We start from the raw sequence: 71,312 nt of genomic DNA on the forward strand, positions 1-71,312 counted from the left end.
ATGAAGAGAGAAACTGCATTTACCTGTATCTTTCCCCGGTTGCACTGTTCACCGTGATAGGTTGTCTCCATCTGTGGATGGTCCGATACCCCCGTCGTGCTTGCATCATGGCAATGACACTTATAAATGGAGGTCCACGAGCCACAGGCATGGAGTGACTGGCTCAAGGTCAACTCCAGCCTGCGGCGGGGACGGGAACAACACCGACGTCAGCCCGATCCCACGGCTGAGCTCTGAGCGCTGCCAGAAGCCGGCGGTGTCGGACAGCCCCCGCCAGGGGGTTGCCTGAGGGGACAAGGGCAGAACTCCAGGGGGAGAGGCGGGCGAAAGAAGGGCGGCGGCCGGGCCGCCCTTTGGACCAGCTGTTGCGAAGCTCCTGGCCGGAGAGCTGGTCCCCCAGCGGCTTCTTCTCGGGGGTCTCCCCCGAAAAGCCGGCGCCCCGGGGCTGGGGCTGCCGCGTTCTCCGCGGCGGGGGGAGAGGTGGGGCAAGCATCCCCCGTTGGCGAGTGCGCGCATCCGTCTGTAGCTGAGCGTGTCGGCGCTGGCGCGGCGTGCGTGTCTGTGTCTGTCTGTCTCCGTGTGGGTGCCTGCCTGTGTCTGCGTGTGCCCTTCTCCCGTGTGTGACACCGCGCGTGTGTACTCGCACACCTCCCTCTCCTGCTCTCTCTCTCGCGTGTGTTTGTGTGTCCCTGTGTGTGCGTGGGGAGCGCAGCGTGGAGCCAGGCGCGGCAGCAGCGACAGCAGCAGCAGCAGCGCCGTGCCCCAAGCCCCGCGGCCGGAGGAGGAGCCGCGCCGGGAGCACCGCGTAGCCGCCGGGCGAGCGCGGCCGCACCGAGGCGCAACAGGCGGATGACGGCGGGCGGCGGGCGCTGAAGGCGAGCGGGGCGAGGCGGAAGGGCAGGGAAGGGCGGGCGAGGAAGGGCAGCGCCGGGCAGAGCGGGCGGGATGCGGGCGGAGGAGCCGCTGGTGCTGGCGGCCCCGCGGGCGGGCGGTGAGGCGGAGGCGGAGGTGCCCAGCGAGGAGCGGAGCGGCGGCAGCTGCTGCAGCAGCGAGCGCCTGGTGATCAACATCTCGGGGCTGCGCTTCGAGACGCAGCTGCGGACCCTCTCCATCTTCCCCGACACGCTGCTGGGGGACCCCAGCCGCCGGGTGCGCTACTTCGACCCGCTCCGCAACGAGTACTTCTTCGACCGCAACCGACCCAGCTTCGACGCCATCCTCTACTACTACCAGTCCGGGGGGCGGCTCCGCCGGCCGGTCCATGTGCCCCTCGACATCTTCCTGGAGGAGATCCGCTTCTACCAGCTGGGCCAGGAGGCTATCGAGACGTTTCGGGAGGATGAGGGCTTCATCCCAGAGGAAGAGAAGCCTCTGCCCCAGCACCACTTCCAGCGCCAGGTCTGGCTGCTCTTTGAGTACCCCGAGAGCTCCGGGCCAGCTCGGGCCATCGCCATCGTCTCCGTGCTAGTCATTCTCATTTCCATCGTCATCTTCTGCCTGGAGACCCTGCCAGAGTTCCGCCAGGAGCCCAAGGGATCCCAGCCTGGCTTCGGGGAGGCTGCGCCTCTCGGGGACGAGGTGCTGATGCTGCCGCCGCTGCCCCCGCCAAGCGGCACCCCCCCGCCTCTGCGCCCCGCCGCTGGCTCCGGCCCGTTCTTCACAGACCCCTTCTTCCTCATCGAGACCCTGTGCATCATCTGGTTCTCCTTTGAGCTCCTCGTGCGCTTCTTTGCTTGCCCCAGCAAGCCCGAGTTCTCTCGCAACATCATGAACATCATCGACATCGTGGCCATCATCCCCTACTTCATCACCCTGGGCACCGAGCTGGCCCAGCAGCAGCAGCAGAAGCAGCAGCCCGGGAGCAGCAGCAACAATGGGGGCCAGCAGCAAGCCATGTCCCTGGCCATCCTCAGAGTCATCCGCCTGGTCAGAGTCTTCAGGATCTTCAAGCTCTCCAGGCACTCCAAGGGGCTGCAGATCTTAGGGAAGACTCTCCAGGCCAGCATGAGGGAGCTGGGCCTCCTCATCTTCTTCCTCTTCATTGGGGTGATCCTCTTCTCCAGCGCTGTGTACTTTGCAGAGACTGATGACCCTGACTCGCTGTTCACCAGCATCCCTGATGCTTTCTGGTGGGCAGTGGTGTCCATGACCACCGTGGGCTATGGGGACATGTATCCCATGACCATTGGTGGCAAGATTGTGGGCTCCTTGTGTGCCATCGCTGGTGTGCTCACCATTGCCCTCCCTGTCCCTGTCATCGTGTCCAACTTCAACTACTTCTACCACCGAGAGACTGACCATGAGGAGCAGTGCCAGTACACCCACGTTACCTGTGGCCAGCAACAGTCACCCTTCTCTGAGCCCAAGAAAGGGGACAGTAATCAGTCCCTCAGCAAATCTGAATTCCTGGAAGAAGAAGACCTGGAGTCCATGAAGTATTCCAACTTCATTCCTCCCAATAACCAGGATTATAAAGAGAAGAAAATGCTGACAGAGGTGTGATGGGTTTTGTTGTTCTGGGTCCAGACATGGAGCTGCAAGCCGCTGTTACAGTTGTCTTCCTACAAGCAGCTGGATCTATTCAGCATTTACATGCCAGACTGTGAATTGTGATACCGTAAACAGAATGATTGTGATAATGGGCTCTTCTGTCCTGATTTGCTGTTTCTCATTACTGTGTGCAGCCAGAAATGTTCTTGCTTTATTCGGTGGAGTGCTAGCTGTCATCCCCACTCCCTTATGCATTTCTTTCTCTGCTTTTGATGTCTGCTTTGATCCAACATTTGCTCCGAGACCAAGTCTTGTAACTCCACTAGCAGAGAAGTCCTTGCCACTGCTTCAGCAGAAGCATTCAGCAGTGTAAACAGTTAAAGGGGCTACAAACATCCGGCTCGAGCCGTGCTCTCAGTCTCTGTGCCAGTGCGGTGCCCTTGGCTGTGGAATCAGTCATGCCTGCCATGCCTTTGAATAATGGAAACGCTGCAGCCAGGATCACAGGGAGCTCTGCAGCTGTAAGGGAAAGCCAGCAAACAGATACCTGCCTTCTTTGCAACCCTTGGCATACTAAAAGATCCTCCTGGTTTGTGTTTGAAAAAAAGAAAAAAAAAAGTGCATGAATCTAAAAGCTCTTTGCTACTTGTGACCATACATCATGTATCAAAAACAGGCTTAAAGCAGTCAACAAGCTTGGTGAAGATTCTCTGTGTTTATTTATGCCTTATTTATGCCAGTGCCCTGATGTTAATTGGCTTTTATAGTACCAACTTAATCTTCATAGTGGTAAGTGCCTTCTGATACAAGGCGTGTTTGAGTAAATTCATTTGTTATCTGCAGAGTTCATCTTCACACAATAGCGTTTAATGAGATGTGCTTTGTGCTTCAGATACCCAGCTCTGTATTGGGCATGTGAGAGCAGTTGACTTCTCTGTTTATTTTAATTGAGCATTTGTGTAGCTGAGGGAAGTTTGCATGTTGACGTTTTGTTGATGTGGCAGGAAAATCCTGACCACAGAGAGCTCTGCACCTGTGCTGTGTGAGGATCATGCTGGTTTAGCAAGTCACACGTATAAAATGCTCCAGGGTGAGTGTGTCAACATTTGAAACTGAGACTGGCACAGAAAAAAACTTCCCTAAACTGTCTGCACAAAGCCAGCAGTACCCAACAGACCCTTTAAATGAAGGGAGAAACAGCGAGACCCAAAGAGATGTTCTTGCTGTATTGCTGGCCTAGACAGTTCCTGGTATTTCATGGATAGGAGCGACAGCAGTGTTTTTGTAATTGGTTTTATGAGAGCAGTTTGTGCCAGCCATGCAAAATATGCATAGCTTGGCCTGCGGTGCCAGGTTTGCCAAGGGACCAGAGATTTCTATCTTCAAATACACATTTTGCTTCCCAGATAATTTCATTAGTTTCAGTCAGCTCTGCCTTACACCTAACTTTTAAAATGTTTCAAACTCTGCCAGCAGGTGAGAAAGGGAAATGTATGCTTTCAGATTCCACTAGCAGATTTTCCTGCAAGGAAAAATCCTTCTTCTTTGAATTCTAAGTGTTTATTCTGCATTCACACGTCTGCATGTGTATGAAAGCAAAGGCAGCCATTAATGTCTTGCATTACAGTGTATGAAATGCATATTGGAATGTACTACATATTGCATGGGACACATGTAATACATAAACCAGACATAATGCCAATGTGCAAAAATATAGAGAATAGATTTTGTATATATATTGTGCTTTTTAGCCATAAGACTAAGAATGCTAAAGGCATATCATAGAATCAGAATGGCCTGTGTTGGAAGGGACCTTAAAGGTCATCTCTTTCCAGCAAGGGAAACCTTCCACTAGACCAGGTTGCTCAGAGCCCTATCCTTTAATATAGTCAAAACTGGCCATAGAACTGGTTGTGAGGTCGGATCTGTTTGTATCTTCATTACTCTACCTGTTTTCAATTATCTTGAGATATGGCTCCATGCCTAGAGTGCTTTTATTGAGGCCTATCTCCATCCTGGCCCTGCTCATATGGTAGAAGTTGTTTGTGCAAATCCTAACTACTCCATTTCTCCAGAGTGCTGTTGCCTTCTCAAATGTTTTTAGTGTGGAGGGATCTCCCTTGGGGTCAGCACACAACCATTATATTAAAACCTCTGCTCTCTCTCTCTTGCTGAAATCAGTAGGAAAATGCCACTTCTCTTAGTCTGGGAGACACAAGTTTGATGTGTGTGGAGATTCTCAGTTCAGTCAAAGAAAGAGCAGAGATAATTTCTCCCAGCCTGAGCTTAGAAGTCTTAGAGGAAAGAATTAGAACAATTATTATCTCTCTTTCTGTAACCATTGTTTATAGTTATGTTTTTCCACAGTATGCTATTCATGGTGCACCAATAGTGTGAGATGATTCTACTTTAAAACCAATCAAGTATCACCTTAACAAATCACATCATAAAAATACCTGCTACTTTCATTAAAATTAACCTTCTAATCCACCTGAAAACTAAAATCTTTCTTTCCATCCCTAACTCAGCAACATCAGATGTGGTGAGGGCTCATAGCTCAGAGGGGTTTACCTGAATAAAGCCTAATTTCTCTTTCCTTCATGGGACTGATGCAAAGGTTTGTGAAGGTCTGAGCCTTGGGGACCATTCTGCATCCCTTGACACCTATAATCAGCTGGTGGGCAAATTGTCCTGGTAAATAAGTGGGACTGAGTGGCATGGTGGCATCTCTGTTGATTTTGTGTAAAAATTGTCCAGTTCTTAGCGTGTCTTAGTCTTGGTGGTGCTCTTAGTTGTGTTTCAGGGTCACCTTAATGAAATCTTTACTGTGAGGCAAGAGAGGCACTGTTCTTCAAATTTCGTATTGCTAGAAACTAGCAAAAGAAGCTGCTATTTAATAAGAGGGATGTTTCGAGGCTGCTGCCCTCTCCCAGCAGAATGCCCATGTTTGGGGATATTTTATGCCTGAGTCTATCAGCTGATAAAAGTTCCCCCAAAGTAAGATATAAAAAACTCAGGTTGAACACAAGTTCAGGAGGAGTCATGAGACACGCTGAGCCTACGCCAGAAAATTCCTGGGCTCGTTTCTCCCCCTGGGCCTGGCCCTGTTGGCCCTGCCAGACGGGAGTCCTCCTTGCCCAGAACAGGTTGTTCTCCTGACCAGCACGACAGACAGCTGGACATGGAGACTCTAGCAACAAAAAAAGATCACTGGTAGCACAATCTCAGTGTGTCTTACACAGATCCTCCTGGAAAAAGGTGTCCTGCCCTTGGGTGGAATCCAGCTGTGAGTTTCTAGTGGGTATTGTATTCTCCCTCCCACAGATTGCACCCAAGGTGTGAAGGAATTTTGTGGTGAGCAAGGCAGCTCTGTGCAGTTTTTGTGAGCCACGTTAATCAGTTCTGAAAAGAAAAGGACACATGAAAAAGTGTAAAGCAGGAGTGGTGTTTGCTCCCTGGGTTTTCTATGTTGGCTCTAAGAGAAATACAGACCACCAGCCGAAGCATGGAAACTGTAAACTTGGGACTCATTTGAGGCACGTAAATCCTTCTCAAAGCACCTCCTGAAACGCAGTGAAGTCCCAGAGTCATCAGTAATGCTATATATTACAGAACTTGTGGAATCTGACCTTTTTTAAGGAGCCTTCAGATTTTTTTTTTTTAATGTGACTGAAATGACACTGTGGCACCCACTGACTTTACCAGAGGTCTTGTGCCACTGAATCACAGAGATGCTTTCAAAAACCTTACCTCAAGTTCTCAGCCCTTGGCACTTCCCCCCAGCTGCTCAAAATGCAAATCAGTTTCCTTCTGAGGGTAGAGCACATCCCTGTGAAGCCAAGTAGGCACCTCCAGGGACTTGTTTCCATAACAACCTCCCGGACTGTTTCTCTCTGTGCTTTGATTGTGGCTACAAGCAAAAGCACTCGTTGGATATTTTGTGTTCAGATATCAGCACCTTATCTTTACAGATGTTTTCTTTGCCTAGTGGAGCTGATCCCTTTACCTTATATCATGTACAGGACAGCTGCCCTGTCCAACTTCAGGTGGGCAGTTTCCAGCCTTCGAAAGCAGAGAGTGTAAACCTGGAGATGGGAAGAGATTTTATTCGTCCATTCTTGCACACAGAGAGCTGGAGAGTGTATGAAGGACAATCTGAGCACTCAGCCGGGGAGCTGAGGGGCAACTGGTCTGATGTAGAGTCACCTGGGTGCCTGGTGACAAGGAATACAGGCTAAAGCATTACATTAAAGATCCAGAAATTCCTCTTGCAGCAATCTCACTAGGAAGTAGTTTTGCAGTGGAAGAGACTATTGCTCCTTCCAGATCCCCTGGCTGGTTTGTGACAGTTGGTTCCTCTGATCATTTTCCCACAGGATGTTTTTCACCAAAGCAGGACAGGGCAGAAATCATCTCCTTGGAGGTGGGGAAGGAAGGAAGGAAGGAAGGAAGGAAGGAAGGAAGGAAGGAAGGAAAGGACAGATTTTACTGAGGACACCATTTTTTTTATCCACACAAAGGTCTGGAAGCATGAAAGGCGTGAAGATCTGTTCTGAGGTGTTTTACTGTTGGACTCCTGTTCTTACCTCCAAGATGAAATTCCTGTTCTGCTCCTTCTTGGAAAATATTGGAATTTGGGATTATTTAGTAATTTTGGGCCTTTTGATTCCGCTTTCATGGATAAAAATTCACTGCTACAGCAGCTGTGGGGGTGAAGGTGACTGAACTCGGTCTTCTGTCCCAGGTCCTCTCATTCAGAGGTCCCTATGGGATAAAGAAGAGTGAGTGTAAAGAAAATTCAGGGCAGCAAGAGACAGGGTAAGGACTGAAGTGTCTTCCACACGGTGATGGAAAGAGCAGCATCAACCCTAAAAGCAAAGGAACAAACAGCTTCAGCATCTGCTGCTATGGCAGAAATAGGTAAGGTTTCTTTCTGTTTTGGGAAATTAATGACCAAGAGTTTCTTTAAATTAGTGAGGAAGGATTTCCTAATTAAGTTTTGCAGCCTAAAGGGAGAATCTGGTTCTAGGTGAAGAAAGAAAGATAATTATAAACTACAGAAATGTAGTATGAGCCAGATTCTCACCATCTGCTGATTCAAGCTGGCAAAACTCCTTTTAGTACAACTGCCTTGGATTATATCGGGCTCCATCTTCAGTCTTCTGCATCAAATCCAAGCGCACGTACCGTTTGTTAAACTGCTTGTTTTTGTTTGTTTTTTCTTGAGGTCCTGTTTACATCAGGGAAAGATCTGCAGATTACAGCAGGAGTCAACCACAGCTTTCCCAAAAGCTTCTACCTGACTCAAGTCCAAGTAAGTCCTACCAAACTCAGCAGAGCTAAATTAAACTTAAATTCAAGTTTATATTGACAGAAATTAGGAGCAGCAGCATTTTATGCATTTTTTTCCTCGCTGGTGGAGAGATGTGGAGAGATTCACAGGGAATTGGAAGATACTGCCGTCCATGGTACCCCTGTGAGCACAAGATATCTCTGTTGCTGCTGCTGTAACCAAGACCACAGCCTTGAGCCCTTCATCATTGCTCTTTGAAGCTTGCACCAAAGGCAGATCCCATCTGAGGAGATTTGCAGCCATGTTATCAGCAGGTTTGCAGGAGAATGCCTGAATTGCAGGCACCTGCTTTAGACATAAGGAGGGGAGCAGGTGTTGGCAGGATGAAAAGACTTAATCCCCCGATGAAAGGAACCAGGGGATGTGGTGTGTCCTTAGCTGCCACCAAAGACGGTGCCTGAGGAAACTGCCTGCCAGTTTCAAGGAGCTCTTCTTGTTCAGGCTGGGGTCCTACAAGACCCTACTCAAGGAGATAAGTCCAGAAAAATGTTTTGGGGGAAAGCAGACAGTGACTGTGCTAATTAACAGTGCAGTATATGCTGTTAGTACACGTTAATTCCACATGCTTTTCCCTCTTTGGGATTTTCCCTTGCTCCAGGGAAGTCTGTCTGGGGCTTGTTGGCTGGCACAAGGAGTTTGAATGTCATAAGATGGCTTTATACTTTAGGAAACTCATAGCTGAGGTCAGTGTGGGTTTTACTGTCCTAAAACATTCAATGGTGAACCCTCACCACTGGACATATCGAGGTTGTCTATAATGCCAATTAATAAGAGGATGCCCAAGAAATAATTGAGCTTTGCTGTGTAAAACTTCTTCTTAGTTGAAGGAAAGAAAGGATTTGCAGGAGGGAAAGTGCTCATCCATTTCTGTGGTCACCATAAATACTGAAGCTGTGTTGACTACTCATTGGAGGTCAGAATTAGGGGAAACTTTTGTCTTCACACAAAGAAAATTCAGCAAGTCCTTCTTTGGCCTAATTTTCACTAAATTAATATAAAGATATTTATTCAGTGGTATAAAATTTTGGAACACCCTTAGTCCAAAAGTGACATAAGTCACAAATGTATTGATTTAATTACCAAATCTAGCCACTGTCTGTTTAACAAAATGAGGGCCCTTGATTCTGCTCTCTACCCAAGGTTAGATAAACGTTTCTATAGGATTGTGGATGGTATGACTCCTGATTTAAATGAGTGTGAGAGAAGAATCAGGCTCAAAGAAGACGACTGTAAGTGCACATGACGAGGCTGGATCTCTTTAGGGTGCTGTAGGTGCACATTGGTCCATTCACTTAAAAGGCTGTATACAATTTTACACCAACAAAAGGTCTAGCTTTTAGGGTACATATTGGTTTATTCTCTTAAATTCTCTGGAGGGAAATTAAATGGTATTTTACAAGAAAACTGGAACATTACCATCCCTTCCTGCTGCTCCTTGATGCATCTGTTGTTTTCAATTAGCTAGATGGCATCCATTTTCAGAAAGCAGATGCTGCCCTCTTTTACACTGGTGCAATTCTGGAATAACTCCACTGATGTCAGTGAAGTGACTCCAAATTTATCCCCAGCAAAAGCAGAATTGGACCACAGTCTCTTTGTCTGCCTCTTTGCTCTGGTGTTCTGGGGAAGGTGTGGCACTGCCACAACATAAGGTGAAGGCTAGTGCCTTTCTGCTGTGCTGTGCTTGGCATTTTTGTGTCCTTGACACCTCCACTCACATGCCTGGCTGGAGCAGGAGCCAGGCTGGCCTGGGGCATGCATGGCCACCAAATTCCTCGTGCTGAATGTAGCACTTTATGGCTCTGGATTCCTGACCACTCTCCATCTTAGCTTCCTCTTGCCTGGATATGTTTCCCAAGGAGACAGAGCTTTTTAAGATGAAGAAATGTAGTTTCAATTCTTAAGTAATAGAACAACAGAATGGTGGCAGAGGTAGATGTGGACACAAGCTCTGCGCCTCCTACATTTTTTTGCTGAAGAGCTATGTGAAAATCATTGCAGTCCTGGAAGGTTGGCTTTACATCTGCTGGTTTCAAAGTCTCCATTTATAGGGAGTACTAGGTTGGAAAAATGGGACTTATTTGCTCTAACTATTCTCATGTCAGTCCTGCCTTCCCTGAAACTGGACAGAAAGCTTTGTGTAAAATCACCAGTTTGCTGTAAGGGAAAATACCACTGGAGCTGGGACAGATGAGGGTGAGTAGAGGGAATAGTTGTGGAATCATGGAATGGCCAGGGTTAGAAGGGATCTTAAAGACCATCTCATTCCAACCCCCTGCCGTGGGCAGGGACACCTTGATTGCTCAGAGCCCTATCCAGTCTGGTCTTGAATATCTCCAGGGATGGGGCAGCTACGGCTGCTCTGGGAAACCTGTTCCAAGGCCTCCCCACCCTCACAGGGAAGAATTTCTTCCCAATACGTAATCTAAATCTCCTCTGTCAGTTGAAGCCATTCTCCCTTGTCCTGTCACTCCAGGCCTTGTCAAGAGTCTCTCTCCATCTTTCCTATGGGCTCCCTTCAGGCGCTGGAAGGCCACAATGAGGTCACCTCAAAGCCTTCTCTTCTCCAGGCCGAACAATCCCACCAGAGTGGCTCAGTTAAAAAAAAAAAAAAAATCCAGGTGGAAGTCTTGGAAAATCTCAGGACAAGAATGTTCAGTAACACCTGGAAAATGTTAATTCTGCAAGGCCTCATCTGGAATGCTGTGTGCATGATTGGTGACCTAAATTTTGTCAGGCAGGATGCACAGAAGAACAGCAAGAATGATCAGGTGGATGGAATGTGCTTTGCTAGTGGAAGCTGGAAGTGCCTGACTTTTCTAGGCTAGCAAAAGACTGACAAGATATGTAGTTGGGAAGGTACTGCGGGCAAAATAACCGAAAAAGAGGAAAAATATGAGAAATTGTAAGATCTTCACATTTCTTGTGTCTCCAGATCAGTTGCCATACTGCACGTTTACGTACAAAACACCAAATCATGGTGATTTTACTACTAAATACTTAGGTTTTGTGGGTAGGAGGGAGAGCTAGGAGAGGAACTGTGAGTCTTGGGAGGTTTTTTCCTCTGTGGGACTGAGGAGAGAGAAGGAAGTCCTAGGAGTGGGGTAGAACGGCACAGAGGATACCATATCCCTCCAGGAGCTGGTCTGGAGGCAGAGAGCAAATTCACACCCTTTAAAAAACCCCATCAAACTCTGTTACTGCTCTTCTCCTCAACCTGGAATGGCTGCTCACCTTGTCCAGTCCTTTCTCCCTATCCAGAGCTCTCCAGCTCTTTGCTGACCTTCCTTCTTCCTGAAGTCTGTGATCATTCCTCACTCCCATGAACTCACTGGAATCATTGGAACAGTGCATTCATTGCATCTAATGTTGAGGAAAGCCTTGAACCAGCTCTGCTGCAGCTCATTTAGATTATCTGATTTGAGCAACCTGCCCTGGTGGAAGGTGTTCCTGCCCCTCTGACAGGAATATTGTAATTAGGTGATCTTTAAGGTACTTTCCAACCCAAATCGGTCTGTGATTCTGTGGTTTGTTGCAGAAATGAGCAGTGATGCGTGGTCTTCAACAACTGCTGCTCATAGAATCATTAAGGTTGGAAAATACCTCCAAGATCATCAAGTCTATCCTTCAGTGGAATATCACAATGCCCAGAAACCATATGATGAAGTGCTATGTCCACTCATTCTTTGAATAGTTCCAGGGCTGGTGACTCCAGCACTTCCTTGGGCAGTCTGCTCTAATGATTAACTGCTCTTTCAGAAAATTTTTTTGCTAATCCGGTCCTGTCCCTTGTTCCCCTGGAGAAAAGGCTGACCCCCACCTGGCCACACCCTCATGTCAGGGAGTTGTGGTGAGCAGCATTGTTGGGTAGGAGGTCAAAGCAGTTGATCCCAATGGCCACTCTGGCCTGAAGAGATGAACAGAAACATTTCCTATGGCATGCACTGTTCTGACACAGAACAAAATTTCACGTTTCCACTCTTACCTCTCTTACCTCTCTCAAATCACAGAATTCACAGAACCGCTAGGTTGGAAGAGACCTTAAAGATCATCAAGACCAACCCATGCCCTAACACCTCAACTAAACCATGACACAAGTGCCACACCCAGTCTTTTTTTAAACTCATCCAGGGATGGTGACTCCACCACATTCCCAGGCAAGCCATTCCAGAACTTTATTACTCTTTCAGTGAAAACCTTTTTCCTAATATCCAACCTATATTTCCCTTGGCACAGCCTAAGACTGTGTCCTCTGGTTCTGTAAGCTGCTGCCTGGAGAAAGAGACCAACCCCCACCTGACTATACCCACCTTTCAGATAGCTGTAGAGATTGATAAGTTCACCCCTGAGTCTCCTTTTCTCCAGGCTAAACAACCCCAGATCCCTCAGCCATTCCTCAGGGGGCTTGTGTTCCCAGCCCCTCACCAGCCTCGTTGCCGCCTCTGGATGTGCTCAAGTGTCTCAATGTCCTTCCTGAACTGAGGGACCCAGAATTGTTTCCCCTGTGAAGGAGAAGATCCTCTTAAGCTCAGGAGGCAGACAAAATATTGACTGAGGTGGGAGCTTCATCCATTCAGCCAGCTCTGTGTCATGGATGTACCAGGAAGAGCTGCCCTTAGACTTTGTCCTTGAGCTTTCCTGCTTGTTGATGCTCTTTGTTCACTTCAGTGAGGAAACCATTGTCATGTGATTTCCATCTCTACTTTAGCCTACCTGTTCTGCTCTTTAGCTTTTCTCCTGTGCGTAGTAAGATGGTGAAGGACCTGGATGGGAAGCCACATGAGAAGCAGCTGAGGGCACTTGGCCTGTTCATCTGGAGAAGAGCAGACTGAAGCCAGAGCTCACAGCAGTTCTGCAGCTTCCTCATGAGAGGAAGAGGAGGGGAAGGCGCTAATCTCTGCTCTGTGTGACCAGGGACAGGACCCAGGGAACAGCTGGAGCTCTATCAGGGAAGGGTTAGGTTGTTTAGGAAATTTTCTTCCCCACAGAGCGTGCTGGGGCACTGAACAGGTTCCCCAGGGAATGATCATGGCCCCAAGGCTGCCAAAGCTCCAGGCACAGGGTGGGATTGTTGGGGTGTCCTGGGCAGGACCAGGAGTTAGACTTGATGATCCTTGTAGGTCCCTTCCAACTTGGGCTGTTCTATGATTTGTGATTCAATGAGGAAAAAAAGAAAAGCCAGGCAATGGAAATGTTATGAATATCCATGCACATCACAAAAGCCTGTGAATGTGGACACCACTTGTGCTTTATCCATGGCATTGGCAGAATGGTGCACACCAATCTGGCGGCCCTTAAGATGTCTTAAGAACTTGTCCCAAGCACTTGGCATCATTTGAGTCATGGCAACAAGCCACATTAGAAAGGAGTTGTAAGAAATACAGAGTAAGCCAAGGAGTTTGATTTGAACCATGAACACAGTCATGCATTTATTTCTGGTCTCAGTTTACTCACAGAATTATGGAATAGCCCAAGCTGGAAGGAACCCTTAGCAGTGTGTAATTCTCAGGCTCTGAATTATTCTCATATTTTAGTGTGTCAGGAATAGCACTGTCTGGCACATTCCTTTGAGAACTGTAGACTATGGCCTTTCATGCTTATGACAAAGCAATTGATCTTTGTAGCCTGTCCTTGGAAGTGACTTTCAGAAATGTTTTGGAGAGTGTTCACTGCTGCAGTAGTCTGGTATTTGATGATCTAGTTTTCAGCAGTGGAATGCAAACATTTCTTTGGATGTGTTTTCAAAAGGTGCCCCTTCCTCAAAATCAGCAATATTTGTGTGAGAAGTTTCATTTTTGTTCATTTTGGTACCCTTTACAAAAGGCATGTTTGAAATTTTTTGTAACATGCACAATCTCTTTCTTAATATTCTAAATATTTTTTGCCTTTTTTTTTAAAGAAAATGCATGTAAACAAGGTAAAATACAAAATTTGGTCCTGTTTTGGTTTTTGTTTGGTTGGTTTTGTTTGTTTGGTTTGGTTTTAGGATTTTTCTTTGTTTGTTTGGGGTTTTTTTGTTTGTTTTCTCTAACTTTGATCTGGAATGAAATATATAACATGCATTTGGGGTTTGTGTTGTTTTTTTTTTTTTTTTTTGGAAGGGAGGGGATATCCTTGGTTTAGGGGAGTTTTTTTTTAAACTCTTTTTTTAAGCAGTGTAGTGGTAGGCATTGGTTGTTCCTGTTCGCTACCAGCGTGGCTCCAGTGTCAGCTCCAATACTTCCTTGAATTCAGCTAGGTGGTACTCAAATGCTCCAGAGGAGATGAAATGACAACCCAAAGCTCATGGGTAATTACAGCATGTACTCCCAATGACAGAAGAGATGTTCCAGTGCTTTGGCTATGGCTGAGTCAACCCAGTTTTTCTTTTCTGCAGCTCCAACACCTGCCCAGTTGAAAAAGTTTTTTGATGAGACCGAACTGCTTTTCCAGTGCTGTCGGACTTGTTAGAACATGTCATTCTGAATTGTGAGCTCCTCCTGTTCCCACTCGGCTGGTCAGCTTTTAGGATCTTTTTACTCTGAGATCATGTGATAAGAAAAAAAAAATTTAAAAAACTACAAAAAGCTTGTTATTAAAATTTTCTGGGTGAAATCAGAATGAAAGGAAAAGGTGCTATCTGCAGAGGACTGTGGCTCCTCTCTTACTTTTTTCTTGGCTCTTTAAAAATCAAACCTGTGCAGATTTGTGAGCTGCCACTAACACTTAGCTAAGGGGATTTCAGAGGAGATGAGTTGGGAGTTCCTTGCACAGTAACCACTAATCAGCATCCGCATAGAAAATGTCTGAATACATATTGATAGAGCCAGCTGCAGCTGAGAGGGGTTCTGGGGGCTGATGCAGCTTTCCTCCCCATCCTCTGTCCCCAGTCATGGAAACTGTGTAGAAAAACCACCCACTGATACTTCTGGCCCTGGTATTTCTGCTTGTTGTAATTTCACCAAAAGGCTGTGTGGGTTTTTGATAGTTAAGAGACTGCTTAGGAAGGAAGGTGATTTAAATATTGGGCTTGGAGTCAAGGGGACAGTCCCCAGTTCTGTCACAGGGCCTTTGGATGTCACTCACATCTCAGTGCCTCAGCAATAAGATGGGACAGTATAAAGCCATTGGTTTCTTTCTTTTCCCTAAACCTTTTAGACAGGGAGATCTTTCTGAGTATTCCTCATCTCCTCCCTGACACCTGGATAATGTCAGGCACAGCTGGAGACCTCTCCTCCCACAGGACATGGTGTTGTGCTGCTGTCACAATAGCGATGGCAAACAGATGGGCAGTGAGGATGAAAAAAAACACAGGAAAATGTTTGTCCCTGTGCATGTGACTCATGGAATACCCAATTGCTGACAAGTCCTGCTGTTACCTGGCTCTTTGTTGGGCTTGGCTGATCTGATGCCTGTTTTCCAGGCTCAGACACAAAACACTCAGAGCAGGCCCCTCATTTGTGACTCTCCCTTCCCTTGCAGGCTGCCTGATAATTAAAAGTGTGCAAAAATATTTCTGTCTGACAAAGCCCAGAGCTGACTAAACTGCAAGGTAAATTGAAAGCTCCTGGAACGCTCACTCCATGGAGATAAGAGGCTGACATCACTTTTCACAGCTAGTTCAGAAGAAGGGAATTGAAACAAATTCTTCTCTTCTACCCCCTGAGTTCCCCTCAGGGACCAAGGTGTTAAAACAGCAGAAGAAAAATATGCTGGAGGGGGAAGGAGTTCACTATCTCCTTCAGAGATTTGTGTCAACTCTCCAAGCATGAAGGACTGGCACTGAGCAGTCAAATCTGCATTTTGAATCTGGCAAGATTGGAGGTTTTTTGCAGATATTCACTGGCATTGTTAGGAACTATTCCTCCTAAACAATTTGGTAGTTTTTTTCCCTTTATGGTATTTCAGAGGGATATGAGGATATATAGAATAGCAATTACAGCTCTTCATGGTTTACATTTAGTCATATATTGGTGATTCAGAAAAAAGCATATGTAAAAAGGCCCAGATGAATCCTCTTGCAAATTCCTTCTCATCCTACAGCATATTTAGGTGCTAGAGACTTACAAAGAATGCATGAATTTTACAAAAACCTTATGTTTTTGGAGAGGGAGTAATGCCATGTCTTTGTGTCCACCATGATGCATGAAGAATTTTTTTTGATGGCTAAAATATTTTAACAGCTCTGCTGATACAGAGACTTAGCTGAGCCAAATCCTCAGCTGATGTTCATACATCAGCACATTTTTCCTCTGATGCCAACTAGGCAGCATGGTAGAGGGTGCTTTAGAAGCCTTTTTTATAATTTAGGGGGTTTTGGGGGTTTATTTACTGTATCATTGGGAAGCAATACCTGTTTACCTTGAAAATTCAATGTTTTGAAGTGTAACTAAAATTCCCATTTGAATGTTTTTTGAGTTCTGACTGTCAGATGTGCCACAGCACCGTGCTGGTCTGTGGATAGACTGATGCTCACAGGCACATTCTGGGTCAGGATCTGAGATGGATCTAACATTTCATTTTTCCCATACCTCAACTCCTCTGACTCTGGAAGAAAAATAACATTTTTCCCTCCTCAGCCTGCAGTTGGGTGTTTATCAGTGGTAAAGTTCTAGGTACACTCATTTGTCTTCAGATAATGCAAATGGCTATTTTTTTCCTTCAGGGAATCACAAGTAGATGGTGTGAGACAGGCCTGGGAAATTAGAATAATAGAATTACAGAATGGCTTGTGTTGGAAAGGGACATTAAAGATGATCTCCTTGCAGTGCCCCTGCCATGGGCAGAGACACCTTCCACAAGACCAGGATGTTCAGAGCCCCATCCAGCCTGGCCTTGGACACTTCCAGGGATGGGGATTGAACCTAGATGTGCAGCTGGGGCAGTTGCTTACTCTGAGATCTTCAAGGAGCTTCTCTGATCTGTTCCTGATTTCACATGGTTGTAACTTCCGTAAAGGGTATTGCTGTTTTCACAGCTGCAAACAGGATAAATGGGATGTTGACCCTCTTTACTTTCTTCAGTATTGTTGCTGCCATTGATAATTTTATTTTAGGAAGAAATTCTTCCCTGTGAGGGTGGTGAGGCCCTGGCACAGGTTGTTCAGAGCAGCTGTGGCTGCCCCATCTGTGGCAGTGTCAAAGGCCAGGCTGGATGGGGCTCTGAGTAACCTGGAATAGTGGAAGGTGTCCCTGCCCATGGCAGGGTTTGGAATCAAATGTTCTTTAGGGTCCCTTCCAATGCAGGCCATTTTGTGATTCTCTGACTATTTCCCTGTGCCCCTACATCCCTTTCCATGCTTTCTGTCAATAATTGGAAATCTCACTACTGTGTCTTCAGGTGACTATAGTGGGAGTATAAATACTTAACTAAGCAGCCAGGCACTCAGGAGATACCATAAATTCACACTTCCAGAACTTTGATAGAAGGTGGCATTTAAACAACGCCTAAACACACCACGGCCATTTTGAAGTTTTTCTAGTGACTTTAGTGAAACAGAATTGGAACAATAACAAGCGCATTTGAAAAATCTTTCCTCTTGCTTCAAGCAGTAGGTCAGGAGTGATCCTGCCCCTCTGCCCAGCCCTGTGTGGCACATCTGCAGTGCTGTGTCCACAGGGCTCCTCAGGACAGCAGGGACATGGAGCTCCTGGAGTGGGGCCAGCGGAGGCTGCCAAGATGATTTAGGGCCTGGAGCATCTCTGACAGGGAAAGGCTGACGGAGCTGGGGCTGTCCAGCCTGGAGATGAGCTCCAGCTGAGAGGGGCCCTCAGCCCTGGGTGTCCCTGTCTGCAGGGAGGGCTCCGAGCAGGGCCCAGGCTCTGCTCCAGGGGCCCAGCAATGGCACCATTGGAATGGGCAGGGGCTGAGGCCAGGAGGTTCCACCTGGGCAGGAGGCAGAGCTTCTTCCCTGGGCAGAATGAGTCTCCTACACAGAGGACATGAACTTGCTGCTTGTACTCCCATTGCTGGCTTTGATCACAGGGGAACCCTGGAGACCCTTGGGAGGAGGGGAGTGGTAAGGAGAGAAGATAACTGTGGCCACTGCCACAATCATGGCAGGAATTTCCTTGTCCCTAAGCCCCTTTCCCACATTTCTCAGCAGCAGCTGCTATCCTGGCCTCCCAGGGCTGGGCTGGCAGCAGGACCATGGCTTGTGTTTTGCTGTTCCCAGCAGGCTGTTGTCCTTAGCAATGCTGTCTTTGCCTCCGCTGCAGAGGGATATTCCAGACCTTGTGTCTCAGTATATAAAGTTGGGGAAGAAGAAAAAAGAGGAAAGGTATGTTCAGGGTTTGTTTTAGTGGGATTTTGTGTGTTGGTTCCCTTGGGATATTTCAAAAAGGCATTTAAAACAGCAGTGAAGAGAAGAGAGATGATGATTTAATGAGGGCTAGCAATGTCGTTAAAGCTGATAAGGAAGGTTGGATTCAAGTTGAGTAGAACTCTGGTTGCTTCATCTCCTCAGCCACTTTAAGCTGAAAATGTTGACCTTTGTGGTCCTTTCCAAAAATTTTAATAAGGGCAAGCGTATCTTGTTGAATTTTAATTTAAAGTCATTAACTCTGCAGTTCTCCCAAAATACTGCTCTGAAAGGGATACTTTGTGAGCCAAGGGAAAAATCTAAGCCCTGTGTCAGAGGTTCCTCTGCATAGACAACAAGACTTTGAAATCTGCACAGCCCAAATTTTAACGTCTGTGGTTTGGCTGCATCTTTGACCCATAAATGGGAAAGGACTGGGAAACTGTGTGGGTGCTGTACCAGTTGAACAGGAGCTCATGTGCCAGGTGTGTCTGTGCTTGTGAAGGTGTGTTGGATGTCAGTGCTGGAAAGTTGTAGGCTCCCCAAAATGCAGTGATCTGAAGTATAATGCAAATGGTGGTGTGGTAAATAGCAAGATTGCAACGTGAAATTGGTTTTGTACAGTAGTTTGAAGTGTGTTGGAAGCAGTAGCTGGTCATTGAGAGTAATTGAGGCTGGGAAAGACCCCCAAAATCATCAAGTCCAGCTGTCTGATCCCCACCTTGTCCCCACACCATGGCACTGAGTGCCACGTCCAGTCACTCCCTGGACACTTCCAGGAATGGAGATTCCAGCCCCTCCCTGGACAGCCCCTTCCAATGCCTAACCACCCCTTCTGTGAAGAATTTCCTTCTGATGTCCAACTTCAACCTCCCATTTCTTCTCATCTTGTCCCTTGTTCTCTGGGAGCAAGGGAAGAGCCTGACTCCCACCTGGCTGTCCCCTCCTGTCAGGGAGTTGTGCAGACCCAGAAGGTCCCCCCTGAGCCTCCTTTTCTCCAGATTGAGCCCCTCTATCTCCCTCAGGTGCTCCTCAAAGGACTGGCTCTTCAGACCCTTCCTTGTTATTAATTAATCTCAGGGTTTACTGAATACAGTTTCTCAGCAGCAAAAAAAACGTAGTTTTTTTGGTGGGTTGGTGTGTAGCTTCCAATGCAGCCTTTTCTGAGGGGAAGATCACTGATGTTTATTCCAGCAAAATGCCCACAGAAAGAGAGGTGATCTTTCTGGGCAAAGAAATAGAAGATTCTTTGGAGTTCTACTGAATTCCAAAAAGCCTGAAAATTCAAAGGAAATTTGAATTGCAGTGGGAAAAAGTCTGACTTTGGGAAAAATACTGACTGTTGCTGTCAGGAAGCGGCCCCGAGGGCCCGGGAGGAGTTTGTGTAGTGTTGCAGTGCCATCCTGTGGGCCAGGGAGGTATGAGACAAGGGACACCTGCACGGGTGCCCGGTGGGTGCTCCCTCACTCCCCACCAGCAGGATATGGTAGAGCATGGCAAGGGTAAAACCTGGAAAATTCCTGGGTTGGGATAACGGCAGTTTTATAGGGAAAGGAAGAGCATGCACACAAGCAAAGCAAGGAATTAATTCCCTGCTTGCCATGGGCAGGCAGGTGCTTGGCCATCCCCAGGAGAGCAGGGCCCCATCACACCTAAGAGTGACATGGGAAGACAAAGGCCATCACCCTGAGCATCCATCCCTTTCCATCTTCTTCCCCCATGTTATACAGTGATGATGATGATGCCATAAGGTCTGGAATGTCATTTGGGGTAACCTGTCCCAGCTGTGTCTCCTGCCACACACCCCCAGCCCCCTTGCCAGTGTGGCAGTAGGAAAACCAGTTGAGTCTGTGTCAGCACAACCAAAACCATCCCTGTATTGTCAGCCCCAGTACAAACCTGAAACATAACCCCTGCGAAGGAAATGAACTGTACCCCAGCCAAAATCAGCCCAGCCACGAAGGCTCTCCGCTCGCATAAGCAGCACTGTCTCCCTCAGCATTTATTAATCCATTTCCTTTAATGTGGAGAAATTCAAGATTTTCTGTGGTTTTTGTCTCCAGAGTTAGCTTTGAAAGAGCTGCTTTGGTGGCAGCTGAGGACTGCACTTCGGCACTTAGGCTTGGGCCGGATTTAGGGAATGGATGTGGGACTAGCCACATGGTGCATTTTCTGGAACAAGTCAGTGTAGTCTTTGCACAATGTAATTAAACCCAACAATGTCCTTTTAATGTCAGAATTAAACACAACAAATTCTGAAAAGTCAGGATTCCTCAAGGGAGTCCCAGATGGCTCCCAGGGAGAGATGTGTGAGCTGCATGTGGCTAGCACAATGTGGGGTTAAACTGGGGATTTAATTTGAGGAAGGATGGTGCAGTGTTGGGAATTTGAATATTTTGATTTGCTCAGTTAAGCTAAAACAAGCAATCTCACATGAAGCTGTGCTGGATCTTTCCACTTAGTTATGCCAGCTGATTTGATGTGTCCTTTGCTACAGAGAAACACTGGAAGGAGTTCATCCTCTCATTAGGAACAGAACTGCTTACTTCACAATCCTGCTGCTCTTTTCTGCTTCTCTGCTTTAAGATGCGCACTATAAATACATTTGATCTGGTCTGTTTAATCACCTCTCCCTTATCTCTGCTCAGTGGGATAGCCTGGCTGCCACAGGGGTCTGTCCTAGTGAAAGAAAGTAAAATTTGCTTCAGTGGAATTACATCCACTTGAAGTAACTTTCCCCACATTTTTGCCATACCCAGGGACATTCAAAGCCTGAAATTATTCTTGGTTAACTCACTAGAAGTTGCTTCTGTCTCTAGATCTTCTTACTTGCTAATGTACAGTCTTAATGGGATTGCATCTCTCACCACTGAGGGGGATTCCATGACCTTGCATGGTAGCAGGAGGCAGTAGTTTGATTTTAAACATGAGTGCTATTCCATGTTTTCAATTCATAAATTTAGAAGGTGTCTGAAATGGGGTTGAAAAGGTGAGTTTAGATCCCATTCCAGAACATAGTCCAATTTTTCACGTCTCTGGTCTCAGAAAACTTCATTGAGTGTTGAGCTTTTTATTATAAATTGAGGCATCAGTATCAGGCTCTCAAAATTAAGGACAATAAAGGATAGAGAAATGGGTGCCCAAAATTAACCCCCTGCAACCCTCTACACATAAATGAGGTCCACCTTGTAAAAATGACTGCAGTTTAGCAGGGTTTTTTGTGTAAAAGACCTGCATTCTCCTTTCTGGAACTCAGCCCCTTTTGACTTCAAGCTGAGCATCCAATGCCATTCACCACATGGGAAATTCTTGGTTTAATTTTGTACTTTAAATAGTATATAAAAATAACTAAGCAATAACTAAGTCATAGGCAAGGAATACTTTGGTATTTTGTTTCTCTTATGTTTCACATTTGTCTTCATGCCCATTCCTTTAGGTGCTTTGTTACTTTTTTATTTATAGAGTTGTAGAGATAGAAAAATCTTCTTTGTTCCACCTGCCACTCTTCTGGCCCAGTCAAAAGCTTTCCTATTGCTTTCTCTGTGTGAGTGAAAGTAACCATCATTTTGATGGTGCTTTCCAGCACTGTCATAAATTTGGATGTAGGATGATTTCACACCAGTCTCTGCTGTGCTGTGCTGGCTAAACCCTGGCTTAGTGGACAGATTTAGAATGTGAGGTTTGCTGGCCACAACTGGTTGGGTTTTTCCCGAATTTTGCAGTGTTGAACAATTGTTTGTTCTTCTGTAACTGAATAAACCAGCTCAGTTATACTTTCTAAGCTCTTTGCAGAAATCTGCTTAAAGCTGCAATGTTTGATCCCCCAGATGCTTTGTTTCTAGAACACTCAATGAAAAGTTGGCCAGAAAAATTTAGACTTTGGCTTTTCAATTTACAGGTAATTCAAGAAAAATTTTCATACTTAACTCAAAAACCTGTTTATAAAATTCATTACCTTTTCATTTACTCGGACCATGGTTTTTTTGTACAACCCTTGCTTTGAACAGGGAGGTAACATTACACACCTTAAACATGCAGCACTTCCAGTTCAAGAGGAATCATGTTTGCTGCCAGAGAGTTTTCCAGAGCTTTTCCAAATAAATTTGCAAACATAAAGGAGCAGGAATCATCTCCCTGCAGGTCAGAAGCAAGCTGTAAGAGAGTAAATTTTACAATTTCTAAGCATTTTTTTTATTTTTAATATACACAATGGATAAAAGGAGATCCCAGACATCAAATATTGACTATTTAGAGCCTTATCCTCTCCTCTTTCCCAGTGGAACATCTCTAGTATCCTTGGGGAAGATCCATGTCATTCACGTAAGTGTAAAACGAGAACAAGAATCAGACCAAACCACAACTGTGATTGCTCACACTGCTGGGAAATCCAGGCATTTGGCAGAGGTTCAGTTTATGCAGCTGCTGCAGATATATCTTTCTGTCTCTGGATTGTCTGATTGGGTCTCTGCTTTGCCAAACTCCAAACAATCACTGGGATTCAATTATTGCTGCTCTGAATCTCTTGAAAACTGTGAGATGACCTAAGAATCTCAATTTTTTCATCCTCTGCAATCCCTGGAGTGAAAACTCTCTTCTCCAACATATAAATCCACAGGAAAAAAATTGACATGAAAGAAAACTCACTGAGGGAATTTTGCTTTGAAGATCAGCGCATATTTAGCCTGGAAAGCAGAGATTGCTCACAATTGTGGTGAACTCAAAGCAAGCAAGTTGTGCATTTTGTTGGTAGACCTGGCTTTTCTTTGTCTTAGAAAACTTTTTGAAGAGCAGATGCAAATGTGTTGATGTATATTTATATTTATGTAAGGATGCATATTTATATATTTTTTTGTGCTGTTGACATTTTCTCCTTTCAGACCTAGGCAGAACTCCTGACAAATCTTGTTCACTTTGTAGGCTTCTCCCATCTCTGATGTTTCTCCCACTTCTTTCTCCTCCTTTGGGCTTTGGCAATGTGACAAACAACCTTCTGGCCCAGAGCTTTCTCACTGCCACACTTTTTACAGCCTGTTCTTTTTCTTTTTCTGGCTACTTGAGTCATTGCCAAGCAGTAGCAAGAGCTGTGAGAGCTCGGGACTGGAAAGTGTATGGTTTTCATCGTGGAATAAGCTGCTTTCAAACCCCTGCACTGAGTGGGAAAGGGAATCGTGGTGGAAAATGCTGTGTAAAAACATAAATGGTGCAAACTCCTTGCAGTGCAAGGCTTGAGCTGCTCAGCATTTTGTCAGGCAGCAGCTGAGCTCCTTTAAGCTCTTTAGTAGCCCTGCTCACACAATTAAGTCTGGACTTCAGAGTTTTGTTTAGCACTCAGGAGTCCTGAAATGGTGAATTTAAGATCATATCCTATCCATTTGGCTGTGGTGGGTTAACCCTGGCTGGATGCCAGGTGCCCCCCAAAGCCACTCTGTCACTCTCCATCCTCAGCTCCACAGGGAAGAGAAAATATCACCACAGACTCCTCACACTCTTCCTCTGGTCCAGTGGGGGGTTCCTCCCATGAAAGTTCCCTCCAGGAACTTCTCCAGTGTGAGCCTTTCCCATGGGCTGCAGTTCTTCATGATCTGCTCCAATGTGGATCCCTTCCACAGGGTGCAGTCCTTCATTTATTCCAGTCATTTTTTTGTTTCTCCTTCTTTTGTTTTGGAAGACTGCTGATACTTTTAATAACTTATTAATAACCCTTCAGGTTTTATGAGTCACCAGCTGGAATGGACTGCACAAAAGAGCAGTTGGAATGGACTGCAAAAAAGTGTGACAATGGAGGAGTCTCTAAAGGAAGAAATGTTCTTGCAGATCCAACATTTTTTGTTCTGCTGTCTCATAAATTGTTTCAGATGTAATTTAAAAAAAAATAAAATAAAAATTTTAAATTCCCTTATAGACTTTCCTGCCCCTGGCAAAAGGGAAGGGCTATAAACCAAATTGTCATTACAGATCTATCTTAAAAGCACCTAAAATTAGATGCCATGAAAATGGCTCTAGGAATTCCCAAAGTCCCAGTTACAGTAAGAATCAGACCTTGTGCCTCTGTCCTTAAAGAGCACAGCACTGCAATGCATCCTAACAAATTTTGCAACCTTCTAATAAATATATTTCATCTCATGCAAGAAGACAGGTGTGTAATTCCAAGGAGCTGCAAGGAAAAATTGGCCCTAAAGCCAACACCAGTAGGCATCAAAGTAAGCAAAGAAATGTAACACTTACCATTTTAACCAGCTGCAGTTGACCATAGATTTCAAATTCAGCCCCTTCATATAGTCTCGTGAAGAAATGAACCCTTAGGTTGTTGTGGCTTTACTGTGATCCATGTAAAATAACACCTTTTGCTTGTGCATTTTTTTTAACACAACACCTTTTTTATTTTTCCTTTGCTAGGCTGGATTCTGTATGCTGCAAGGCTGTTATGTCAGGACGCTGCAAAAGAGGTTGTTTCATCTTCTTCCTGTAAAGCTGGTGGAGTTTCTCTCTATGCAGGGGGCATAACTTTTATGGTCAGGAAACTGTTTTCCTTGCTCTGTGGTTTTCTTGCTGCTGCTGCTTTTAAAGGGGTCAACACTCTTAGTTCTAGGAAACTGAAACAAAATGTGAGCATGGACTGGAGGAAGGAAGCAGGGAGAATCCCCTCCAAGATTCCAATGCATCTTATTTCTGGAAAAACTAAATAAAGCAGGATTCATCTGCAAGTGACTAAGTAGCAGCAATTTATGAGTTGTTCCTCAAAAGCCCCAGACAAGCACCGAGTCCTGTGGGAAGCTGGAGATTGACACAGGACACCTCCAGAAGAGTCTGCTGTTGAAACTTCCTTTAAGCCTTTTTTTCAAGTGGAGCATCCAGACCTGGCAAATGCATAAGGTCAGCCCTTAAAAGAGCAAAGAGCTCTCTAAGAAAACCAAATGAGCGGCCAAAGTCTGTCCATTTGTCTACCTGTCTTTTTGGCCTTATATTACTGTGCTTTTCAAAGCTGTGCTTTCATAACTTGGATAAAAAGGTAGATGTTTCATATAGCTCTACAAGTAGCAATCACCCTTTTCATGCACAATATCTGCTGTCTGAGGGATGGGCTCAAACCAGAGGTGTTTCTCATTTACCTACAAAGCGTCTGGCTTTAGCATCTGTAGTCAGTTTTTGTGAACATGTGAATCCATGCTCTAGTCCTGCCTGCTCTAACGGAGTTAGTGACTTATTTTCAGTGGTTGTAGAGAGTTTCACTGAAATAGCACTCTTTGTAGTCCATTGTGTGACTTAGGAGAAAACAATAGCCAGACAATTCTGCAATTGTAATATAACTGTCTGTGGCATTCCCAGAAAATGCTCTGAAGTCTTCTCCTGTTGCACTATGGTGGTAAAGACCTCTGCTGCTTTTCAAGCTCCACGAGTCCATGATGTGCTGTGCTGAAAGTGATAGAAAACCCAATTAGCTCTGAAAATGAAGGGCAGAGAGGGGTGCTCTGGCCTGGAATTCCCTCCTTTTGGCAGCAGCAATGGTCAGCCATGCAGCCAAATTTCCATGACCACATGTGGATCCAGCTTGTTTGTGTTGCCAGCTCTCTGCACAGCGGAGTAGGAGGGGGGTAGGAAGAATTGATTCTGGAAGGGGGAAGCCTGATGGGAAGAGTGGAGTTAAATGTGATAGCTGGGATTTCCAGCAAGTAGTTTGATGGATGCTGGGCATCCAGCTTCCCTAGAACTCTTTATCAGTAACACTCTCTGTATCTCCCTGGGTGAATTTTAGCCTGTCTAGCACTTTTCAGCATCAGTGTGTGAGGGAAAAGAGGTGGGACACAGCTCTTTCTGATTTGGCAGCTCTGGGACTTCAGTACATCTTTGTGCTGCTGGCTGAGGGTCTGGATCTCTGAGGAGCTTCCTACTACCTGTGGTTCCCACAGGCTTGTAGGACTGGCTTAGAGAAACCCTGAGCTGCCAGAGGGAGGCTGCTCCTGGTGCAGCTTTTCTGAGTAGTCCTGGGTGTGGAAGTGAGCCTGCAGTCCTTGGGAGGCAAATGCACTCCACAATCCCAAGGGACCTGCTCTATCTCTCAGCGCAGGCCAGCTGTGGGAATCCTCCAAGTCCCTTTATCCTGATCTGTGTGTCAAGGCCATGTGGCTGACCATGAGTGACCAGAGCTGCCAGGGACCTTTCTTGCAAGGGCAGTTGTCTTCAGAGTCAATGTAGGTGCAGGTTGCCTTTGGAAAAGTGTGACTATACTGGGGAAATCCATGGGGCAGAAACCTTGGGCCATACTGTGTGCTCACACCATCAGCAGGCATGACATTGACAGGCATGCTTTGCTTTTGATGTGAAATCTTGCTCTGATGAATCATTCCAAGAAAAACAGCTGGAATTTGCAGGCCAAGTCATGTGGTGAGATAAGCAATTCCATCTCCGTTACTGGATCTGATTTATACAGGTCAGGTCCAATATTTCTGAGAAATTGTTGATGGTGGGGGCTTTTTTGTTTGTTTCAGTGAAAACTCAAACCCTTTCAAATAAAGAACAAATGAGGTATAGGGAATTTTTAGCTGGAGTATGGGCTTCAGGATGTTTGCTACATTTAGGCTTTGAGAACATAAATTCTCTGCAGACTACCCCACACTTTCACACAGTGGGAAACAAGGTTATTTGGCTTGGAAGTGCAACAGGGAGATGGGACTCGAGTGAGCTTTGAACAGCAATCATTGTTACTAGTGGTGGTGCCATAATATGTGCTTGACTCAAATCCAGCATTGCACAGGTGAGAACCTGGTGAAACCTTGTAATGTGATATTTGTTGTTGTTCCTGCCAGTGTGATCCACTGTTGAATAGGCTAGACATGAATAAAATCTGTATTTTTTAAAGTGTTGTATTGGGTTTTTTATGTCAAAAAGACTGGTTGCCCTCTTGGACTTTACTGTGTTTGTATTAAATGTTTGATGTGGAGTCAATACAGGTGTGCAGCTTTTTTAGGACAGTCCACATCCCCTTGCAGAATTTCACTTTCCTCGAGGTGGGTGCTGCAGTGCTGCACTGAACTCCTCCCACAGGGAAAAATGTGAAGATAATTTGGCATGTTCCCCTGCTGGTCCTGCAGGGGTGATCCCTCTGTGCTGTGCAGGACATCTCTGCCTGCCATCAAGCTGGAGTGATCTCCTGGCTGGAGATCATTGTAGTGCTGCTAAGGGATGTGTCTGAGTCCATTCCAGCCCTTGCTCAAGGAAAAATGAAGTTAGTGAAGATGCTTTTGCATCTCCCACATCCTGTGTCTGGTTGGATACCAAGACTAAACAGACACAACTTAGGCACTCCACAGAGTGTTTCCACCTTCCATGAGACCTGTCCTGCTCTATCGTGAGCACTGCATGTGGGAATGCTCAGTGGCAATCTCCAAATTACTCCTCACTCAGCTTTTGCTTGCTTCTGGACTCAGGAGCCACACAGCCCATGTGTCTGCCTCACAGTCACGCTGGAAAAGAGCAAAGGGACATCAATCAAGAAAAAAGCCTTGTTTTCCCACTGGATGCAGGAGTCTGTGTCTTGCTGAAGGGCATTGGTTCCCACACAGATTTGTTTTCTTTTTTCTTCTCCCCCACCTCTGTGGCAGCATTCTTACGTGTGCTTGTCTGCTCCCTGTCCCTCACCCAACGCCCTCACTGCTTTGGACACATTTGCACATTCGAGTTAATCCACGTATTTTCCTTGTTGTACAAAGTCTTTTGTTCTCTCAGCTGTCACATTTCAAACTACACTTGCTTACTTTACTTCATCTCTTTTCCTTCTTCATCCAGCCCAGATGATTCTTCACTCCCCTCTGGAGGGAAGTTGCTGTCCCAAACCCCACTGCACTAAAGCGAGTGGCACAAATGCCACTGAAGAGCTGTGTTGTGGATCCCATCATTACAGACCCCATCACTGCCAGGCTTCACCAGCAGTGCTCCAAACCTGCAGCAATGTGTGTAGAATTGAGATTGCTCACAACTACAGGTAGATGGACAGTGTCCAGGCAATATCACATAAATCATCTTTTCACCCCAAAAAATCAATCAGATTTGGGTTACCATGATGCAAACCCCTTTATCTCCCTATAACCACCAGATCTCCTCCTTTTGTATTTATTAAGTAAAACTCAAAGGTACTGCAGTCTGGTAAATTTAACTTCTGTAGGAGGACAATTAATTGTATAACAAGGAATTGAGTCAATGAATGCCTGAAAAATACAAAAAATGCCCTTCATAAAAGTCACTGTAATTTCTGTTATGGAAGGTTTTACATTAGGACACTGATTTCTTTGGAGAGATAAACAAGCACAGTGGTAATGGCATCTCCTTGGTTAGGTCAGAAGGTTTTAGAGGGAGATGTCCACTCATGGGATCAAAAGAGAAGATCCTGAAATGGTTAAAAATGGGAAACAGCGAGCTTCTAGGTTTAGGTGGTCTGCTTGTGGTCATTCTTCTGACTTCAATATTCATGCAGAAGTTTGGCAGAAACAGGAAACTTACGCCTAGATCAAAATCAGTTCAGCTTCTACAGTTAATGGTATTAGCTGGTGTTATATAGCTTTAACCCCTTAGAGAGATCTAGATCTGACTTCTCCCAAGCTCTGATGGAGTAAAATAACTGTTTCCCAGTCTTTTATTTGCAGATACTCTAGATATTGTTTCTGGGGATGAGAATAGCAGTACAGTAAATACCAGCTTGCTGACAACTACATATTTTTTCTTAGTGACCTTTTTGGACTCCTTAAAACTTGTCCACAGACCCTTAAAGAGTCTTGAACCATAGCTCAATGGACATTGGCTGCACTGTGTGGAGTTCATCCCTAATTTTCAAATTTATTTCAGGCAGCAGACATCCATTCCTGGAAAAGGAGCAAGTAGTCACAAGAGTGAGAGTCTGAAGCTCATGAATAAGGAAGAGATGAAGTTCTCACCAGAGAAATATGTGTCTATTTCTCTTTGTGACCTGGTCAAATCTGTGTGAAGTGTTGAGGTTCTTGGTGAAACCATCAGATCTGCACAGCACTCTCTCTTTCCAAAGAGGGAAATTATATTCTATACCCCAGACGAATCCAAGCCAGTGTGGCTGCTGTGTTTGCTCCTTTCAGTGGAGCAGACAAACTGTCTGGGTATTGATTTTGTGCTCATTAACAGCTCCCCATAGCCCCAGCCATTTGCTGAGTAGCAATTTGCATACTCATAGAGGAATCATTTCCTTGCTAATTACTGGAAAAATTTACCCTTTCCAGTAGATTTTGATACTGTGTTTCAGGAAGTCACTTCCTATCCTAAACTTGTATATATGGATGTGTAGATGTAGCTCCTTCCAAATCAACCAGGTGCTGTTTGCCTCCTGCAGCTGCTCACTTTGTAACTTCTGATTGGTCTGCACACCCCATACAGTCCTGCCATTCTGGTATATGTCCATGTAGGAATCAAACCTGGGCATCACAGAAGGAGGGAAGAAAGTTCCCAGGGCTTTTCATCCTCCCACACTCCTGACCAAGCTGCAGTTCTAGACTGAAGGCAGCCCCAGGTGTCAGAGGTACAAATACACTGTGCTGTAAAGGGCTGAGTCTCAGTGATACCTTTGTCCTGTGCATCTCTAGAAGTGGGGATGGCCATTCCAGCATCTGCTGATACCCCCCTCCTCTGAGTATCCCTGAAGCCAGAGGCCTGGAGAAGTTTGCAAGGATAGCTTGCCTTATGTCTGCTGCACAGTGTTGTAGTGGGGACATCAGAGGACATAATGGAACTTCCTGGGAAAGTGACTGCAGTAAGTTGAGCAGCACAGGAGATGGAACCCTCCTCAGAGGCTGTGCAGGCAGTGCCCTTCATCCATATCACTGATTTCACCTGTGCTTGCAGAAATGATTGGCACGGTTCTCAAGCATGCCAGAGATTTTATGATGATGTTTTAGTAAATCTGACATTCCAAATTTTCCTCTGCTGTAGTGTTCAAATTTTGGGGTCTGGTCTTTGCTGTGAAGTGAGCTGAGACAGCCCCAAATCCCTTTGTCCATCCATCCCTTTTTGAGTACCCTTCAGGGAGCAAGTTCCCCCCCTCATCACCTATTGTGTAGTGCTTCCTTTTCCCCTCATTAATAGCCTTTACATTGCATTATATCCCTCGAGCGTTCTCCCTCCCAACTGGCCCCTGCATGTTCCCAGCTCTGACCTTTCACGGCACACCTGTATTCCGTTCTCTCCTTCCTGACTGGCCTGGGATGAGCACAGCGCTCCAGCAGAGGGCGCGGGATCCATTCAGGAATAAGCTGTTCCAATGCCTGATTATCTTTTATCTTTTTTTTTTTTTTTTTTCTTTCTTTCTGCAGTGCTGTTTTAGGGGCGTGAATACTTGCCCCTACGCACTCTGCCTCAAGGACAGTCTCTAGATTTTTTTCTCTTCCTTTGCTGATGGAAGTGTGGGGTGTTTGCCTGCTGAGGTTATTCCATTAGGGTACCTTAGAATCATAGAATCACTGAGTAACAGAATCATTCAGGTTGGAAAAGACCTTTAGGATCATCGAGTCCAACCTGTCACCAAACACCACCACCTTGTCACCCAGCCCAGACCAATGAGTGCCATGTGCAGTCATTTCTTGAACACCTCCAGGGATGGGGACTCCCTGTACTCCCTGGGCAGCCAATTCCAGTGGCTGAGCACCTTTCCATGAAGAAATTCCTCCTGATGTCCAACTTGAACCTTCCCTGGCACAGCTAGAGGCCATGTCCTCTCATCCTGTCCCTTGTTCCCTGGGAGCAGAGACTGATCCCTCCAGCTGTCCCCTCCTGTCAGGGAGTTGTGCAGAGCCAGAAGGGCCCCCCTGAGCCTCCTTTACTCCAGGCTGCGCTCCCCCAGCTCCCTCAGCCCCTCCTGGTGCTCCAGCCCCTTCCCCAGCTCCCTTCCCTTCTCTGGACAAGCTCCAGCCCCTCCATGCCTTTCTTGTCCTGAGGTTCCCAGAAGTGCCCCAGGATCTGAGGTGTGACCCCAGCAGTGCCAGCCCAGGGGACAGTCACTGCCCTGGCCCTGCTGCCACACCATGGCTGGCACAGCCCAGGTGCCATTGGCCTCCTGCGCCCCTGGGCACACCTGGCTCCTGTCCAGCTGCTGTCCCCAGCACCCCCAGGGCCTTTCCCAGCTTTCCAGCCCCTCTGCCCCCGCCTGGAGCTGCAATGGGTTGGTGTGACCCAAGGCAGGATGGGACCCTTGGCCTTGTGGAATCTCAGACCACTGGCCTGGGCCCATGAATCCAGCCTGTCCGTGTCCCTCTGCAGAGCCTTTCTGCCCTCCAGCAGATCCACACTCCCACCCAGCTGGGTGTCATCTGAGAAATGACTGAGGGTGCGCTCAATCCTCTTGTCCAGGTTGTCATTTAAAGAGAACTGTCCCAACACTGAGCCCTGGGAACCCCTCTGGATGTACTGGCTACCACCTGGATATAACTCCATTAATCACCACTCCCTGGGCCTGGCCATCCAGCCAATTTTAACACGGTGAAGAGTGGATTTTAACTTGTGGATACTAACTTGCACATTTAGAGGACAGGGAAGGTGCAAGGTTGACACTGTGAGAATTCCTGGCTGCCTTACAGAGCTGCTCTGCCACCATGTTGAGATTCCACAACTCCCTTTTCTAAGTACAATACATGATCATAGCAATCTTTTCTGGCTTTAAAATTGATGGCAGATGTACCCCCCCAACAATGAGTCTCATAAAAAACCTCTATGAAATCTCCTGTTGAATTCAATAGCAGAGGGCTGTTCCAATTTAAAGGTTACAGGATGACACAAAAAAAGAGCTAAAGAAAGGTTCTCCTTTTCCACTCAGCCTCACGAACCTGGGTTATTACAGAGCTGACTTTGCCAACACTAAAGCAGATGCTTTTGGGTGACTGAAAGCTGTGGACAAGGAAATGCAGGAATGTTCTCCAGGTGTGAAGTGCACAGAACTGCAGAGGGTCAAGAGCTGTTCCACCATGATTTGTCACCAAGCTTCTCATGGCAGAGCAGTGCCACCTAAAATTTCTCTGAAAGGAAACTAAAAAAATCCTCCTTTTTTTCAAACTGGAAGTATTCTATCACATGGCATAATGAAATTTTAAAATATGTGTTAATATTGGTGGTATGTATTAAAATAAAATAAAATAATGACAGTACTGTTATACTGTCAACTCTTTTGCATTATTAGATATGATGCCATCTTGTAGACAGGTGTGTAGCTTAGAGATTTGGCAGCAGGTGCTCTTCTGCTTCTTTTCACCAAAGTCTTTGCTCCTCTTATTAGCGAAGGATGGGATGACTCCATGGACCAGGTGTTTAAAAAAGGCTGGATGTGACACTTGTGGCATGGTTTAGTTGATAACCTAGTGTTAGGTCATAGGTTGGAGATGATGATCTCCAAGGTCTTTTCTAACTTGGCTGATTCTGTGATTCTCTAAATCTGTGACCAAAGCCCTGCTCTGACACTGGTGCCATGGTGGAACCGTCTCTTTTCCCCAGGGCAGTGGCAGCAGCAGCAGATGCCTTTGTTATGGAGTGTGACAAGCCTTTGGCCCCATGCTCACACAGCTGTTTGAACAGAAATGTTCTTGTTAAAAGTCTCAAACATGAGCGTGGCTGAGGGTTCTATACAGCAAGAAAGCAGAGAGCCTTTGTTTCTTAACACACCTTGTGTCAAAAGGCTCTTTTTTCTTTTTTTGTGGCTCCCACAGCTGAAGTTATCCCGAATTTGGGATTGTAGGGAATGTTAGGGAGCACATCAAAACAAATTCAGGGAAGGGTATGATATTTGCTGATATGGGAAGGGTGGGAGAATTTTACAGACATACAAGGTTTAGTGACTGAAATCCCATTTGGTGCCACTAGAGGATACTCAAACTGTTGCTAGCTTATAAGAAACAACTCCTTAATCTCTGCTTTTCTGGAAATCAATTGCTAGGAGAAGGAAATATCTTTAAGGGGAATAAAGGGAGTAGAGTTTAGGTACATGTAAAATCTTTCTTTTAGGTTTCAGTGGGAGTTCAGTGAATAGAACCACGTGCATAAAAATTGAAGCAGTGAATGACAGCAAACAGAGCTGATGAGCTGCCTGTATGTCAAAGCTGCGGCTTTTGCTGCATCAGAAAGTGTCTGATTCCTAGGAGGTAGAACTGATGAAGCAGCCACATCCTGTTGTGAGAGGCTGGAAAAGCTAGTGTGGGAAAGAGAAGGACGTATAGAGAGGCTTCGAGAAGGTACTGGTGGGACACGCCTAGATTTTGTTCTGGTTGGATAGCTGGGATCTGGTGCAAGCCAGAGATGTGGTGTTGATTTCAGTTAACATTGTAGAGTCAGAGGGAGCAGAGCACTCAACATTCACTGCAGGACTCATTGCTGAGGTGAATGGCAATGGGGGCCTTACGTGGGGATCCAGGTATGGTTTAACTCCTCCAGAAAAATCAGACCCTTTCAGACAGGGCAGAGCCCAATGCTGTGATGAGCTTCTCAAGGAACTAACGAGAAATCACTACTTTCTGACTCCAAAGGTCAGGCCAAGCAGGGCTTAAAGCATTTATTTTCTTACCTTGTCCAAGCTTGGCTGCATCAAACGCACCAGCAGTGTTGCTGCTGAGTCTGACAGTGTCACCACAAATCCTCCTATTGGGGTGGATGCAGGGAAAAAATTCCTCTCTGACCTCTAGTAACATTCTCTCCTCAGCAGAGTCTCAGTTGTAGAGGACTGTGATGGGGATGGTTATCCTGTTACAGTCTGATTTGCATCTTTTGGGGATGGTTAAACTGACAAAGGTGCTTAATCTGGCAGTTGGAGCAACACAGACTTCTTTGCTGCTAATCAAAGAATTTGTACTCCTCTTGGCAGACCCATGGCAGAGCTCTGTCATGGTAAAGTCACTCTCCAGCATTCCCATCCAACACATGCAGGACTAATGTCCAGGATACATTCTGGGCCTGTCTTTCCAATCTGTGTCTTCCTTTCAAAAGGCTACAGTAGTGAGAATGGGATACATACCAGGAAAAAATGTCACCAAACAATTCTCTGCAGAGACTGGAGATAATTTTTTTTCACATGGGGTGGTCAGGAATGCAGCAAAAGGATCCCAGGCCAAAAGGCAGTGCTCTGGGATGGAGCTGCTGGAGCCAGGCCAGCAGCTCCATCACAAGGGGATCACAGGGATGGAGCAGCTCTGCTGGGAGGAAAGGCTGAGAGACTTGGGATTGTTCAGCCTGGAGAAGAGAAGGCTTTGGGGTGACCTCACTGTGGCCTTCCAGTGCCTGAAGGGAACCTACAGGAAGGACGGAGAGAGACTCTGGACAAGGGCCTGCAGTGACAGGACAAGGGGGAATGGCTTCACACTGACACAGAGGAGGTTTAGATTGGATATCCAGAAGAAAATCTTCCCTGTGAGGGTGGTGAAGCCCTGGCACAGGTTGCCCAGAGCAGCTGTGGCTGCCCCAAACCTAGCAGTGTCCAAGGCTGGATGGAACTCTGAGCAAGCTGGGCTACTGAAAGGTGTCCCTGCCCATGGCAGGGGGTTGGAACTGGGTGATCTTTAAGATCCCTCTCCAACCCAAACCATTCTATGATTCTGTGATTATAAAATAACGTGACACTCCTTGCTAACTGAGGTCAGACAGACACTCAGTTTTTCCCTTGGTCCTGGTGACAAAGATTTTCTGACTCTGGGTTTCTCAGTGTTGTTGTACCTGCCCACCTGGATATCATCTGTATGCTGCTGGCATGAGGACCTGTTTCTACTATTCTGAGGGCTGTATATCAGTGTTAAATAATGCTGACGGAAGTCTCTAGAGCTTGTGTCCTGCAAGTCATTAAGCTGGATTGACTGGCTCCATGCATGGTAAACAAGCTGTAAAACACTGATTTATTGTCTCAATTGCAGTAAATTCTGCTGTATAACATCAGAGTATCTCCAGTTTGCATGGAGACAGTTTGCTTTATGGTGTTTAAAGACACTATTGCTCTCTTGGTTAAATTCTGGTCATTTCTCCTCCCTTTAGTATATAACACACCTGAACACTTTTTTTCTAGGTCATTGGGGTACTTTTTCACTCAAGTGTACCTCTGTAATCTTTCAAAATTTCTTCCAAGTGTACCTCTGTAATCTTTCAAAATTTCTTCCACAGCTCCTTCTTGTTTTTCACCTGCTTGATCTTCTCCTTTTGTATTATGAATGCTGCCAAATGCTTCCTTGAGTTCTTCCAAATGCAGACACCCCTTTAATTGTTTGATGGATTGTGGCAGAGTGAAAGTTATTTTTTTTTTCCTTTTGTGGTATCCCTCCCAGAATAGAAGTGATAATTTTAAAGCAATTTGTGGATAGGGCTGCTGGGGGAAAAAAATCCTTAATTTTTCTCACTGATGTCTGAGTATTGAGATACCTGTGGTGGGGAAGAAGAAAAAATGGACAAATGAATTTTCTTACTACTCTTCTTCTGGGTCTTGGGTTTTCATCTGTAGAAAGCCATACCAGGCTCATGACTCTGCAAAACTGCATTTCTAGAGGTTTTCCCATTATTTTCCATTGTTTCCACCATTTTAAGTATATTGAGATTTCTGAAGAATAATACAGTTCATAATTCTTATGTCCTGGGTTTGTTTTTTTTAAATGGCATCTCTGTATTCAGACTGATTTTGAAGGTCCATGAGAGAATATTTAACATGGGCTGAAAGGCTAATCTTCTCCCTGGCATCAAAAAGTGCCAGCCCACTGTGCCACCTGGGAATATCATCCTGGTGTCAGGAAGCTCTGTGGAATGGAGCACTCCTTCACTGGCAGCATCTATGAGTGGGCAGGGAAATGGGACAGGGACCTTGTGGGGAAAATCTGCTCCATGCTTGGTAAAGTTTCCTGTTCCTCTTGAGAGTTTGTCCCAGGAGCAAAGAGAGCTGGGGCAGGGTTGAGCATTATGCAGTCTGTGAGGGAAGACTCTGCCATGGCATTCCTCAGCTAGAGAAACCCAGAGCATCCTGCATCTGCTGCTGAGTGTACCCACCCTGTGAGGAGGGCATTGACAATCAGGAGAATACGTGGCACTTCCATGACACCAGAGGTAACTCAATTTCCTTGTGGTTTTGGAGAAAAAATAATCAAAACTGGGGTGATCAAAGTTAAAGGAAGGAAACCCTAGATAAGAAAACCTGCTTTCTTTTGCAACAGAGAGCGCCTGGCAAGGAGGGTCATAGGAATAGGATAATCCCAAAAGGAAAGTGCTGTCACACCTTCAGGATTCACCATTAGGAGATCCTGAGACTCTGAATGACATACACACACAAGGCTCAGCTTCTGCTGAATCTACTTGGTAAATAACACAGAACTGGAGAAAGAGGTGCATTCAGGCCACTGACCAAGGAAACAAAACATCTACACTGAGCAGTTGTTTGTAAGGTAGCTGCCTATAGCACAGGCACAACTTCCTTTGCCTGAATTTGGTGCCTACCTTACAGGGAGAGAAATCCTTGGAGGTTCACAGCTGTTCTCTAAGGGGGCAGAGTGGCATTTCTGGTATGCCTAACCTGTGGCTGTGCCCATCGCTTGCCTTTCCATTGCACTCCTGTCAAAAACTCAGGCTAGCCCTTTCCTCCCCTGCCACTTTTTAAGGGAAATCAAGTTATTACCAACAGGTGATCATGGCCATTTTAAGTGGCTCCCTGTTTTTATTGGTGTCTTCTCCACTATGCTAGGATTTTAACCCATGGGATCCCACAGTCCTCACATGTGTCTGTCCCAGACTGCAGCTGTCCAGCCCTTCCCAAACCAGTTGCTGGCTGGTGCCAAGTTAAAGGAGGGCAGCTAACTTGGAGTCCATCTCTGGTTAGCCTCCAGCAAGGTTACTGGTGTGCTTTTGGCCACTGGAGAGCTCTGGTTTTATTTCATAAAATATTTCATATTTTCTCATTCTTTGAGAGAATGATACTAAAAATTACCAATGTTGTGGGCCAAAAGGAGGGTCTAAACTCCTGCAGAAGCCTCATGCCTTATCCTGATACATGGGTATGAAAGTTGAAAATGGGGTGTCCAGCTTGCTGCATCACGAATAACCAGGAATCTGGGATGCTTCCTTGCAATTATTTGGGTTATTACAATGATTTTCTCAGCCTCCTGAGGTCTGTCTCTGTGCCAGTGCTCACAAAATCTGTTTTTATGAGAAGGAACACTGGCACTGGAGAACAGAGGCAGTGGTGTGTGTGGAGGGAGAAGCAAAGGGAGATGCACACCACTTCTGGGAGACGTTTTTATCAAGGGCTGGTCAGGGGTAGGAAGGAGGGGAAACCCTAGGTTGTACCTACTTGTATTTGCTAAAATTGTGCCTTTTCCGCCTTCCCCTCTCATTGAAAGACCAGTGTGGCACAGAAAAACCTCAGAGAGGGAGCTTTAATTCATTGCAGAGCACTGCAATGCATTCATTAATTGTCCTTGAAAAAACCTCACATTTTGTAGCTGACCCTAAGCTTTAGAACCAGGAAAGCTTTTTTTTCTCTTTTCTTTCCTTTTTTTTTTATTTTTGCCTTCCTCAGCTCTAGTCCTATTTTTAGAACCTGTCATTTTCTCAGGGGCTTCACAGTCTATTTTTAAAAAGACTCTGCAGGCTGCAAACCATTGTTATTTTCCTAGGGTGATGTCAACACAGTGCCTATAGTAAACATGCCTGGCATTTACCATAGGTGATGCTTTAGAACAGATAAACATTAATGTTGAGGGTGAAAAATGCTTTTGCAAGCAGAGCCCCACTGTGAAGTGTTTCATTTCCACAGAGCATCCTTTTGCTTGCCTCATGGCTTTCCCCTTTTCTGAAACACTGTTGGTCTGACCGTCAAATTGCTCACTGCTGCATGAACCTGATCTGTACATTATTAGATCATATAGAGTGACTGTAAATCAGGTTTGGCCCAAGTCTTGCAGCATGTTTAATGTTTTTACAAAGTTTTTTTTACCCCTTGCCTTTTATATTGGGAAAAAATTTAACAGCCCAGCGCTGAAAGAAATATGAGGGAAAGTTTAAAGGGTTTAAAATATGAACAGCAGCAAATATTGGTAATAATCACCATGGTGTCATCAATTTTGGTGGAATTTCTCGAATGAATCCAGCATAATCACAGCTTCTTTTTACCTGTGGGGAGGGGAGAGGAAAAAAAGGGGAAAAATTCAGGAACAGTTATGTAAAGATGTGGGAGCAGATGTACTGCTGGTATAAGCTGGCACTGTTCCACTCATGTCAGTCAAAGTAGTTGATGTGGGGGAAGATTTATCTGCAAGGGAAGCAAGATTTATCACTGAGCTCTGGTGGCTCCATAGAAATCACAGAATGGCCTGGCTTGGAAGGGACATGCAGGATCATGTGGCTCAACCCTCTTGCCATGGGCCCATCCACTAGCCCAGGTTGCTCAGAGCCCCATCCAGCCTGGCCTTGGACACTTCCAGGGATGGGGCAGCCACAGCTTCTCTGGGCAACCTGTGCCACGGCCTCCCCACCCTCACAGAGGATGATCACACATCAGTTGAATGTAGTATTTGCCCATGTCATGCTCTGATCCCCTCACAAATGTGAGGGATGATGTCTGAATTTAATCTTTTCATGGATGCTTAAGACAATGTCTCTTCTATACTTCCTGCTGTAGACCACACTGCCCAAGGGGACAATTCCTTGGGCTGTACTAGCTCAGCTGTGCCTTTGAACATTGATTTTACAGACCATGGACAGATGTGGAGCACCTCCTCCATCAGCCACTTGTGGGAATGTCATGGTAAGACTGAGCAAAAGTTTCCGTGGGAGGTGGTGAGCCACCCTTCTGCAGAATCACAAAGACACAGAAACCTAAACTCCCTTGTTTCAGTAAAACTTGAGATTGTAAATACTTTTGCACCTTTGAACCCTGAGTGCTGGTCAAGGAAATAATGCAGTACACAGGAATGATTCTTTGTGCTATTTTTGCTCTGAGTCCATTGCCTAAACAGGAAACATCCAAAAGCTTCACAAGTTGGTGGAATTTATTTCAAATATAAGCCTCCAAGGAATTTCTCTTCCATGAGTTTAACCAGCTGAACACTTGTAAACAGCTACCATTCACAGCATCCTGCAGCAAGGAGTCCAAGGCCAGGTTGGATGGGGCTCTGAGCAACCTGGGCTAGTGGAAGGTGTCCCTGCCCATGGCAAGGGATTTAGAAATGGATGATCTTTTAGGTCCCTTCCCACCCAGCCATTCTATGATTTTATGATTCCTATCCCTCCTGTCCCAGCCTTTCAATTCCCATCAGATTTTCAGATTCCTACAAGACACTCCTTGGGGACAGCAGGGCTCCAAACTGCTGATACCCACTTTGCAGTGGAAGTACAGCAGTGACCTGGAGCTGCTGCACTCAGCCCTCCCAAACAGATTCACCATCTCTTGGATGAACCTGCCCCTTTGTTTGGTGCCTCCTCACTCATATCTTGATCTCAAAGGGCTGCTCAGGGCTCTAAATTTCCCAGCATCCAGTTCAGGTTCCAAAAGGCCTATCTCAAGTTCACCAGAGGACCTTTGAACTTTTGTGAACCTAAACTGAAACTCACATTTGTAACCAAACCATGGGGGTTTTGCCTAGGTTTGCATTTCATGACAGGTGCCTCACACGCTTCTTATATTTCATGCCACTGGACAAAGAGCAACCATTTGGAAGCCCCCAGGAAAACTGCCTGACTTCAAGTTCTGTTGGCAGCAGCCCCCATGCTCTGAGAAGGCACTAGTTCTGCTTCATGCTGCTGGCAGCTGAGCTGGTTGGCTGCCTCTGAAGGTACAACTGCCATGGCAGATGGCTGGGAGGTTAGCAGGGAATTTATTCAGTACTCCGCATAAATGAGGCTGCCTTTCCTCGGACAGAATGGCAGCCAAGAGCACGCTCACATCCCCCCCCACAGCTGCATGGTGACATCCAGGAGCTCTGGGGTGACCCAGGAGTGGAGGAGCCAGCCTGTCTGTCACACACCAATCCCTCGGCGCTGCTCTAGCCCACAGTCTGTGACAGCTTAGCAGGGCTGTGGGTTCCATCTGCACCAATGAGCAGTGGAGGTGTCCCAGCAAGAGCTGAACCCACTGTGTTCATGGAGGAATGGAGCAGACCTCCGTCTCGGAGACATCCCTTCAGACACCCTTTGTGACCTGTGACCAGTCAGCAGCTCCAGGTCACTGCTGTACTTCCACTGCAAAATGGGTATCAGCAGTTTGGAGCCCTGCTGTCCCCAAGGAGTGTCTTGTAGGAATCTGAAAATCTGATGGGAATTGAAGGGCTGGGACAGGAAGGATAGGAATCATAAAATCATAGAATGGCTGGGTGGGAAGGGACCTAAAAGATCATCCATCTCTAAATCCCTTGCCATGGGCAGGGACACCTTCCACTAGACCAGAGCCCCCTCCAACCTGGCCTTGGACACTTCCAGGGATGGGGCAGCCACAGCTTCTCTGGGCAACCTCTGCCAGGGCCTTACCACCTTCATAGGGAAGAATTTTTCTTACTGTCTAATCTAAACCTATTCTCTCTCATTTTGAAGCCATTCCCCCTGGTCCTCTCACTCCAAGCCCTTGTCCAGAGTCTCTCTCCATCTTTCCTGTGGGCTTCCTTCAGGCACTGGAAGGGCACAATGAGGTCACTCCAAAGCCTTCTCTTCTCGAAGCTGAACAATCCTAATTCCCTCAGCCTTTTCATCCCAGCAGAGCTGCTCCATCCCTGTGATCCCCTTGGTGTCCCTGCTCTGGCCTGGCTCCAGCAGCTCCCTCTCCTTCCTGTGCTGGGCCAGGGCTGGATACAGCCCTGCAGGGGGTGCTCAGCAGGGTGGGGCAGAGGGGAAGAATCCTCCCACCCCCCCCCACCCCCCCCGCCCTTTGCTGCCCATGCTGGGGGCTCAGCCCAGCACAGAGGGGTTCTGGTCCCAGCATACCCAGGGGACAGGGCCAGCTCTCACCCACCAGCACCCCCAAGTCTCTTCTGGCAAAAATTCCTTTTATTTTCCTCGGGAAAAATGAAGTGTTAGATGCTGGTGTTGCAGGGAAGATGGCTGAATAGAAGGAAAGCTCCAAACCCCCAAGAGGTTTCTCCTTCACTGCCTGTTTTTAAGGGTTAAGCATCTGCACCATGAGCTGAAGGAGATGTGAAAGGGCCTTGGTCAGAGGCTGTGAGTCCTTGCAAAGATACCCACAGGCAATGGGATTTGAACTGCCAGTTCCTTGACTTCTTCATCTGCCCTTAGAGTAGCTGCATTAATTTTTATCTTTAAAAATTGCTGCTATGCAAAAAAATCCCCAGTGATGTTACCACCTCCGAGTCATGCCAGCATATTTGTGTGCTGGTATATTTTATGAGCAAAGCTGCTGAAGTTCAATAAGTGTAAAGCAGGACTTGACAAGCAAAGTAGTGGTGGTAGCAGGCTATGTAGATAAGAGAAATGAGGTGTAGTGTGCTGTCAGTAAGTACTTGGGACCTTGTATCAATCCCAAATGAGTTTGGCCTAGGCTGTCTCTCAGTCCCTGGATTTCCTGCAGGTTAAATTCCTTTCCTCAGGCTTGGAGGACATATCAGTGTTATCAGCCTGATAGATCACAGAATACAGAATTGTAGAACCTCCTGAGCTGGAAGGGACCTACAAGGCTCACTGAGGCCAGCCCTTAGCCCTGCACAGCACAGCCCCAAGAAGGTATGCTGTCCTTTGCTTCAGATCTGTTCTTACCACAACAGGCACTTGAAGACCTTATCTTCTAAGTTATAAGACTCATGTATCACATCTGTCTTCTCTTCTCCCTTCAGGCTGTTTCACAACAAAAGATCACTGATATGGGATTAAAGCAGTGTTGGATCATCCAGCAGGACCACTAGAAAGAAGGTATGGATGTTCCTCACATTTCTGCTGCACTGTTGACAGCAGATGTGGGAGCTGCTCACCACAGCTGCAGGAAGAACAGTACCTGCTCTGACATAAGGCCTGGTGGGACAGAGTTATTCTTGTACATTTTGGGCTGCATTTGAATGGACACTTTATGTGCTTTTGCTCTGTGTCTGTGCCATATTTGCTTTAGCAACAGAAGTCCTCAAAGGAATTTGCAGTGTCCATTCATGGGGTGTAGACTCTTGCTGTGTCCTATGCCTGTGCCTGTACCACAGTGGGTGTGTAACCATCATCTGAAGTGTGGGTGGAAACTTGTGAGGCATGCCTGCACCTGTGTTGTGCCCTGGAGTTGTGCTGGACCATGAAAACATATCTCCCCAACTCCCTAGCTGCTTTATTCCAAAGAAATGGTCATCACAGAATCATGAATGGTCTTGGTTGGAAAGGCTTTGAAGTTCATTTCGTTCCACCCCCTTCCCCCTTCCATGGACAGAGACATCTCCCACTAGCCCAGATTGCTCAGAGCCCCATCCACCCTGGCCTTGATCACAGTGATCAGATCAGTGCTCTGTCTTTTCAATCCTGTCCCAGAAACTCACCTGCTCCCCTGAAATACAGGAGAGAAGCCCTTCATTCAGTCTCCATCCTTGAAATACAGGAGAGCAGGCTTTCTTTCAGTCTTTAACAGAGCTCCTTGCTCAGATCTGCATGCAGACAAGCCCTGCTTGTCAGGCTGTGGTTTCTGGGTTGCTGCTCTGCAGAGCCCTTGCTGCTGTTCCAGGGGAATTGGCTGGCTTCAAGTTGACAGGTTACCTCTTTGCTTCCAGCTGCTAGAGAGCATGGCAAGAAGCTAAAAATACCTCTGAGCCAACACCTAATGTCACTTCTCCTCACGAGGGGTTTCTGCAGTTGCCACGGGGATCTTAAGCAATTGCACAGGGGAGGGGATAAATCTCTTTATTTTTGTGAATAGAGAGGGAGGAGCACAGAAGAAAAATGCCTCTGTGAAAAAGCTGTGCAGCCGCGTGCTTTGATGCCTGGGTTGAAAAAGCTAAATGTCCATGGATTTAGACCAGCCAATGGTGTGTGAGTGCTATATTTGGAAAGCACAGTGCAGAATTATGGCACATGCATCACATGTGAATTGGGAAAATGCAAGCTATTTTTGGAGCCTGTTTGCATATGTGCTGAGTCAAGGTTTGCACTCAGAGCAAGGCTGCACCTAGCATCTCTTAAATCTGCTTTAGCAAGGTTATTGGTTTTCAAGCAAGCTCTGGGTCCCATAAAAATCCTTTCTCCCTCTGATTTTATTAGCATCTCAGCATTGCAGTGAGCTTAATTAAAAAAGACAAAAAATTAAGTGCAGAAGGGGAGGCACAAGGAAAGGGGAAGCAATTTAGAGTTGAAGGGGGATGGGTTCTGAAAAGGTATTACCTAGGTAAGTACAGAAAGATCAGAACAGCATAAAAAATATGGAAAGGCAGGAGTGGCTCATAAAGAAAGTGGGAAATGTACACCTTGTGCTATTATTGCTGAAGGAAGCCTATTTACAGGGAGCAACCCCTGGGGAAAACAGGAATTAGTGAAAGAAATTGAAGCAGCATTGCATGAATCTTAGCCAGCCCTTGTGATAGTTTGAAAACAAACCAATGGGAGATCCCAAATCAGAACTGACAGACAGCCTGTTGGTCAGGGTGGTGGTAGCAGTCCCATTAAATGATGTCTGCAGTCCTCTTGAAGTGATAGATGTGGTTCTGTTGAAGCAGTGATCCTGTAGAATGGTCGGGTCTTCCTCTGAAGGTCTGCTGGTGGTTATGTAGCTCTTGTCCTCTGGGAATACAGTGGGAAAATGCTGCCCGTAGTGTTCCAAGCCTCAGACTACGTCCAGGTAGGAATGCTTGGTTCCTCCCCCTGGGTGGAGCATCTCACAATGAGATGATGTAATTTTATCAGTCATGCAGTGAGACTTGATGGCCCATTAACAGAAGATAGCCCCTGGAGTTATCAGGGATGAGTCATTAAGGAGATAAGGAACTGCCCTACCTGCTTTAACAGCTTCTGAAGATGGTGGCAGAATACATACTTTTGGTTACATCTTACGCTGTAACCTAAAACAGCTCTGGATTTGGGGGCAGGGAGGAAAAGCCCCTAGCTTGTATGGCAAAGGGATGCCAGCTAAGGATAACACAAGACTGACTGGCTGGGGATGGTCTCAATGGGGTCACTCTGTTCCCAGAGGACACAGCCTTTTGCAGTGCCTTCCAGAGCAGTGCTGGCTGTCCTCACAGATGATGGACACTCAGACAGAGTTCCCTGTATGGCCAGAGGTGTTACCTTAGAAAGGGATCTTTCTTATCAACTGTTTTCAGGAGGCAAAGGTCTCAAAGATGGGAGACAATTAGACTGCTGTGGTCATTGGGGAGAACTTGAGGTTCAACCAGGCCAGGTTCTGGGTACTACACCTTGGCCCCCACAGCTTCCTGCAGTGCTCCAGTCTGGGGCAGAATGGCTGGAAAGGGAAAGGGCCTGGAGGTGCTGGTGACAGTGGCTGAATGTGAAACAACGTGTGGGCAGGAAGGCCAATGGCACCCAGCTGTGTTCAGCAATGGTGTGGCCAGCTGGATCAGAGCAGTGACTGCCCCCCTGTACTGGGCACTGGTGAGGCCATATCTCAAATCCCGTGTCCAGTTCTGCACCTGTCACTGCAAGATGGGCATTGAGGGGCTGGAGCATGTCCAGAGGTGGGAATGGGGAGCTGGGGAAAGGGTCTGGGGCACAAGTCCTATGAAGAGCGGATGAGGCAGCTGGGAAAGGCTCTCAGCCTGGAAAAGAAGAAGCTCAGGGGGACCTTCTGGCTCTGCACACCTCCCTGACGGGAGGGGGAAGCCAGGTGCTCCCAGGGAATAAGGGACAGGATGAGAGGAAACAGCCTCAAGCTGCACCAGGGGAGGTTCAGATTGGACATTGGACAGGAAGAATTTCTTTACTGAAAGGGTGATTAAATATTGGAAGGGGCTGTCCAGGGTGATGATAGAGTCCCCATCCTCAGAAGTGTTTAAGGAAAGACTGGACATGGCACTGGGTGTCATGGTCTGGTGTTTGGTCACAGGTTGGACTTCATGACTAGACCTGAGAGGTCTTTTCCAACTTGAATGATTCTATGATTCAGGTGTTCTCCTTTGCCACAGTTTGTCTTCTGCTGGTGGGAAGCACCAGCCCAAATCTGCAGAGTGGGTGGGAGTGGGGCAGATGGGAGGCTCTGTCCATTAAGGTGTGGCACTAGAGGACTTTCTTGGTCTGGTGTGTACAGAAATAGAGTTGGAGGCACAGAGAACACAGTGCTGGCACAGCAGGAGGCCCACCAAGCAGACAGGAAGGGAGCAGAAAGGTGTCTGGGAGCTCTGGGAGAACAAGAAAGTGTTTTTAAACTACATGAGTGAGAAGCAGAGCAAGAGCAGCCTAAACACTGGCTTGTTGGTGGAGGTCCAGATGAGGTCCAGAACAAAAACATTCTGTATTGTTCACACACAGTGCAGTCCTGCAGAGTTTGTAGGGATATTTTAAAGCCCTTAAAGTCCTGGTGAGGTTGGCTGTAGAGATAGACCCCAGGTGAAAGAGGAAAAGGGAGCAGCAGTACATGGACACAGATAAACATCCCTGTAATGTTGATAATACCATGTCATGCAGCAGGACACAGGGAAGAGGTGATCTCTCTAGGGGGGTACTCTTGACTCAATTTATGATTTCAGTTCCTAGAGACACAGATATCAACGTCAGACCTGACACACACCTATAAACAGGGTAATGAGCAATGAGAAGCAGCTGATGGCGCTTGGCCTGTTCAGCTGGAGAAGAAGAGACTGAGGTCTCCTCTGAGCACCCCTGGCACACTGCCTCCTATGTTTGTCCTCCTGGAGGCTTTAATCCTGATAGAACCAGACCTACATGGTCCTTTCTGGCCCTTATCTGCCTAAGTACATGTGTTTCAGAAGAGTTTGATAAAATGATACCGGTTCTATTTGTCCTCTTTCAATCAGAGAAAATAAAAACTGAAATCAACTCCAGTGAAGAAAAAAAAAAGTTTGAAATATTCATGGGGTTTCAAATCCTTGTCTTGAAGGTGAGCCTGAGAATGGGTTAAAACAAGAAGAAAAATGCAAATGTTGATGTAATTTCCCAGTTTGGAAAGCAGACACAAGCCAAAAAAATGCCAACATAATAATGCCCACAAAACAAACCAAATCAGAATTTCCCTCCAGTTTCCAGATTGGACAAGGATCCAAAATCTGAGGAGAGGCAGAGGAAAATTGTGCAGGACCCCATTTTTAAGCAGCTCTATTAGATTGGTTTTTTTTTTTTTGGTTTTTTTTGGGGTTTTTTTTGTTGTTTTTTTTTTTTTTTTTGCTTTGACACCATTTTATTCTTCATATAACCAGATAATAGAAAGCAGCACTTTTCCAGATCTTAGTTTGGAGTGGTTTCCAGCTAAAACCACTTAGGTTCATCACCTTCCTTTCTGCAGATCTGTAGATCCCCAGCCTGAGAGCTGATCTTTAGTTTTAACATGACTTGAACCTGCTGAAAATCTGAGCACTCATTTCACTCAGTACTTAAATCCCATCGTTGGGTTAATCAAACTCTGACTCGTGGAATTAGAGTTTGATTAACCCAACCTGAGATTCGTGCTGGTAATCAAACCTAAGCAGAGATCAGTTTTGCCTGGGGTTAATTTCAAGTAAGAAGGTGCCCACCTTCCTACCTGTCTTCACCTTGAGCAGGCTGTGGGATGGCTGGCTATCTCCTTGCATATCATCATTAGCTTTTTGGGATATATGATCAGCCCCTTTGCCCTGCAATTTGTAACCCACCCATTTGTGCTTCGTTGCCATAAAATCAGCTTATTCCCGGTTAGCGTTCCCTGCAGTTGACATAGCCATGGAATCACAGGATATCCTGAGCTGGAAAGGACACACAAGGATCATCCTGCCCAACTCCTGATCCTGCACAGGACACCCCAACAATCCCACCCTGTGCCTGAGAGCATTGTCCAAACACTCCTGGATCTCTGGCAGCCTTGGGGCTGTAACCATTCCTGTTCAGTGCCTCAGCACCCTGTGGGGGAAGAACCTTTTCCTGATATCCACCCGAACCCTCCCCTGAGACAGCTCCAGCCGTGCCCTCGGTTCCTGTCCCTGGTCACACTGAGCAGAGATCAGGGCCTGCCCCTCCTCTTCCCCTTGTGAGGAAGCTGCAGAAATGCTGTGAGCTTTGGTCTCAGTCTGCTCTTCTCCAGCTGAACAGACCAAGTGCCCTTAGCTGCTTCTCATATGGCTTCCCCTCCAGGTCCTTCCCCATGCTGGTGGTCCTCTTTTGGACACTCTCTATCAGCTTTAGATCTTTCCAAACATGCCCTAACACTGGAGGTGAGGCCGCCCCAGCCCAGAGCAGAGTGGGACAATCCCCTCCCTGGCCTGGCTGGCCATGATGGGCCTGGTGCTTCCAGGACAGGGATGTCCCTTCTGGCTGCCAGGGCACTGCTGGCCCATGTCCAGCTGGCCATTGACCAGGGCCCCCTAGGTCTCTTTTCATGGCACTTCTCCCCAACATCTCCCACAGTCTGTCCATTCAGCCAGGCTGGCTCTACTCTGGGAATGACTCTGCCCAGATGGTAATGAACTTAACAAGGGCTCTCTTCACAGCCGTATACAAATGAAGCCATCATGGACAGATCATAGTCAACAGCACCACAATTGCCAACCCACACAGCCACCTCTGCACAGCAGCATTCCAGCACTGTGTGGAAAACAGAATGCCTGCCTAACTCACACAAGTCTGCTGTGCCAACAACCCTCACCAGCTGTGAACAGAATCAGAGACAACACACCAACAGCTGAATTCACACAGCAGTTCTTGTTTGTGGCAGCAGAGTGGCCATTTTCCACTGGAGAAACTGAGCTACAGCAAATCAAAAATTCTTTGCAGACTTCAGTCCTACACCCAGGAATAGTGACTGCACTGTTGTCCAAAAGCGATGATCTTGTTATTTTGGTGTTTTCTATATTGCTTTGCAAAAATCACATGAAAAAATCATTGTGTTTGCATCCTCTCTGCTCTCAGATTAACTGCCTGACCCCTTGTGTCTGAAGAAATATGCCACAATCTCAGGAGATTATATAATACTCACAAATAGATGTCTATCAATAAAATAATTATAAAATAATTATTACTTAAAATCCCAGTTACGTTAGCCGTCATAGATCAGGTAAATAAATTGCAGTCTATTCTGTTTCTGGATATCTGAATGTCTCAGATGCTTGGTGGTCTGGGTGAATTAGTCTCATCAATACCTTTAAAATGGACTTCCTTTGGTTGTTTTGAATAACTGACTTTGAATATTCTTCTTCTTTCAACTATCTGACCACTAGGTTTTATTTTTTATAATAGAGTATTTAATTCACAAGGTTTAAAACTGTAGCTTGACTAATAACTCTCAGAAGCAATGGTGCTCTTGGTACAGGATTTTTGGTTTCAAAGCAAACACAACTCTTACTTGTATTAATGTCAGTGGTAAATGTGTCCAAGTAGGCCCCTCTCTCTTGGGAGGACAGAGCAAAAACCTCTGGTCCTTGACACAACCAACTCTTTGAGAGCAACAAGTTCTGAAATAAATAATCAGTGAGCTTCCTAGGGTATCCCAGAGGTGCTTGGGGAATTATGCATGGAGTGTGGCACTCTTCCGCAGCAGGAACTGAAAGTCAGAGCAGAGACAGACATCCATGTCAGCCTCAGATGGCACCAGATGTCCATGATTAAGCATCTGCTCTGAATCATGGAGATCCCAATGATGGCCAACGGAGCCAAGAGAGATTTCCTGCTTGTCTGAAGCAGTGTTGCCTGGCAATCAGCTGTGTCACTGGGCTTCAGGAGCCAGAACTGCCTGGATTTCCTGCATCTGCAGACCCAACACAAACAGCCAGCCTGCAATATAGGCACTGCCACAGGCATGATTGCATCTTAAGCTCAGCCTCTCCCCAGATGAGATGGAAAATGAGGTTGGGTAAATATAACGGTGTCCGTGTTTTCACTGGTCAGAGATGGAAGAATGAATAGAAGGAAAAAGAGCTACATAGGCAGTCTGAGGAAGATGTTTTGGAACATCACAAGTAGGCATTCCATGGAGATTGAAAATACTTGTTGGTACTTTGGTCAGATGTTCACCCGGAATTTCAGATATATAATAATGCCAGACCCCTTCCAGGACTAAGGCTAAAATAGACTCTGCACTGTGAATTTCTGTTGGCTAAATATATAAATAATTCACCAACACAAATAATACACCAGTAACTAAGCTTTTGGGAGGAGGCACAGCTCTGTGGTGCTGGTCTTAATATTTGGAGTGAAAGTAGCCCTGCTGAAATTGATGAAAAACCAGTACTATTTGAACGTGGCCTAAAACATGCCCTCATCTCCCTTTGGGTGACAGGAATGGTGACCACTTCCACTGTGTGGCACCTGCGCCATTAAACACCTCCACGGTTAAGGGCAGCAGAGCTGTTTTATGGGCATGGATCCAGCAAAGAGTGCTTGAAACACATCAGGAGCATTGCTGACTTCATTAAGATTCTGCATGTTTAAACAGCTGCTTGAGGGCCCTGGTTGATAAAGCTTTACGTATCTAATAAAGAGCCCTGAAGGTCGAGGTTTGCCTCTGAAAGTAACTTTATTTGGTTTAAGCCATCCATCACATTGAAATAATGCTGTTGTTGGGTAGGAGACACAACTATTTTTATGGCTGTGTGTAATATTTTCCACTGTCACCAAAGTGCTTTTCCTGAGTGATAAATGTGAAGATTTCCTTCTTCCCTAGGCCTGAAGGAGCAGAGGAGGCATGGTGGGATGTGGTGACTTCTCCCTGTTTGTAAAACAAGTGCTGGTGGAAGGGGGGAAGCGCCTGGGCTGGAAACTGGCAGTGCTCAGACTGCAGATGCCCTTTGGCAGGAGGCACATCAGCAGGCTGATGCAGAACAGGAATTTCTTGTTTACACACCTCACCATCTGCATGGAATTGGCTCCATCTTCCCATCTGTGTGCGGAAATGGGAATGCTGCACCTGCTTAACTCATTGTAGCCTTTGGAGAAAAAAAAAGTCTTCTTGCTGTTCTGACAAGGAGGAGTCTTGCCTGGAAGAGCTGCTGTAATCTGGGCCTGCATGACACAGTGGTAACCACTTACTGCTAGAAAGATCAAGGGAATTAGGCTATAAATGGAAATAGAGGACTGATTCTATGTTGTAACTTGCTGAAGATTCACTGGGAGAAGTCTCACAGAATTATAGAATGTCCTGAACTGAAAAGGAACCACAAGGATCATCCAGTCCAACTCCTGGCCCTGCACAGGACCACCCAAGAATTACCATGTGCCTGAGAGCGTTGTCCAAACACTTCTTGAGCTCTGTCTGGCTTTATGCTGTGAGCACTGCCTGCGGGAGCCTGTTCAGTGTCCAGTCACCCTTTGGGGGAAGAATCTCCTCCTGAAATCCAGCCTAACCCTCCCCTGACCCAGCTCTATAATAGCTTTAGATCTTCCTACTATTGTGGCACCCAAAGCTGCCCCAGCCCAGAGCAGAGAAGGACAATTCTCACCCTGGGGCTGCCTGGCCATGCTGGGCCTGGTGCCCCCTGGACAGGGAGGTCCCTCCTGGATGCCTGGGTGCAACCGGGTGCCCTATTAAACACGCCTTGTCCCTCCCTGAGAATACAAAAATGACCATTATAATTGTTTCAGTGATGATATCTTCCTCAGGTCACATGCTAATGCTGCAGTTTTCCTAGCAAAGGCCTGTGCAATCCTCTGATGGCTTCACAAGGAAATTTAATCCACAGGATGGAAAGGACCAAGGAGCAGTGTCTCCAGTTAAGCCACACTTTGCCTAGCTACTGTTTTTCCCAAGTCAGCAGTGACAGAGGGAACTGTAAAGCATGAATCTGTGGTGCCTCCTCTGTTAGTGGAACTGGATCTTCTTCAGTTTTGTCTCATATCTTTGTTTGCAAGGTGGAAGTTATGAAATTTGCCCGTTCTTAAACCAGTTGAAACAGCTCAGTTGTTTATCCCCCTCAGACAGGGACAGTTCTAAAACACCTGCACACATCTACTCTGAGGCAAACATGGTGGCACCTGAGAGCTCCCTCAGCAAAACTCTTCCCACTCCCTGCATCTGTGTGACATAGGAAGGCAGAGGGGACAAGTAATAATTCTACACTCCACATCTAGATGAAACAAACTTTCCTTTCTTTTCCTTAGACCCACATTTCAAGACCTGAAACACTGTCATAACTCCAGTGTTCCCCAGTGTCCTGAAATGCAAGAAAGGTATTTTCTTAAACAGTTTCTACCCTTTCTGCTCTTCTCTGACAAATGAAGGTGTCTTTCCCCCTCCAAAGAAGCAGTTCAATCTTTGTACTGGTGAGCAGGCTTATGTCAGGATTGCTCCCCGAGAAGACTGGCAAAGTCTTTGGGAGAATATCCCCACTTTCTGTTTCTGGAGCTTACATCTCCTTTTAGGAGCAGTGATTTTATGTATCTTGCCTTTAGCTTGACTGTTGGAGAAAGCAAGGCCCTGGCTCCATGGAGCAACCATCGTGCCAGCCCTTCACAAAGCAATGGCTGATTCTCTCTTGTGAGACTTCTGCTGCCACATAGGTCTGAGGAGCTCATGTAGATGACTCCCAAGCCTACATTTAACACTACAAAGACCATCAGTAGGAGTAATGTCCAGATGCTCTGAGGGGGGGGGAATTGTGCCCCCCAGCCCCGCTCTGCTCTGCTCATCCTCCCCTGCAGTGCTGCATCCAGCCCTGGGCCCAGCACAGGAAGGACAGGGAGCTGCTGGAACCAGTCCAGAGCAGGGACACCAAGGGGATGAGAGGGATGGAGCAGTTCTGCTGGGAGGAAAGGCTGAGGGAATTGGGATTGTTCAGCCTGGAGAGGAGAAGGCTGGAGAGGAGAAGAGGATCTCACTGTGGCCTTGCAGTGCCTGAAGAGAGCTTTCCAAAAAAGATGGAGAGAGACTCTGGACAAGGGCCTGCAGTGACAGGACAAGGGGGAATGGCTTCACACTGACAGAGAGCAGATTTAGATTGCATATCAGGAAGAAATTCTTTCCTGTGAGGGTGGTGAGGCCCTGGCAGAGGTTGCCCAGAGCAGCAGTGGCTGCCCCATCCTTGGCAGTGTCCAAGACCAGGTTGGATGGAGCTCAGAGCAAGCTGGGCTAGTCGAAGGTGTCCCTGCCCGTGGCAGGGGGTGGAACTGAATGATCTTTAAGATCCCTTCCAGTCCAAACCATTTTGTGATTTTATGATTTTCTGAAGTGCAGAGTAACAGTGATACAACAATCGTGGTGCAGGTGGTGTTCCTGTGCATGCCTTTGCCAAACCCTTTAGCCCTGCTCAGCATCAGCATGAACTGTCTATGTAGCAAAGGATCTTCTTGGAGTTATGAGAAAAGCTTTATCCCTTGTTTTCTTTTCCAGCTGCAAGGCAGATGAACTTCTTTATAGCAACAGTTTCTCTACCACTTTTTGGAATATATGTAGACCTTGATACACTGAGCTTTCTCTCAGGACATTTCATGTTCTTATTCCAACTGAGCACTTACACATGCCCTGAAGTACAGGAGGCCAACCAAAGTGCATCCTGCTTGCATTGGATACAAGGGCTCTGTCCTAGGGTGACTGTTATCCCCATTCGTGTGTGTGTAATTTACGCTGGATATTATGTTCTGTGCCTTTAAGACTGGTGGAGTGAAGGTTTTGTTTTGGCCTCTTATCAGCCACTCGGCGGGACATCCAGATAGCACCAGTGCATGTTGCTGTTTTTTTGCTTCTTGCCCCTGCTTTTTGCTTCTGCTCTTGCTTCTGCTTCGCTTCTGCTTTGCTTGCTCTTGCTTTCCCCTCCCCCCCCCTTCATTAGTTAATTTAGCTAAACAGTCCAAATTCCTTTCTGGACTGTTCCCCCCACCCCGTTGGACCTGCTGACTGCTCCGGACTGGGATTTGGAACACGGAGAGAGAGTTTACACCTTGTGACTGCAGCAGCTGCCTCAGCGCCGGAGGGACTGATAACAGAGCAAACCCCCAGGAGAGACTGTTCTGAATTTGTCATCTTTGTCAGAGCAGTGGAAGAGTGGTGTCATCCGGTACTGTTCATTGTGTGTGCTGGGGGGTGCTGTGCTTGTCAAATAAACAGGTTCTTTCCACTTCTCTCCGAGGAATTCTTCCCGAACCGGTTGGGGGAGGGGCCATGTGGGTTTGTTTTTTGGAGAAGCCCTTTTTGGGGATTCTCTCCCAAATTTGCCCTAAACCAGGACAGGCTCCTAGCATCTGAGTTGTTGAAAACACACAGGGTTTTGTAGATTTTTGTTTTTCTTAGTGGTGGGGGCTTGTATTGTACTTTATTGCATGTCACTGTTTGAAGAAATACATGATTTTAAGACATGGAAATTTTCAGTGGAAAACTTCGATTAAAATCCCAGTTTAGTTCACATGTTTAATTGCCTTACTCTTGGTGGCTTGACATGAATCAAAGAAACAATGGAATTTGGTTCACCCTATGGATATGCCTCTGTACTCACCAAATCTCAAAGATACCCAAACGTGACCCCATGTAATTCTCCATTCAGTTTTGCAGTGACACAAAGGATGAGCTCGACCCACTGTAGAGCAAATACTGGTGAAGAAAAAATGTTTCTCTTTGAAGGGAGTAAAAGGGATATTTTGTAATGTACCTGTGCAAACCTATGGGAAGCCAGGATAAGTCCTGTGAAAAGTGAGAGCAGGTGACAAAATCCTCATGCACATGCAGCTTTACAGGCCAGCACAATCTCTGTGGACTTTTCCTCAGCTTAAGAATAACCTGCTCGAGGTTTCTTACACTGGCAGAGTTTTTTTACCCGTAGTGGGGGTTTGTTTACTTTTACACATTTGTAGAAGGTGTGAAAGAGCTTTTGTGGAAGAGATGCTGGTAGTGAGGTAATTCCAGGCAGAGTGGGAACGCGACAGTCCTGCCATGCCTGCTGTCAGCCCTGGATTCACGGCTGCATGGCGCCTGGGCTTCCCACACCTACACCAAAGGCTTCCTGTCCTTAATCCTTCTGCTCCCCCACCCCTCAGGCTCACTCCTGACCCTATCCCAGTTTCCCAAGCAGAATAAGAAATGGGAAGCACAGCTTGGGATTCCTGCAGCTGCTCCCCTGTGCTCATCACTCCTTCCCTCCCAGCCAGAGAAAAGGGTAGTCCCACACTCCTACTCCTGCCACAACCCCCAGCAGCAGAGATTTGGGGTTCATTTTACTTTGATAGGTGCCTTCTTACTGTCTGCCACACATTGCAGTGGAACTTGAAGGATTTGGGGGCTGATATGAGTGATAATATTCCCTGATAAGGCTGGAGAGCAGCAAGCAATGGGCCCAGCTTGACTGAGGGGATGTTTGGCTGCAGGGGACTGGCCATACTCTGCTGTTGTGGTCTGAGAGTCTGATCTTCTCTTCTTGCAATGGGAAGGCAGTTTGTATGTGCTGGTGCTGTTTACTTCTCCTTCATGCTCTAGCAGACCAGAAAACCTTTGGAAGTGCAACAAGAGTGCGTGTGTGTACTAGAGGACCAACCCAGCTGTGGAACTAAATATTCCACAGGCAGCACCTTGGGTGAAAGGCAAGAGACAAGGTCCTTTGCAGCAGGTTCTAAGGCTAACTGGGAGCTAGGATGGGAACTTAAGTAGAGCTCATCTCTCTTGTTCCCTGAATTCTTCCCTAATTTTAGGTACAGGTGAGGTAGGCCATGCCTGTACCTCAACAGTCTTTCCCAGCTGTTTGAGACTGAGCTGATGGAAGCAGGGTAAGAAAAATATTCCTTTGTGTACCCAAGAATGAATGAATGAATGAATGAATGAATGAATGAATGAATGAATAAATGAATGTCAGTTTTTGATCCATTCTATGACTACCAACTAACCTGTAACTCAGAGCTGCTGTCAGCTGAATCCAAAAAGCTTCTGAAACTGTGGGTCCATCCCTCACCACCCGGAATGAACATCCTCCTGTTGTAATCTCAGATTTTGGCCTTGGTCAGTGAAATTCAGTAACTCTAGATAATTTTCCTGTTTGGTCTTCTGAGCTTGCATGGAAATGGTTTTACTGTTTTCCTGTTATTTCCTAGAAATTTAGTAGTACTATTATTCTATCCCCTAGCATTCAACTAGCTCCTCTTCTGCTCTTTGGATTATCATTTTGCCCTAGCCATATTCCCTATTTCATATTCTGCCAAAATCCAGAAACTTCCTATTAAAAAAAAAAAAGCACAGCTTTAATTTATTTTTTCATTTTCTAGTTTGCATTAGGGGTAAGACCACAGAGAGAGGGAAGTGCCAGTGGTTGAATTCATGGTTTTGTTTTGACAGGCATCATCCTAAAAGAAGGTGTACACAGGAGCTTGTGGTGAAAATGAATCCATGCAGGTGTTAGAAGCCAGACACTGAGACTAATGCAAGCTTCTGAATAAAGCGTGAGGTACAAGGTTTGTTCTCTCAAAAAATGAGACACCCTTTCTCTATCCTACTGAGAATCCACTACTAGAAATGTAATGAATATGCTCTTCCACCTGAAGAGGTCCCAAGGATTTATTTTTCCCTAGTAAGAAGAATCTTTGTGCTCCTTATTCCCAGACATATAATTAAATTAACGTGTATGTCTTTTTCTGCTTCACACTAAATCTGCTTTCTAAATTTTGCTTTGCAAAGGAACGGTTTTTACATAATCTTTGCACCCTGTTGTCCTGCGTCTGCTGCACAGCAGCCTTTCTTTGACTCTAATGTGTTTTAAGCAAGTCTTTGATAAGCCAGAATAACAGCTGTGAAGGGAATTGTGTTTTTCCTTCTGCAGCACAAACCAAAAGTCAGAGAAGCAGCCCAAAGGAGAATATTTGTGCTCAGTGTAGAGACAAAAAAAACCTCAACAAAAAAATAGAAAAATAAGTGGCAGCTCAAGAATTTCAGCCAACTTTCACTGCTCTGGGTGGTTACAAATCAACTGGGAAAATACTGCCAAACATTGTCACCCTGCTGGTGACAGATATGCTGAGCACAGGTCATTTACAAATCTTCCCTTGTTTGTACAACCTAGGGGCATTTGCTGAATTGATTTTAATTTCTTCTTTTTCTTTTTTCTCTTTAAATACCTACCGGCAGTAATTCACAAATAGCTTTAGATCCAGGCAGCAGTAAGAGAAGGTAATTTATCACTTTTTTAAACTAACACCGTGCTTGGACTGATGGCATTGAGGAGTGCATGGAGAAGTAGTGGTTTTCATTAGCCAGATGAAAAAATTGTAAAACACAGGCAAGATCTCTGTCACACAGTTCCCTCATCACACCGAGTGCTCAGTTTATTTTCATGTAATTCCTCAGTTTATTTTCATGTAGTTCCTCTTATGTAATACCATCGCAAATCTGCAGAAATCAATAGAGTTGCATTAACATAATATTAGGGAGCCCCAGCAGTAAATCACACCATGAGTTGTTGTTGATGAGCTCCGAAGCAGAGCTTTATTTCCTGCAAAGGTCAGGGTGATGGATTGTGCAACAAATTTTACCTCCTCTGCTATATGTTTATTGCTAAATGGCCTTTTACAAAGCAGCAAAACAGGACATATCTTATCTTTTCCCAAAAGCTGGAGGTTTTCTGAGTTCAGTAAGATAAAAGCAAGGTCCTTCATCCTGCTGGGTTTGGTAACAAGGCTGTGTCTGTCGTGTTAAACCTGCATGTGTCTGGGAGCATCCCTGGGAGCTGGAAGGTCACTGGCTGTGCTAGGAAAGAACTTGCATGGAACTGACCTTTCCTAATTAGTCCTTATTCCAGTCTGCAGGCAGTCATCTCCTTTCTAGGAGCAGTCTATCAGATCTGGGCCCTTCTTTAGCTCCTTTGAGCACAGAGCTGCCCCAGTCACTGACCAGATGGAAAGTTTGGGTGCTCATGTCACTCATGTCCTTTCCCTGCCACGATGCAGAGCTATCCCTGTCTGCCAAGAGATCCATCCCTGCCTTTTGGATGACAACACCTTCAGTTTTACACTCCTTGCTAAGTTAAAGATGATTTCAGCAAGCTGAGAGATGAGAAAGCAGCAATATGAATATGCACAACCCATTTGCTATAAGAATAATTTTATGGTTTTGAAGGCATTTAGCTGGTGGAAGCTTTGAAGAGAACCAGTGTTTACTGAAGTCAGCAGCCAGGGACACCTGTATTTGACAGGCTTGAAGTCACACTGAGGACTACAGCGGCCAAGCAAAAACTACCTGGGATGACTATATGAACATAAGCAAGGATAAAGCTTTGAGATTTCACGTCTCAAAGCTTTATATAAATTCTCTGACCTGGAGCAAACAGCAAGCATTAAAAGGGGGTGACAAACTGAAGGAGAGTAAAGGATTGGGAAGAAAATCCAGAGACACCATGAAACTCAAAAGTTCACTCCACCTGCCACATAATGTCCACCCCTTCCTCTGCATGTGGACTTCTTGCTGAACAGTGGGCCCAAGCTCCTGGACTCCTTGAGGAGTGCCTATAGTTGATAAGCCAACACCTCTGTGGTGAGGCCTGAGAACATAATACTCATGTTTCTTTAGAGTGGGTGTTTTATTTTTACAACCTTTTTTCCTGATCCCTAAGAGCTTTTTAAGACACAGCTTGGGAGTGTTAATCTATGGAAATTGCTCCTGTAAGTCTGACCTTAAGCCTTACGACTGTCCAAACCAAACATAAACCCCAATAATTTCATTTTTTTCCAATTATTTTTTCCTCAGCCACAGGAGTACTCAGAAGCCCAGATCAGTAGTCCCTGGAATCCAGGCTGAAAATACAGCAAACCATTCAGACTGCTTCCTTGAGAGGTCACAGGGAAGACAGAAATTTTTTAATTTGCATTTTAAATATTTGTATCGTGTAAAAGAACATTTACACTGAAAAACAGAGGTCTGAAAAGCTGAAAAATGCCAGAACTGGAGTAATTTTTACTACACAGAGGTTTTACAACTTGAGCAGTGGGACAGGGGCAAGCTCTGAAGGTTTCCTCTGAGGTAACAGAGCAAGTGAGCCAGCCATGGCTGGGACAGTCACCAGGAATGTGGGTTAGTTGGGCATGAGGTCTTGCTCTGCCCTCTCCTACATGCCCTATAAATGCCCCAACTCCAGAGGCATTACTGTGTCTCACTCCTCCCTACTGCAGCTGCTCCTCTTTCCATAAATAATTCAATATTCACTGAGGCAGGGACCTGAACCTCAGTTTCCCACATCCTGTGTGAACGCCTGAACAACAGCACTGCCAAATCAATCTCTTGAAAAACGCTCTCCTCTCTCAGCAAGTGTTTAAGTATTTATGCAGGTTAGATACACTCTGGCAGGGAAAACCGTGAAACACCTGCTCTCAGCTAGAAAGATCCCTTTGGATGTGGCTTTGCTGGAGTAAAGGAGGGGCAGGAGACTCAGGATGAAGTTCCCTGCCTAATCCAGGTGTTGAGAGGTAAACCCACTTGTTATGCACAAGGAAAATGGACACTTTCACACTACTTTTTATCAGAGTTTTCCTCCTGGATCCGGGATTCTGCATCCCTAGAGTTTTCACTGAATGAAAACATTGCCATGAAAGGTTTCTTTTTGCCATGGTGATATTTTATAGCAGAAATTTTGCTGAAAATTCCTTAACAAAGAACACAAACTAGGGCTTACTGCAGCCTGGCATGCTGGTTAACTGAACAGCAAGCAGCACACACAGATCAACCACCTGCTGCAGGGAATAGAAATTATTTACTGGGGAAGGTGCAGGGAGAGGATTCCAGTTTTTATCTGCTGGATTTCATATCTGTGCTGAGAAGGAGATCAGGGCTTAAGAGCTAAAGCTGTGTTTGCAGACAGAGTAACTAAACCCAGACTGGGTGTCTCCTGAGAAACAAACCCACTGGGAGTCAGCCCAGTCCTATCAGGGACTGGGTTAAATTTCCAGCTTTGCCTGTAATGACCTCATTTGCAAAGCTGGATGCTGCTTCCCTGACCCCTTCATAGAGTCATGGAATAGTTTGGGTTGGAAAGGACCTTCAAGATCAGCCAGCTTCAACACCCTGCCAGATCAGGGATCCCTTCCACTATCCCAGCTTGCTCAGAGCCCCATCCAAGCTGGGCAGCCACAGCTTCTCTGGGCAACCTGTGCCAGGGCCTCACCATCCTCACAGGGAAGAATTTCTTCCTTATATCCAACGTAAACCTGATCTTGGTCAATGTGAAGCTATTCCCATACAGCTCTGCCATTGCCAAAGGGTTTATAAATTGTCTGGGAGGAAGAAAGGGAAGTGAGGAAATGAAAATAATGTATTAATGAGAGAAGATATTAGTGAAAGACACACTAGGAGAACAGATGGATGACAGAAAATAATAGAAACCTTTTATCAAAGAGAGTAACTCTTTTACAGCTTTTCCCTTAGAAGACAGTGAAAGTTAAACCCACTTTGTGCAGCAGCACAGAGCATCTTCCAAATTTTGGCCATGTCTCAGATGGATTCCACATCTGGACTCCTCACTGCAAATTGAGGTGACCCAGTTGGCACCAAGCAGACACTGCAAGAAAAATGCAGGATTACACTTGTTGTGGGTTGATTGCAAAGCTTGAAGGTACTTGTCTGAGGGCAAGATTGCTCTCTACTCCAGGCTGGAGTCTCCAGTTTTCATAGGAGCAAAACAGAGCCCAGACCCCTAGGTACCAGACGTGCCCTTGGAGAGAACTCAGTTCATACAGCACTGCCTTGGGTTTCCTGCTTGGAGATTCAAAGCCCTCTCAGGGATGCTTTGCACAGCCTGATATTTTGACATGCCTGGAGATGGCGGGGGGGCATCTGTTGGATACCAGATATTGGTGTGGGAAAGCTTAAAGGTCATGGCTAAGCGGGTGCAGAGCATACCAAGTATAACTCTGAGAAGGAGGAAGGAAGGAATGCTGAGGGTGCAAGCCAAGCTGATGGAAAAAGAAAGGGGGAGCCAGGGGACAGTGAAGGAGAGTCTGCAGTAGGATGGGGAATGGAGAAAAGTGAATTTTGGTAAATGAAAACACTGTGAAGTGGAAGGGAAGGGCTGAGGTTGAGAACAGACTGAGAGAGAAGGGAGCAGATAAGAGAGGGAGCATGCAGAGCCTCTCTTTGTATGGTTAAATGAAGAGCCTGGGACTCAGAGAAAGACCTCAAAGAGAAATCCAGGGTGTGCAAAAGAAAGATGGCAACGATGAAGCATGTGGGGCAGGGGGGTTGAAGGGATGAGGTGGATGCTGCTGTGTCAGCACTTTTATTTCCATGAGAGTATAAAAATCCTAAGAGACAGGAGTTCTATCAGTTTCCTGCTGTAGGGAAATGCCTTTGAAACCTCCTGCTAAGGTGCTTGGCATATTCACCAGGCAGGCATTTGTGCTAGGAGATGAATACCTTCATGCTGCCTTGTTCCCAGGGAGAGGGTGTTCAGGGGTGGGTACAGGAGAAGTGATAAAGTTAAATAAATTAGATCCTTGCATCAATTTAAACACTGGAGAATATGCTCCCTGTGTGGGGAAGCAGCATCCTAGTATAACACAGAGCTACAAATCCCCCTTCCTTGCTGTAACACAATCCACCCCACACTCAATGGGTTATCTGTTACAGCTGCTTGTTGGTGGTGGCTAGTCCTTTTATTAGTACTAACTGCCCTGTGTGAACAAGACATGCAAACCAGAGGCAAGAACAAAAGATTTCCTAACCCAGCCTCTGAATGAAAAACTGCTGCAAGTGCTCTTGTTGCCCTGGTGCCAGTGATAACTTTCTTGCTGATTTTAGTGGCAGCAGACTCCAGGCTTACAAAAAGTAACCTCCAGAAACAGCATCTTCTGAGAACGTGTTTCTCTTTTCCTCCCCACCCCAAAGTTGTTGTTGTTCTTCAAGAACAAATACACAAAGTCATTAGGAAAAATTCTGTGACAGTGTTTCAGAAGTTCAGTTTCCAGAATGGTGGGTGAAATACATTTCCTGTGAGTCTCAGGCTCCACATTACCTTTAGAGAAAGCTGCAGGAGTAGGTACAGCTCTCCCAGGACCCAGAGGTTGTTTGTTTATAAAATTCATTTTAACTCAAAGGTGCCTTTGAGCCTCTGCTCTGAAATTCTCCTGCAGATGGGATAAACCTGGAACCTCAGTAGGTAGGAATCATCTGGTTGAGTGTGGTCTGCACCATACAACCCCATGGCTTCAGGTGGGGGGGATCTTGTGGCAGGAGCTTCAGAGACTCTCTTCAAACAGGCTGCAAGGGGTTGAGAGGGCAGCCCTTCATTAATTTAGCACAGCAGCTTTCTGCATATTTTTTTTACACGCTGCTAGTAATCTGCTAGCATTTTCAAATTTCACCCCAGAGGTTTTAATGCTGTCAGGCTCTACACCCACTTTTGCCAAAATAAAAATTCATTCTAGCTTTTTATGTTGAACTTGCATCCTCAGAAAGCAACACAGTAACTCTCCTTTCCTTCTGGAATATTCTGCAATTCAAAATCCAGTTTCTCTCTGACCATGATCAAAGGTTGCACTAGATAAAGGTTGGACTCAATGACCTTGGAAGTCTTTTCTACCTAATTGATTCTGTGGCTTATGATATTTTCTGTTTTTTTAATGTCTAATAATCCTGTCTGATGGCAGAAATTGTGGATCTTTTGGCATTCAAAGAGGTTGCAAGGCACATGGGCTCTTTGTATTCATATGAAAAACTTGACTTGGGCTCCCTCATCATCCATGGCTTTTCATTTGGGCTTTTTTTGGGACACAGCAACACACCTTTGGAAAATCAAGGCATTCAGGGCTGGAATGAGTGAAAGGGAAACATTTCCACATGGCAGGCTGGCTACAGCATGGCCAGGGTGGTGGCAGAGATACACCAAGTCATATTAGATCTTAATTCTTTATATTTCATACTGCACTGGAGAGAAGTATGGGGTGAGAAAGGGGATTCACTATCCCACTCCCCTGTAACCCCACTACAAATCTACCCCTGCGTGTGAAAGTTGCATCTTTTCATGGGGTGCTGCAGGAAAGCAGGATATGGCAGAAAAAGATTTCTGGTGCATGGGACAGAGCAGCCCTTAGGTAGTGTTAACTTGTCTTACTGACATTTAAATGGCCTAAATCAAAATGACAGAGATGTTAGTGACATGATGTGAAGAATTGTTCTGTAGAGGAATGTGTTGTTCTTTAGAACAATTTATATTCAGCACAGAGAATTAAGCATAAGTGGGTTTAACATGAGGCACACATGTCATCATTTTCCAGCTCTTATTATCTGTGGTGTGACTAATGCAGGATTACTCTTCATCTGTGCTCATGACTAACTTATCCCTGTACTGTATCCTCCTGCAGAGCCTTGTTCCAAATTGCCCCTCAGAACCTTGACTACTGCTCTATCTCCCACAGAAACACAGTGATCAGGAGTTTGTCGAGTTTCTCCTTTTTCATCCTGGGACAGCATTTGGGCATTTCCCAGAGAGGGAGAGACCACAGATTCCCTTACTGGGGAAATTCAGTGAGGAGGAGCACTGCCTGCTGGCATGCTGTTCTCTGCCATTCTCTACCCTGTAAGGGAGGGGATTCTGCCCCTCGGCCCCACTCTGCTGAGTCCCCCTGCAGGGCTGCCTCCAGCCCTAGGATCTCAGCACAGGAAGGACTGGGAGCTGTTGGAGCCAGGCCAGAGCAGGGACACCAAGGGGATGAGAGGGATGGAGCAGCTCTGCTGGGAGGAAAGGCTGAGAGAATTGGGATTGTTCAGCCTGGAGAGGAGAAGGCTTTGGGGTGACCTCATGTGGCCTTGCAGTGCCTGAAGGGAGCCCACAGGAAAGATGGAAAGAGACTCTGGACAAGGGCCTGCAGTGACAGGACAAGGGAATGGCTTCACACTGACAGAAAGCAGGTTTAGATTGGATATTGGGAAGAATATGTTCCCTGTGAGGCTGGTGAGGCCCTGGCAGAGGTTGCCCAGAGCAGCTGTGGCTGCCCCTGGAAGAGTTCCAGGATGAATGAAGCTCCAAACAACCTGGGCTAGTGGAAGGTGTCTCTGCCCATGGCAGGGGATTGGAACTGGCTGATCTTTAACCATTTGTGATTTCATGATCATTGTTGGAAAGCTTTAAAATTCCTCAGAGGAGTCTCAAGGAAAGCACATTTGCTCATGCATTTTACGTTGGATAAGAAAACAGCTGGTGAGACTGCAGTGAATCTACAGAGTTGGAATGATTGGCCCAGTTGACTGTTTTCCTGTTGCTCTGGGTGTTAGCATCCCAGAAGATGCTGCAGAAACTGTTACTAGATAGACAGCAATATGTTATTAAGTATGGTTTTTCACTGCTACAGGACAGAAGTAATGAATGAGTGCTGGACCATTTCTACACTGAATTTCATGATAAAAAAATATTTGTACATTAAAAATTATCTTCAGTGTCGAGAGAACAGACTTAAACTAAAGCTGGGAAAAATGTATTCTGAAGAAATAATTAAATTTTTGCTTCTGCTTACTTTTGGAGAACTTCTGGCCAACTCCGGCCATTTCACAGGGAAAAATACTAGCATTTATTCCAAGACACTAATTTTGCAAAAAGCCTGAATAAATTCCTGGAGAAAATTGGAGAAAAAAATTAAAAACATTTATTCTGAGAATCAGATTTAGATTTGTGGTTTATTCAAATGCATATTATGCAATTTTTTAACCTTCACCATTTGAGCAGATATTACATATATTCATTGAAATGCTCCACTTACAATCAGGTATGTTCTAAATCCTCCTGGCTATCAGAAACCTGCGTCAGTCACGAGTAAACATGTCTTCAGTGTTGTTATCCAAATCCACCCAATTTCAGAACACTTTTCCACAGAACAATTTGTTATCACTATCACATTTAGTGCAAAGGTCTCATGATAGAGGATAATGTATTAATTGTTGTTTAATCCCACTACTTCTTGATTAAAGTAAAAGTAGAGCCTTTAAAATTCTATCTGAAACACCAGAAAGTCTTTTTTTTTTGTTTCCTTCCACACATACTAAAAGAGAGGCTCCCATTTGACCTGGAAAATCAAAATTTAAAGGGAAGAACGGGGAGCTATTGTTCTCATTTCCATTACCTTCTGGTTTCAAAGTAAAATGGCAAATAAATAAATTATTAATTAACAACATGATTTCAGGAAAACTTGAGTAGGAGTTCCCTCTTTCTGTTTGGCAATTAAATTAATTATCCCCTTATCTTGCAAAGCTTCATTGTATGCCTGAGTCGTGTGAGACTTGATATTCCTGCTGAAGGTTAAATTCACTTATCAGGGCTTGCAGTGCTGAGCTTTCTTGGGCGAAGGCAAAGCAGCAGACACATAGGCAGGATTTAATGGGATGTTGGGAATGGCAGAATGATGAGAGAAGAGGTGAAAAATCACCAGCTGACAAGGACTGGGGAGTAGGTGCGTGGTTGAGCTCAGCCTCCAAGTGAGCATGACTGGAAAGGAGGCTAATGACTTTCATTTGTCTGGCACAGTGCCTGGGGAAGATGGCAAAAGGTACAACTAGAAGTTGTGCATTGACCAATCTCCCTGAAAAGCAGACTAAGGCTCAGAGAACTGCAGAGGCTGAGAGAAGAGCTGCAGGTATAAGGGAAGTCATATTTTGTTAAAAAATTTTGTTCCACGAACTTTCTGTGTTTTTCCAGTTTGTTTCCAGACAAAACTGCCTATTTTATATTTTTTGGTTTTTAATTTGGACAGTTATTTTAAAAGAGCTGCAGGATCCTAGCATTGGAATTTCTTTTTCCATGTGTGTAAGGAAGCCAGGATCAAATCCCACTTTTACCACAGCTGTTGTGATGCTCTCAAGACAGAGACAAGCTGATGTGTCCACCATTCAGGTGTGTATTTCATGTTGTGTGTGATCAATCCATATCTCTTTTTCCCATAAAACATCCTCTCTACCTTCTTGGACTGTAGGATGCTTAGGCAGGGACTCATGTGGACTGCCTGGTTGCTACCACAGACCGATATAATAAAGTTCACTTCCTTACAGCAATGTTAGGAATCAACAGATAAATTATGTGCTTCCTTAACTTTATGGAAGTTTAAAAGTCAAGTTAAAACTGCCATAGAGGAGATATAGGCATAAATCACTTCTTTGGGTGGTGTTTTTTTTTTTTTTTTTGGTGAGAGGGAAAAAAGGTAATTATTTCAAAGAGAACTCTAAAATAAAAAATATTACTTTCAAGAACTAAAAAAGTGATTCACAAAGAAGGGAATACAGGGAAGAACAATAAGAAAGCTATCAAACAGCAGGTTCATCATCACATACTCCCTGAGGACTTCTTAGATTTCTTGAGGAATTTTCTGGTTATAAATTCCTGCTGTTATCCAAATCCTATAGCATGGGTTATGGTCACAGGATCACAGAACTGTTTGGGTTGGCAGGGCTCTGTGGAGATCATCCAGTCCAACCCTCCTGCCAAGGCAGGGCCACCCCCAAGGGTGCCCTCCCTCCACCAGACACACACACCTAAGTGGAAATACTGTTTTCTCTGATTTAAAATTTAGAAGGAATTACTTTAAGTCTGCAAGTCCTATGGGTATCTCCTATAAAATGGGGTTCTTCAGTTCTGTCAAGCGAAAAAGCTTGTGGATAAAAATAAATGACACTTTTCTCTGCATTTCCTGATATGCTGCTTACTCTACTGTTTAACCTTCTGCCTTGCCTTCAGCATCTTCCCTCCTCTGGTCAGAATCCATAGTTTTACAGGCACATCGCTGATTCCTTAAAATCCCTTTGTACTTCCTCATAGAAGAGGTGATGGAGTACTACATTCTTTGTTCACTTGGTTGATTAAAAAATTTTGTAGGTAAAAGAAAAAATCCACTCAGGCTAAAAAATTTACTTTAAATGAAAAAAAATAAAAGGTAGAAAAAAGAGAGATTTTGCCAAACTGGAACAAAATGTTTCATTACAGCAACAGTAGCAGTGTTTCTTTCAGAGTTACCCAGATTGAAATGGTTCACAATGAAAATTTTGAATTCAGGTAGGGGGAATATAAGAAAATCTCCTACATTTGATTTGTCTTAGAGGGGGTTTGAAAATCCAATTTAAAAACTTAATTTTGATGAGCAAGTTTTTAGCTTTGGGCTTAAAGGATAATTGGATAGCAAATGTGTTCACCATACTTGTATTCCCAACTCTAAGGGTGTCCTCTGTTTTGAGGGGGACTTTTCTGGGGGCTCGATACCCATGCTCTGCACTGCAGCAGATGCATTAGAATCTCCCAGCCTTCACACACAGCAAATCCAGGAGCTCTCCTGGCCTATAAACACTGGAAATTAATGACATGACAGCCTCAGGAAATAGTGCTTCAGATATGCAAGTGCCTCATGGGAGAAACTCATTACTGGAGTTACAGTAAATTGCCACTGAGTGAATGCTGCAGGAGCTTCCCACACTTCATAAGCTTGATCTTGTCTGATTTCAAGGGCTAAGTGAGTTTTGGCATGATTAAATACTAGGAACTGTGGCTGTCTGAGAACCCTGGTAGGACTAGCAGAGCACAGAGTGCATTGTGGCAGCTTTCTCCAGGTTTTGGTCATTGATTTGTGTTAAATAGAAGTCCAGCCCCTGAGCTAGGCAAGTATATTCTAGTGGACACCCTGCTGCTCATATTTTAGGCTGATTTTGTATGTCTGTGAGCTGCTGGGATTTGGGGGATGCGGGGGTCAGAAAGCCATACTACAGGTATTTTATTTTTGGTCCCTTGCAGGCTTAGTGCATTTGATTAAATATATATGATTAAAGAAGCCAAGCCTGAACAGCTGCTTGCTTTGCTGGACAAGACTTATATTTTCATTTTAAAAGCTATTTTTTGCCTGTCTTAATGTTAACTGACATAATAGCAAAGTTAACTATGCTGAAAACATCCTGCCCTGAGGTGTCATCTCAAAAAGCTTTTTCAAACTGAAATTAAATCAGTCAATTAAAGTGCCATAAGGACAAAAGGTGTTTCATGTGTCACACCAGATTAGACAAAGTGTTTTGTGCTGGCCACAACTTCCCTTTTCAGCATTGCAGTGTTTGCCTCGTTCATTATTGTGGTTCTTCTCAAAATCAAGCTCTCATCTCTAGGTGTGAAAGTTCAGAATTTCAGCTGTCATCCAGAGAAGATGGTAAATTCCCCTTTCCTCTTTCCAACGGGCTGGTGAAGGAAAGGTGAGCACTAATGCTGGGAGCATGTGCAGTGTGTACCCTTGTGCTGGCCTGTTCAGGACACATTTTATATGGATGCAGCAGTGATGGAAAACAAGGGGCTTCTGCTCATTTTTATGAAGATTAGTGATGTCCATCTGTGGTCTTACACAGCTTAACTGCCTGTTTTTAAAGATATTTGTAGCAGAGAAATGAACTGTAAAAAAAGCAAAAGCTGCCTTAGTAAATTTTCAAGTGCTGGTGGGAAAACAATGGAAAAATATATTAAACAGAACATTTCCCACCCCAGAATTATATGGGCTGGCATACCCAGGATTAAACTTATGTTCAACTATTGCTAAATTGGCAAAACACTAACCTGCACCTTTCTAGTCCCTGTCCTGCTATTTAATGTGAGTTGTTCTCAAAGCAAGATGCGGGTTTAATGCAAGAATTAGTGGACAGGATTCTCTGCCATAGGGATGTACCACTGCAAGATCATGAGCTTTCTTTAAGGCTTTAAAGTGAAAGCACCAACTACAAATATTCAAGGATACCCAAATTATGGTATATTCAGTGTTCATTGTCCTGTTAACAAGTTTCTGCTGCTGACTGGATGACTCGAGCAATATTGTGTCCTTGGAATTAGTTTTTTTCCTTCTCCTCTCTTTTCCATCACGAAAACATGAGTTCTAGTCCGCACTGTCATATTTCAAATGCCTCTAAACCAGAGCTCTGGAGTAAATGCTACATTTTGGCTCAGCATGTTAATGCCTGGTGCTTTAGCTCAGCAGAGGGAAGGAGGAGACAGCTATGAGGGGGCCAAAATCCTTCCCAACTGCAGCTCACTGGGCTCTGAGTGAGAGCTTTGTGTGCATTCTTCACATTGTGAACCACCCTGCATTACACTGGTGGCTTCAGAGGAATTTCTAACAGCATGGGGATGGCTGTGATCCAGCTGCCTTCCTTTAGCCACAAAATTAAATTTCTGTTCTTAGAAAACTGAAGGAGGTCACTTAGTCACCTTTCTAATAAAGGTATTCAGGTGTGCATGTGACACCAGAGAAACAAGGAGTTTGCCTGCTGAAAGATACATCCTTTTCAAAAGTTTCTCAAAATCCAAGGGCAGCAGGATGAAAGATGTTGATGAAAGACTGTCCTTAACAGGATTGTATCTTCTGTACATTTGAATGGCTCAAAGCTTCTGCCTGTTGGATGTGACACCTCTCTGCAGAAGCATTTTAAACTCATACTCAACCCTGGGTAGGTCCACTCTAGCTGCAGTGTTTCTTAACTTGGGGACAACATCTAGATCTGATTAAAAATACGAGCAGAACTACATCTCTTCTGCCCCAGCATCTGTTTTCCTTCTAATCTGCTCATTGCTAACATTCCTTTTGGAGTCAGATAAGATCTATTTCTGTTCTACTGTGAAAAGCTCAAGTAGAAATACAACCAGTTGTTGAGAAGGAAGTTTAGGTTCACATCTGCATTAAGAAAGGGCATGCAATAAGAAAGATCGTTTGTTGTTTTAGTCAGTTTGTATGATGGGGTAGACAAGGTAATGAATTAAAATCAATCTGTGAATGGAAATGGAAAAGGGAAAGACTTCCATCCTTCCATAAAATTTTTGGTTTGTTTTATTTACTTAATTTTGTTATGTTTGGATTTGCTGGGAAGGAAAGGTTTGCAGTTGAAAAGTTCTTAGCCAGAAATTTCTCTGGAAGATAACTGGTGAATGTGGTCAGACAAAAATTTTTTATTGTTCTTTCCCTAACTTGCAGAGGGGGATTCTCCCATGCTGGAGTCCCATCATGGGACAAGAGCAAGTCTGTCAGTCCACATTAACATAGACCCCACCTGCAGAGCTGCCTCCAGCTCCAGGGCCAGCACAGGAAGGACAGGGAGCTGCTGGAGGCAGGCCAGAGCAGGGACACCAAGAGGATCAGAGGGATGGAGCAGCTCTGCTGGGAGGAAAGGCTGAGGGAATTGGGATTGTTCAGCTTGGAGAAGAGAAGGCTTTGGGGTGACCTCATCGTGCCCTTCCAGTGCCTGAGGGCAACCCACAGGAAAGATGGAGAGAGACTCTTGACAAGAACCTGGAGTGACAGGACAAGGGGCAATGGCTTCACACTGACAGAGAGCAGGTTTAGACTGGATATCAGGAAGAAATTCTTCCCTGTGAGGGTGCTGAGGCCCTGGCACAGATTGCCCTGAGAAGCTGTAGCTGCCCCATTCCAGGAAGTCCAAGGCCAGGCTGGATGGGGCTCTGAGCAAGCTGAGCTAGTGGAGGGTGTCTCTGCCCATGGCAGGGGGTTGGAACCATTCTGTGATTCTGTCACTCCTTGATCTCAGTTTGCCATATCCTCAGTGGTTCAAGCTTCATCACCTTGAATGCAGCACCACAGCAGTTCCTGGTGTTGGAGGCAATTTAGTGCAGCTCCGACTCAGGTGTAATGAAATGGGGACAGCAGCATTACACGACTTTGGGAGGAGCAGGAAATTGATTATTTTGAGATGTATGAATCCCTGTTTGAGCATTTCCTCTGGTTGTGACCAACACAAAAGACAATGGAATCAGCCTAGGTCCATTTTTATAAGGTGTTGGCAAATGTGGGAGATGAAGCACATCCATTTCACTAGGCTGGGTGAAGGGGTGCCCTGTGAACACTGTTAGTGGACACTGTGGTGTTGACAGCACTACCTTCCCAGTGACACAAACCCATCTCCTCATCACTCATGCTCTCTAAGAGATCAATTACCCTTTTCTCAAGTGTTGTAGGGCTATTAACCTTAGCTTACTGCTCAAATTCAGCATGGTAAATTATAGCCTAAGCATCTACGCTTTCATCTTGCAATAGCAATGGGATATGGGGATCTGCACTCCTTCATACCCTGAAGTGGTGCACAGGGGTGTTGTGTGCTGCTAAACAGCTGCCATGCTCTGCTCTGGGAGTTTTCCACAGAGAGAGAAGCTGGAATGTATAAAGACAGCTAATTTTCTGTGTGTATTCAGTGTCAGTGGAAGTGAGTAGGGATATCAAGCAACAAATAAACATGAGCTGGAAGGTACAAAACATTTCAAAGCAGTAGAAGCATAAACATTCTTTTTGTAAATGAGTCAGAAGGAATATTAAATCGCCTCAATATCAAAATCTACCTTTTTATATCCTCTGATATAGCCTTTGAATTGCAGTTTGATGAGGTAACTAAGACTTCCCCTTTCAACTGATTTCCTCTTCAGCTGACATATCTTTGGCCTTTCTCATTTGGCCCCTCTCATATACATTTGCTGTTACTAGTCAAGAACAGTGGTTGTTGTCTAAAGTCTTGTTGTGCCCTCCTCAGTGTCACGCAAAACCAGAGCCTCAATTCATACACCAAGAGCTTTAGTACTGATGACATTTTTATTTTTGCACTTCTGAAGCAATTCTACCCAGAATCAGAAGCTATGTCTTGGTACAAAATGACCTGGGCATCCAATGGGCCTTCATTCTGGCCAGGAGTCTGGACAAACTTCAATGGAAAATAAGGAGGAAAAGGGATTGGCATGTCACTCCATCCTGTGACACACAGAATACATAGGCTGCCATGGTCTTGGCAGGTTTCCACTGCTCTTGCCACAGACTGCTGGGCCTTACTCATCCTTTGTGAATCACTGTTTGCTTCACAGAACTTCACAGCACTTACAGCAACCAAAATGGAGTGAATCACCTGGTTCTGATGTATTTGTTGATATCCAGATTCTGTAAGAGTCACTGGATTCAGGAGAAGGATCTGATGAACCTTGCTTCATTCTACTCACCCGTAGTCCTCTAGAGATTTCCTAGCCCCTGCAATGCTGCAGTCCCCTGCAACCCTTCTCCACCCAGAGCATACTCCTCTCACGTGCAGTTGTATCAACCCTTCCCAGATTTTTTTCTTGACTATTGACTTTCTTTTTTCTTGACTCATCACGTGCCAGGATCCCTTCCTCACCTTTCAGCCATTTGGAGTGCCAAATGTTTACTTTTCTTGTGTGTTTCCCTCCTCATCCTGGTCCTACTCTG

General features: G+C 45.6%; 1 protein-coding gene across 8 annotated transcripts; it reads left to right on the forward strand.

The window, feature by feature from the left end:
• Positions 1-917: 917 nt before the first annotated feature.
• LOC132327215 (potassium voltage-gated channel subfamily A member 6-like) lies at positions 918-53,243 on the forward strand. 8 transcript variants are annotated; one of them, XM_059846165.1, is made up of 4 exons: positions 918-7,410; positions 7,718-7,804; positions 41,909-41,984; positions 52,516-53,243. In XM_059846165.1, exon 1 carries the CDS (start codon positions 946-948, stop codon positions 2,500-2,502), a length of 1,557 nt encoding a protein of 518 aa, XP_059702148.1. In that variant the 5' UTR covers positions 918-945; the 3' UTR covers positions 2,503-7,410; positions 7,718-7,804; positions 41,909-41,984; positions 52,516-53,243. The 8 variants fall into 8 exon arrangements, with proteins under 8 accessions (XP_059702148.1, XP_059702146.1, XP_059702149.1 ...); XM_059846163.1 differs by lacking the exons at positions 41,909-41,984; positions 52,516-53,243 and adding an exon at positions 24,519-26,978 and having other exon boundaries at positions 918-3,279; positions 5,815-7,410; XM_059846166.1 differs by lacking the exons at positions 41,909-41,984; positions 52,516-53,243 and adding an exon at positions 24,519-26,978 and having other exon boundaries at positions 918-3,279; positions 6,867-7,410.
• Positions 53,244-71,312: the final 18,069 nt, after the last annotated feature.

Source organism: Haemorhous mexicanus, chromosome 5, assembly GCF_027477595.1.
Source record: "Haemorhous mexicanus isolate bHaeMex1 chromosome 5, bHaeMex1.pri, whole genome shotgun sequence".
Classification (NCBI taxonomy): Eukaryota; Metazoa; Chordata; class Aves; order Passeriformes; family Fringillidae; genus Haemorhous; species Haemorhous mexicanus.

Bases quoted from the DNA above. Each gene is read 5' to 3' on its own strand.
- LOC132327215 (XM_059846164.1), top strand. From the start codon at position 946: ATGCGGGCGGAGGAGCCGCTGGTGCTGGCGGCCCCGCGGGCGGGCGGT.